The sequence below is a fragment of the Panicum virgatum genome, chromosome 4K, assembly GCF_016808335.1.
Source record: "Panicum virgatum strain AP13 chromosome 4K, P.virgatum_v5, whole genome shotgun sequence".
Classification (NCBI taxonomy): Eukaryota; Viridiplantae; Streptophyta; class Magnoliopsida; order Poales; family Poaceae; genus Panicum; species Panicum virgatum.
The window spans coordinates 37,270,533-37,340,661 of record NC_053139.1 but is presented as its reverse complement, the minus strand read 5'-3'; the positions used below and the strand labels follow the sequence as shown (position 1 = coordinate 37,340,661).

At 49.5% G+C, this 70,129-nt stretch overlaps 3 protein-coding genes and 1 pseudogene across 12 annotated transcripts; 1 reads left to right on the top strand and 3 right to left on the bottom strand.

Moving 5' to 3' along the window:
• Positions 1-27,087: 27,087 nt before the first annotated feature.
• Positions 27,088-31,994, bottom strand: LOC120703818 (palmitoyl-acyl carrier protein thioesterase, chloroplastic-like). 4 transcript variants are annotated; one of them, XM_039987998.1, is made up of 7 exons: positions 31,669-31,994; positions 30,491-31,066; positions 30,279-30,412; positions 29,764-29,877; positions 29,386-29,569; positions 29,222-29,290; positions 27,540-28,321 (listed from the first exon to the last, which is right to left on the bottom strand). In XM_039987998.1, exons 2-7 carry the CDS (start codon positions 30,992-30,994, stop codon positions 28,064-28,066), a joined length of 1,263 nt encoding a protein of 420 aa, XP_039843932.1. In that variant the 5' UTR covers positions 30,995-31,066; positions 31,669-31,994; the 3' UTR covers positions 27,540-28,063. The 4 variants fall into 4 exon arrangements, with proteins under 4 accessions (XP_039843935.1, XP_039843932.1, XP_039843933.1 ...); XM_039987999.1 differs by lacking the exon at positions 31,669-31,994 and adding an exon at positions 31,155-31,593 and having other exon boundaries at positions 27,582-28,321; XM_039988000.1 differs by lacking the exon at positions 31,669-31,994 and adding an exon at positions 31,310-31,593 and having other exon boundaries at positions 27,582-28,321.
• Positions 31,995-37,438: 5,444 nt separating this feature from the next.
• Positions 37,439-43,071, top strand: LOC120703815 (death-inducer obliterator 1-like). 5 transcript variants are annotated; one of them, XM_039987991.1, is made up of 5 exons: positions 37,439-37,596; positions 37,744-39,851; positions 40,093-40,213; positions 41,768-41,827; positions 41,933-43,071. In XM_039987991.1, exons 2-5 carry the CDS (start codon positions 37,789-37,791, stop codon positions 42,863-42,865), a joined length of 3,177 nt encoding a protein of 1,058 aa, XP_039843925.1. In that variant the 5' UTR covers positions 37,439-37,596; positions 37,744-37,788; the 3' UTR covers positions 42,866-43,071. The 5 variants fall into 5 exon arrangements, with proteins under 5 accessions (XP_039843925.1, XP_039843927.1, XP_039843926.1 ...); XM_039987993.1 differs by lacking the exon at positions 37,439-37,596 and having other exon boundaries at positions 37,613-39,851; positions 41,933-42,240; positions 42,376-43,071; XM_039987992.1 differs by lacking the exon at positions 37,439-37,596 and having other exon boundaries at positions 37,613-39,851; positions 41,933-42,595; positions 42,671-43,071.
• Positions 38,447-45,250, bottom strand: LOC120703817 (atherin-like). 3 transcript variants are annotated; one of them, XR_005687266.1, is made up of 3 exons: positions 44,577-45,250; positions 39,124-44,475; positions 38,447-39,046 (listed from the first exon to the last, which is right to left on the bottom strand). XR_005687266.1 is itself a non-coding variant. In XM_039987996.1 (2 exons), exons 1-2 carry the CDS (start codon positions 45,039-45,041, stop codon positions 44,467-44,469), a joined length of 474 nt encoding a protein of 157 aa, XP_039843930.1. In that variant the 5' UTR covers positions 45,042-45,250; the 3' UTR covers positions 44,214-44,466. The 3 variants fall into 3 exon arrangements, 2 of the variants coding, with proteins under 2 accessions (XP_039843930.1, XP_039843931.1); XM_039987996.1 differs by lacking the exon at positions 38,447-39,046 and having other exon boundaries at positions 44,214-44,475; XM_039987997.1 differs by lacking the exon at positions 38,447-39,046 and having other exon boundaries at positions 44,214-44,472.
• Positions 45,251-46,014: 764 nt separating this feature from the next.
• On the bottom strand, positions 46,015-47,735 carry LOC120703814 (annotated as a pseudogene).
• Positions 47,736-70,129: the final 22,394 nt, after the last annotated feature.

Sequence of the window (70,129 nt, the reverse complement as noted above, 5' to 3'; positions counted from 1 at the left end):
GGGGAAAGTTAATCACCAATCAATTTGTCAAGCAAGTACCCCTACAGTTGTAAGGAAAATTTTTTCCTACGGCCCTGATAATGTTACCAACCCAAAGGGTAGATATGATATTGGGCATGAACTGGATGGAGGGTCATGGTGTTAGTCTGGACACGACCTCACAATCTGTGCACATCAAATCTTCTATTCATGGGTGTATGACCTTACATTTGAGAGATCATATGTCTTTGACACCTACGGTGAATCAGATTGAGGGTAAGAAGCTAGCAGACATACCAGTGGTATGTGAGTATCCGGATGTCTTTCCGGATGATTTGCCTGGAATGCCTCCTGATCGTGATGTGGAGTTTGCCATTGAGTTGCAACCGGGAACGGCACCAATTTCCCGAAGACCCTATCGTATGCCACCCAATGAGTTAGCCGAGCTAAAGAAACAATTGCAGGAGTTGCTTGATAAGGGTTACATTCGTCCTAGCACTTCACCTTGGGGCTGTCCTGCACTCTTTGTTAAGAAGAAAGATCAAAGCCTTAGATTGTGTGTGGACTATAGACTTCTAATTGTTGTCACAATCAAGAACAAATATCCCCTTCCCAAAATTGATATTCTGTTTGATCGGTTATTCGGGGCCAAGATATTTTCAAAAATTGATCTCCGCTCTGGTTATTATCAGATAAAGATTAGAGCTGAGGATATTCCCAAGACGGCTTTTTCCATCAGATACGGGCTTTATGAATACCTGGTCATGTCTTTCGGGCTAACAAATGCCCCTGCTCATTTCATGTATCTCATGAACTCGGTGTTTATGCCTGAGCTCGATAAGTTTGTCGTGGTTTTCATCGACGACATTCTTATATTTTCTAAGAATGAAGAAGTGCATGCAGAGCATCTCCGTATTGTGCTCCAGCGCCTGCGGGAACACCAGCTGTATGCCAAATTCAGCAAATGTGATTTCTGGCTCAAGAAAGTCAAGTTCTTGGGTCACATCATCTCAAACAAGGGGATTTCCGTTGATCCTGGCAAGATCCAGGATGTCCTGAATTGGCAGGCACCCACATATGTGTCAGAGATTCGGAGTTTCCTTGGGCTAGCAGGGTATTATCGCCGGTTTGTACCAGACTTTTCAAAAATTGCTAGACCCATGACTGAATTGCTTAAGAAAGGGGTGAGATTTAATTGGGATGACAAATGTGAGCAGGCTTTTCAGACCCTGAGAAAGCTTCTGACGTCTGCCCCTGTCCTCGCTCAGCCAGATATTACCCGGCCTTTTGATGTGTATTGTGATGCATCAGGTACGGGTCTTGGCTACATTCTCATCATTGTTTGTCTTCGCCGGATATTATTCGGCCTTTAATGCTTGTTGTGATGCATCAGGTACGGGCCTAGGCTGCGTCCTTATGCTGGATCAGCGAGTGATTGCTTATGCCTCTAGAGCACTCAGGCGACACGAAGAGAACTATGCCACTCATGATTTGGAGCTGGCAGCAGTAGTGCATGCGTTGAAGATCTGGCGCCATTATCTTCTGGGCAATCCTTTTCATATATATTCGGACCATAAGAGTTTGAAGTATATTTTTACCCAAAGCGAGTTGAATTTACGCCAGAGACTGTGGTTAGAGTTGATCAACGATTATGATCTGGAGATTCACTATCACCCGGGCAAGGCTAATGTTGTAGCCGATGCATTGAGTCGTAAAGCCAGTTGCAGTTGCATCTCAGCCACAACGGTGCATGAAACTTTGTGCCAAGAAATGGAGAAGATGAACTTGGCTATGGTGTCTGAGGGTACTCTTGCTAACCTTACCCTCACTCCAACACTGCGCGATCATATTATTGCGGCTCAGAAAAATAATGTTGGCATGGGAAAGATTAGGCAAAGGATTGGAGAAAATGACCCTCGAGTGGCGTGTTTCCATCTAGATGGCGAGGGAGCCTTATGGTTTAAGAACCAACTAGTGGTACCTAAGGACTTTGAGCTTCGAAAACAAATTCTTAATGAGGCTCATCTTTCCTGATATTCCATTCACCCGGGCAGCAATAAAATGTATCAAGATCTGAAACAACATTTCTGGTGGACAAGGATGAAACGTGAAGTCGCCAAATATGTGTCTGAGTGCGATATCTGTCAAAGGGTCAAAGCAAGTCATCTCAGACCTGCTGGCATGCTGCAGCCTTTGGATATTCCTTCATGGAAATGGGAGGATATTAGTATGGACTTCATTGTTGGGTTGCCTCCCACGTCAAAGGGATATGACACTATTTGGGTTATCATTGACCGCCTCACTAAATCTGCTCATTTTCTTCCAGTAAAGACCCGTTATTCATCACACCAATATGCTGAGATATATATGTCTCGGATTGTGAGTCTTCATGGTGTACCCAAGATAATCATATCAGACAGAGGCTCACAGTTCATTGCGCATTTCTGGGAACACTTGCAGGCATCTCTGGGTACACAGCTTATTCGCAGCTCAGCCTATTACCCACAGACAGATGGTCAAACTGAGCGAATCAATCAAATTCTGGAGGATATGCTTAGAGCTTGTGTGCTCTCTTACGGCAAGAAATGGGATGAATGCCTGCCGTTAGCGGAATTTTCTTATAACAACAGTTATCAAGAAAGCATCAGAATGGCCTCTTTTGAGGCACTATATGGGCGAAGGTGTAGAACTCCAGTAAATTGGTTAGAAGCCGGGGAAAGGAATGTGTTCGGCCCTGAGATGGTCAGTGAGGCAGAAGAACAAGTCCGATTCATACAGGAGAATTTGAAAATAGCCCAATCTCGATAGAAAAGTTATGCGGACAAGAAACGTCAGTCCGTCTCATTCCAAGTGGGAGACCATGTTTACTTGCGGGTATCTCCAATGAAAGGAGTCCAACGATTCGGTGTGAAGGGAAAGCTCGCCCCTCGCTATGTCGGGCCTTTTCCTATCTTTGAGCGGTGTGGGCCAGCGGCATACCGTCTGGAACTCCCTGCCCACTTATCCGCGGTTCATAATATATTCCATGTCTCTCAGCTCAGAAAGTGCCTCCGTGTTCCCACCAAGATTGTTGATATAGAGGAGTTACAATTGGAGCCCGATCTTGTGTATCCCGAGCACCCGGAGAGAATTGTTGATTTCAAGACCCCAGTTACACGAAATCAAACTAGCAACTTCTATAAGGTGCAATGCAGTAATCACTCCGAGCAAGCTACATGGGAGACGGAGGAATTTGTTCGGACTAAATGTCTGGAATTGCTACAAGCCTATCGAGGTACACACCAATTTCTTACTTTCCATTTAGCACCTCCATTAAATCTCGGGACGAGATTTCTTTTAGGGGGAAGGGTTGTAACACCCAGGTGTTAATCAACTTTAATTAAGTTTAATCCGGGGCATTAGTTTCGAACCTAAACCCTAAACCATGAGTTAGCAAAAATTCCTGTCAGCCTGGGCCGGACCGGTCTGACCGGTCGAGACAACCGGTCTGACCGGTCGAACCTGGGTCAACCGTTTTGGGCCCACATCATTGATATCACACTCTTCTCTCTCTCCACCAGATCACTCATCCTCACCAACTCTCATGCCAGCCCGAGCTCTCTCTCGAGCTCCTCCTCTCTCCAAACCCTAAACTTTGCAATCCTCTTTTTCCACTCGATCCAAGGCCGAGGGAAGCTTCAATCCGGCGTGGTGGATCATCTCTTCCATGTGCTCCCTCCCAGAGTGAAGTGGAATCCAAGTTTTTCGTGGGGAAGAGGCTCATTCAAGGTATTTTGCTAGGGATGGTCGATCTCCTCTTCTAGATGGTTTTAGGTGATTTCCTCCGGTCAAATACGTTCCAATGTATCCCTAAACTGGTTCCTAGTAGGGTTTTAGGATTAGTGGCCGGATTTCACCACGACATGGATTTTTGCTTTTGTTCTGGGTAGGACCGGTCTGACCGGTCAGAGAGACCGGTCTGACCGGTAGGGGTCCGGACAGTCCGGCCATTGGTTCGGATACTCCGGGTTTGTGATGGTTTAGGCATTCTGGGTTAAGGTCCGGATTCTCCGGACTTGGGAGTCTGGATACTCCGAGAATACGTCCAGATACTCCGGATTTTTTGATCTCGAGTTGCACACAGGCCAGACCGGTCTGACCGGTTTGGTATACCGGTCTGACCTGTGCTAGCAGGGCTGAGAGGGTTAAATCAGGGTTGGTTAGTGAAAATAGATCGAAATTGATTTGGTTATTGGTTACTTATAATTTTTATAAATCATGCATGCATTCGCTCATGTCATATGCATATGCATACGTGTAGCAGCCGCCGCGGAGGAGGTGATATACGAGGTGGTTGCGGAGCCACAGGAGCTGCAGGGGCAAGCCCCGCAACAGGAGGATCTTGGGGAGCTGGCCCAAGGCCCAATTCACCATAGCACTGAGTAGCAGACGCAAGGCAAGCCCCGTTGCACATCCTATTATTTGAAATTATGACACCTATATATGTATTTATTACGTGTGCATTACGTTTCAGGAGTTGATTGGAACCCTAGTTGCATGATTCCTAGGTTCCCTTGAGTTATACTAGTATGTATAGGACGATAGAAGTGCTATGGTTAATGGTTCTCGGTAGAAGATGAGTGATCTCTGGTCACTCGCGAGAAATAGGATGATTAGAAGTCAAGTAATTTCCGGTTACTCGCGAGATACAAGATATATTAATATTTCAGGATATGAGTTGTTGAATTGGATATGTAAGGAATGGAGAATTGAGACCGGACGGGAATGATGAGAATATGTAGGTATGGCAGCAGGACAGTGTTTCTGGGTGTCTTAGTCCCGTCTGAGTCGGTTAAGGACCGTACCGGTGTTGGCCCTGCTGATCATGTTTGAATTTATACTAACCGCATACCGGGAGTAGGAGGTAGTCGAAACCGGTAAGCCGAGTACTGCCTTGCTTCGAAAGTACAAGAACCAGCACCCAACTCCTGGGTAGTCGAGTAGTTGCGGAGAAATGGGGATGCATTGTTTACGTTTGGTGGTCTCACGTTGAGCTCGACTGACCATATGTCGTTGGGTTGGTTCATGTAGTTCGAGGCGGGGAGGGGAATGGTTGGCATGTATAGTCCGACGGGGCAAATACGTGCCGTGTTGGTTAGGTCCACCTTGCAAGGTTAAATCGGGTCGATTCGCTGTCAGTCGCTCTCGGATATGAGCACCTTGATCACTGCGTCGCATCGTAGTATTATGATGAGATAATGAGTATATTTATATATCTATGATGATAAAAACATTGAGTTATTATTGATTGCACCACAATGTTTGATATAGTTGATCCGTGCAAATATTAGAATAGAGTAAATTTATATAGAATCTGGAGCTAAAATATGGAATTTAAGGAAGTACTTTAGTCACTGTTTTCAGCAAAATAAGTCATTAGCCAAAAGCCTTGCATGTCTAGGTAGGTGGGCTAAGTTATACCCACTGATCGGGTAAGTCTTGGTGAGTATTAGTATACTCAGGGTTTGTTGCCACAATCATTTCAGGCCATACGGATGTTGACTTCTGCCCCTGCTGTGTCAAGTTCATCCGCCGAGATGCAGAGGGGTGGGAAGTGGTGGAGCGAGACCCCTAGGCTAGGAAGTTGTCGGGTTGCAACCTTGAGGGCTGTATGTGCAACCCTTCTGTTTTGCGAGGACCGGTCTGACCGGTTAGGGTGACCGGTCTGACCAGTGGTGTGGATCAGGTAGTGGCAACCGGTCTGACCGGTTTAAGGAACCAGTCTGACCGGTTGGGTGCAGGCTGGATAGGGTGGAGTAAAGTTAGGTGTAGAAACTTTTCATTTGAATATTGGCTACCCTTGTGTTGTTTTGTAAAAGTTATTTCGTTTTTGTACCCTTTATGTATATTTGGAACTCGGCTTGTAAAATAAGTGTTTCATATTATTTTCGTTTATATATTTTTAAGTATTGTGTCGTGCTTGTACCATCTGCGTCCATCTTTGCGTGGGACTACCGGTGTTGTTTCGATCGGGCCGTGGGTTTAGAAAGGATCGCCAAATTAAACAATTAAGGTAATGCGTCCGATGTGTTCAAATGACGTCCATTATATTTAATTTAGAGTTTTAATTTTGCAATCCGTTACAGAATCGCCCCAGGAAATCAAGCCCCCATGCCCATACAATACAGGTCTAGGCCTCGCCACCATCTCTCGGCTTTGGAGCTTCTGGCGAGCCCTGACGGAGGGGCATTTCGGTCAAGGCAGGTATGTAGTGGGAACGGCAGCGAGCCCTAGGTAGTGGCCGGGCACGAGGAGATGTTCTTGCTCGTTGCTCCGCCCCCCGCGCACGAACCAACCAACCGCTCGGAACCCTAGGACAAGAAAAGGGGCAAGAGGGGTAGTAGACAATTGAGCCGGGCGATGGGGGATCGAGGGCGAGGGGTTCAGAGGATCATGCCCCGATTTGACCGCCACTAAACTAAGGGTGTGTTTAGTTCCATCCCGTAAATACAAAAAAATTGTTAACGCATTAAAGTGAAAATGAATCTTGCTAATTTGAAGTACTAAATGAAGTCTATTTATAAAATTTTTTGTATGGATGGACTGTAAATCGCGAGACGAATCTAATGAGCCTACTTAATCCATGATTTGCAACAATGATGTTACAGTAATCATCTGCTAATTATTGATTAATCATGAATTAATTAGCACCATTAGATTCGTCTCGCGATTTACAACCCATCTGTGCAAAAAATTTTGTAAATAAACTTCATTTAGTGCTTCAAATTGGGAAGATTCGAAACGCAAATTTTTTTTTTGCGTTTACACCCTACCGAACTAAACACGGCCTAAGCTAGTAAGCTAACAAAGCGCAGTGTTCTGGCCGAAAGCGTAGCTCGGCGTCGTCCTCCCTGCTCCCCTCAACGCCATTACGGAGTAGATTAAGCTTTAGCGGATACTTTGGGGATATGCCTGTCGGGTGGAACCACGGCGACGGCGTCCACGGTGAACGAAGCTCCGTCCTGCTATACCGGTTTGTGGTTTTCTCCGTTATCTTCTAGACTGCCCAATCATGTATGTGCTTTGCTGAGATGAATTTTTATAAGCTCGTAAGTTGAACTGTTGAAGAATTCAGACAGTAATAATAATTGGGCGGATCAAAGTGTTAATGGGCGAAAGTGCTAATACTTTAGCGCTAGCTTATCCAGATATACAGATATAGTGCTAACAGGATGGGCTAGCTTTTAGCTAAGAATAAAAACTTTCGCATCTGTATGAGTGCTATTATTTGCTAAAGTTTAGCATTCAACTTTAGTTCATCCAAACAAACATGTAGCTTGTTTATACTTCGCAGCGTTCGGTGTTGAGCTCTCCTACTACTCCTTAATGTGGAGCCTCATTTCTGCTGGACGTTTGATTAACTCTCTAGTGTATAATTAATCTAAATCGATGCAACCGCTCGAGCATAGATGATTGTGCAGTGTCTATCATCATATCATGGCGATCGAATCCGCGGCGCATCGTGCAAGGATTTATTTGATCAGGGCGTTCTTAATTAGCTTCTCTCAGCAACACAACCAGTCAATAAGCAAAGACGCCGCAGACTAACCGGCCGGCTGCCGTTATAACTGAATCATGCGTGCCATGCCGCTCTATCTACCATGTGAGGCCTGATGATCCATCTTGTGGCAGCCGTTCCGGCAAAGAATCATATTTCGGTTCAGCTGATGCGACGTGCACGAGTAGACTACATGCTAATTAAACGGCTTGAACCGGCAGAGAGACGAGCAAGTTGCGAGCTAACGACCTAACCAAACCAATTAGCAGAGAGATTCTCTTCTTGTTAATCAGTGTCCCATTATATTTGTTGCGACATTATATGAATGAACTGCTTCCATATTCTGAAACCTTCCATCAGGTTCTCCAGGGCAATGAAAACCCTGCTTTCTTTTCGTTATTAGTGTCGTGCTACCACAAGCTAATGAGAGAGGGAACAATTCCGTGTTCAGTCAACAACTCAGAAGCTAGAGCTTCCATCCATGTATTCATAATTTCATATCATTCAGAGTTTCCAAGAAGCGGTTGTGGGATTCTGCATCAGAATTATTCAGAGGAAATTTTGCTTCTGTTATCGACTCCGTCCTAATCATGCATCTCTTGATTCTCTTCTCCCTCATCCCTCACATGCACAAGCCACACCTGACATCGAACATGGGATCAGATTTATATTGTTACGGATCTGCCTTCTGATCTACGTATATACCATCTTTTAACTATAATACACTACTGTGCATGCAGTAGCCAATTAATATATTATTCTTCTCTACACATGCTCAGTCCAAATCTATGGAGGCCAAGATGCTGCCCGAAAACTAGGTAAGGGAGATCTAGCAAGAGGCAAACTGACTGTGTCCATAATTGTTCATCTCATCTTTCAAAAAAAAAAACTGTTCATCTCCAATGTAAAGAGTACTTGTTAGAATGAAGAAGATATTAGCAATAAAAATGTTGAACTCATGCACTGATCTCAATCTGTTTGGTAGATAATAATGTGCACAATTAATTTATGAAGTACTGTCTCTTGTATTAAAAAAATGGAACTTTATTATATGTAATATTAGTAGCCTATTGGTTGTGATGTATAAATATGATTTTTTCAAAAAAAAAAAGAGCTGTAAGGAACTACCATTCCCAAAACATTTAAAAATATAAAACTGAGCTGAATTACTAGTAATGCTTGTTGAATTCAGAAGGCAAGAACAGCTGTAGCCTGTTTATACTCCACCTGTTCCTTAATGTTGAGTTGTCGTCATTTCCTCTGAAATTTGTCAATTAATTATTAGCTCTGTCGTCTAATTTTAAGCATATATAATAACGTCGCTGCTATTGTATTATTGCAAGCGAATTTGTGAGCCCATTGTGCAAGGATTCATTCGATCTGTTGCGAGAAATAATGTGTTGAAAGTTAGCGGCCTAACCAAACAAATTAGAAGAGAGATCCACTTCTTGTTAATCTATATATATATATATATATGCCTCAGCATTATGAACTACTTTCATATCTTTAAATCTTCAATCAGTTTCTCCAGGGTAAATGATACGATACTTGTTTTTTCTTTTCTTTTGTACTACCGGTCTACCAGAAACTCATAATGAGACAAAAAAATATTCTGTTTTTCGTCAGCAACTCAGAATCTAGAGAAACTGACATCTATGTATTCGATCAGAGTTTCATATATATCGTCCAAGAAACGCCTTTGGGATTCTGCATCAGAATTTAGAGAAAAAAATGCCTCTTTTATGGACTCCTGATCATAATATCTCATAGACATCCCTCACATGCAAACCAGACATCAAACAGGGGATAAGATTTAGATAATTGCGGATGTGCCTTCTGATCTAAGTATATCATCTATAATTCGTATGCCATACTTATTTTTGTTACCTATTGTTCTAGTTTTTCTTAGAAAGAAACGTTCGACACTTATTCCAAAATTCTGGAGTTTTTTTTGTAAATGTCGAAAAACATTTTGTGCTGACTTAACATTTTTCTGGTTGTGTCAATATCCTTTCTGAATCCAAGAATTTAGACTTTTCTGAAGTTGTGCCGATTCAATATTTTCGTTACTCCCTTGTTGGGGTTTTTCCCCCGAACAGACGAGAGATGAGATAGAGTGAGGAGAGAGCAAGTCAAGTGAGCAAGTAAGCAAGAGGTCAAAAGTCCCCCACTTCCTCATGGGGGGCTATTTATAAGGAGGAGGTGGTTGTTTATACTTATTCCATTGGTGGGGTCGAATATTACAAGAATGTCATTAATATTTACAAACAGGTCCCTAGATGTTGCAAATAAGTCCCTAGAATTCATAAAATAGTCCTTAGACCCTCTAACTTAGACTCTTTTACACAAAGGGGTCCCTAGCCTTAGGTGGCAGTCTAAGGCACATCCCCAACATCCCTCATCTAATAATATGTTCTCATTGTTGCAAAAATGCTTTGCAACACACAAAATTCGAATATACTCCCTTCTCGGACATCAATATTATTGTGCTTCACTTATAACAAAACGGAGGGTGGCATATCAACCAGCCAGCTCGACTTGCCTCCTCCCTCCTTCCCCTCTCCCTTTTCCCTGACCTCACGGACCATGGTCGTGCGTCGCCGCCATCTAGCATCCCATTCGCCGGATCTAGGCTCCTTCAACCAGATTTGGTTGTAGTGGCCGGCGCTCCAACCCCTCTCTCGCGAGGGCGTCGCGGAGGCGGACACCATAAATGGCGGCGGCCATCCTGTCGGTGTCCCTGTCACCCCCTCCCCGGCAATGGGTCGGCTTTGCTACTGGCCAACCCACCACCGGAAGTGGTCGCTGCTTATTCCACCTCTTGACAGTTCTGGGGTCTGGAGCTAGTCGGGCGTGTGGTGGCGGGAGGTGTCTCCTCTAAGACGATGCTTCTTGTTGCACCTGCTTGTATCGTCATTTCTATCGCCATGCTAGCTTAGATTGTCTTTGGTTCAGGTTGTCTTGATCTTTGTTCTACAATGTTCGACTTGCTTTTTCAAGTTTGGCGGATGCTTTCCCGCGGTCTGCATTGATGGATGCTTTGCTATCAATGCCACTTTGTCTAGTGGAATAACATTTGTGCATTCCACTCAATCCCAACGATTTCAAGACTGCATGCAATGCGACCTCTCTTACTAGTACAAGGCCGAGGTCACCGTCGCATTGGGATGGCACATTCAGAGACGCCTAGGGCCGCAGTTGGCCTTGCACTCCCGTCGGTCATGTAGTACTTGTCCGTCCTGATGCAGTAGGAGCAGGCACTGGGCGGCATGCAGAAGTACGGTTGTATCACGCAGAATATCAGCGTCACCTTCACCTTGCCCTCATCGGCGGCGGCGGCGTCAGCGCTCGCGCCGGTGAGACTGTTCGGGTAGCCGCCTTCGGCGGCTAAGGACGGCTCGTCGATGCAGACAGTGGCGGAGCCTCGTGAGGACCATACGGGGCTCCGGCCCCCTTCGCCAGGACAAAAGCACTCAGCGAACATCTAAATTTGCATGCCAGCATGTCTTTTAAACATCCATCCGATTGCAGAGGCACGCTGTCGCTCGCCTAAGAGCAAGTACAACAAGCGTCTTATAGCTCTTTGTTTGCTTATGTGGCACAGAGAGAAAAGCAAAAAGTTGGAGCAGAGGATCTTGTTTAAGAGCCGCCTCTTCACACGCTCCTAGACAGCGAGAGTAAATGAAGTGGAGAGAGAAAGACAGAAAATGATCATGGACCCACGGGAAGAGACAAAGTGAAAGACAACTTATTGTATGAGTCATTTTATAGGTGTCACTTATAAATTTAAGAGACAATAACGGGCTCTATTATTGGACATGCTCTAATGCATTGATGACGACACACCTTCGTGTGCTTGCCTTGTCGTGACACTACCACCAACCAATCTACATGCTCAACTAGCCTCCATGCACCACTGTACTCGAGAGATGCTACAACTGCAAAGCCTGTGCTCACAGCTCTTGCACTCCCTGTACCGCCGCAGGTCCTTATCCGATTGTTATGTGTGATTTTTTTTTGTTTCTTCTCAAGAATTATTGATGCATTAGGCTTGCTAGATGCGGAACTTGATTGAACTAATCATGGCTTTGCCAAATGGCACCCCTTGGTTTAACGTCACGCTCCGCCACTAGATGCAGATCGCAGTAACAATCACATCCATCAGGTATCAGGGCGATCGATCTATGTCGGTGAGAGAAAGGAAGAGGTTTGGTGCTGTGCTCACATTGTGATGCGCAAAGCCAGGCATGCGAGGAGCGCAGAGACCAAGATGGCCATCGCCAGAGCGGCCCTGTTTGGTTCCCTGCACCAAGAGTACTGAGAAACTTTGACCACTAATTACGATGTCAAACAAAATCAGTTTATAAAACTAACTTCAGAATATGTCGTAGTGTGCAAACCCACAGTCAGGTGGCGGAATACACCCGCCTAAGCCCTAAGGGAGTATGAACTCGAGGGGTTAGCTAGGACTTCGATCTCGCTGGAAGAACACGATGAACACAGCAGGTTTAGAGTGGTTCGGGCCGCCGGAGCGTAATACCCTACGTCCACTATGTGTTGTATTGCTTGAGTCTGAGAGAGCTTCGGCGTGTCTAGTGCCGAGTCCAGAGTGTGTGTGTCCGTAGCGAGCGCCTCCCTTTTATATCTCAAGGGAGGCGCGTACATGGCCGTTGGGTCCCCGACAGGTGGGCCCAACCGATGTAGTATAAAATATCATACTGTTCATACATTATGGCGTTTCAGGCGAAGGAGATCTCATTCCTGGATTTCCTTGCCTGCCCGCGGGGATCTTCCGGCCGGCGTGCTTTGCCCTGTCTTGTCGAAACGGCGCCAGGCGTAGCTTGCGGCGTCGCCTGCAGCGTAGCTGAACGGCGGTGTAGCTTGCCGCGTAGGCGATATGATGGAAAAGTGTCGTGCCGTCGTATCCATTTAATGCGGCAGACAGTCTCTGCGCGAATGCGGCGCATGCGGCTGCATTGTGTACCTCGGTAATATGCGGTCTACAGTGAGGCCTGACAAAGGCTGCCCCGCGTGCCGCGGCGGTAGAGCACGCCTCAACAACCCGCATTGAATGCGGTGGGTGGGCGAGTCTTTCAGCGGAAGTACCGCGCCCGTGCCCGCGCCTGCGGGACACGTGGCGGCTCCGGACCCCCCCTCCGGCGGCATGTTGGTTCTACGCGCGTGGGAGGTCCGGACGAGCGCGAGGAGGTCCCGGACCCCTATGGGGGGGGTCCGAGTCCTCGGCTGTTGGCTCGGAGCTTCCCTTCCTCAGGGACACGTGGCGTCACCGGGCCCGTCCCAGAGCGGGGAGCGGATCCGGGGCCGTTGGCCTGGCGAGGAAAGAGCCTGACCGGTGGGGCCCGGCTGCTCCGCCCCTTATGGCGTAGTTACGGATGACTATGCGAGTCCTGCCTTGCTGCAGTAAGAATGGGTATCCCTGCTATAGGATACCGACAGTGGCCCCCGGGCCCACCTCGGGAGAGATGACGAACCCGCAGGTGGGGCCACTACTGTGATTTGGCTCTGCATAACTTGAAGCCTCTTACTGCAGGAGTCTCGTCCAGCTTTGACCATCCATCGGGTTTTTCGCTGCATCATCACATCGCAACGGCTTACTGACTCGTGGCCCCCACGCATAGTGGTACACCTAGTCACAAGAGCGACGCTCGGCATTGTTGCGGCCGGAGTAAACGGGATATTTACTATAAGTGCAGTTCCCGAAAAGCCTGGTCATGCCAGCGCTTTAAGCGCGCACATCAACTCAGCTTCCGCCTCGCTTCGCGCGCGGGCGACGGTTCAGATCCCGCCTTATCACACCTTTGTTTGTTACCCACCCTCCCTGACAGGTGGGCCTGGGCCCCCTTGTCATGGACTGGGCGGTTAACACCAGGCGTGGGCGCCGCTTGGGTTCCAGCGACGGTTCCGGGGGCGCGCTGGTTGGGTCAGGCTTCATAAAGGGACGAACCGCATATCGCGGTTACTTTTCCGCATTCGCCTTCTTCCTTCCAACCTTTGCGCCCCTTTGCCTTCGAGCCTCCTCTTCCCTTGCTCTTCTGCGTAGATTGCTCCACCCCTCCACAGCGAGATGTCATCCCTGGCTCGCCCCCGTCATTTCCGGACCGAGGAGGAGCTGAACACGGTGCGCCGCCTGCTTGGGTGGAGTCCACAGGAGACTGCCTAGGGGATTCGAGCAGGCTCGGTTCCCCTCAGCAATCTACGCGCCGGGGCATTTGTGCTGTTCATCTCGCACATTTCCACCGGCGTGGGGCTGCCGGTCTCTTCGTTCCTGCTGTTGCTGCTGGAAGACTTCGACCTCTAGCTCCAGCACCTCACGCCCCACTCCCTCCTGCTGACATCCATCTTCGTCCATCTATGCGAGATGTTCGTGGGGGTGCGGCCCTGCGTCATCCTCTTCCGCCACTTCTTCGTTTTGGTGAAGTCCGGGAAAGGGAGGATGAGGTGGGGGCGTACTACTTCCAGACGAGGAGCGACCTGCCGACGCCCTATATTCCCGGCCTCATTGGCGGGAAGTGGGAGGAGTGGCGCAAGGAATGGGTGATCGCCACCACCGAGGCCAACGAGCGCCTCGCCTTGCCGACCGAGGGACCTGCCTCCGACCGCCAGTCCTGGCGGGCAAAGCCGTCCCTGCCGCCGGCGTTCGACCCCGTGCTGAGCAAGATCAGGTCGCTGGCGGAGGGCGGCCTCACCTCGCTGCACGTGCTTGGGGATTTCTAGAAGCGCCGGATCGCCCCCCTGAAGCAGCGGCTGCGTCCTGCTTGGAGCTTCATCGGCCCAAACGAATGCAACAGGACCCACCGCGGAGAGGGGAGCGATTTGACCCAGGAAGCCCTGGAGGTCTTGGTGCGGGCGGTGATGGGGGAGATCTTCATCCCGGAGCACCTGATCCTTCCTCGGGGTGTCGTCCCCCTCTGCGAGGACTCACGCCTGAGGACCGCGGTGCTGGCCACCCTGCCGACCCTCGACGACGGTGGGTTGGCAGCGCGCCAGACCGGAGGCGACCCGGACTGTGGGATCCGGATCCCTGGTGCGTCCGGGGAGCAAGCCGTGCCTAGCGCCGCGGGGACCGGCCCCACCGCCAAGGGCAAGCAGGACATGGCTGGTAGCGCCACCACGAGCGGTCCCAGCCAGCCCCGGGGCAGCTCCGGCGCGTCGTCGGGAGAAGCAGTTCAATGCTTGTTATAGAGTGGTGGAGTGCGTAGGCTTAGGGCGCGGAACCAGGCTAAGGCGCTACATAGGGCTCCGGACCACTCCAGGAAACAAACATGACTTTACCGGACCTGGCTCCGACGTTCCAGACCCCTCCTAGCGGTGGGTGAGGTCATTCTGTCGTACTCGATACTTTGAGATATGGGGCTGGACCTGCCGTGTAGGACTTAGGAAGCCAACCCTTGAGCTAGAACGAGGTCCGGGCCCCTAATTACCCAGCTCCGGGTACTAGAGCACTCGTTACAGGGTGGTGGAGTGTGTAGGCTTTGGATACGGAACCGGCTGAGCGGCTACACAGGACTCCGGACCACCCCAGGAAACAAGCACCCCCTCTCTAGAGCAGGTCCCTAGGGGTCCGGACCCCTCTCCCAGCAACAAGAGGGTCCGGACCTGTATGGCAGTCCCGCAACTCAATACAGATCTTAGCTGTAGCGACAAGAATGGAAGTCCGCGCGGGGGGTTAGAAAGAGAAAAACTAACTCGAGAATCGAAATGCGAAATAAAATTTGACACAAAGACAGAACTGGGAGGAAATCTTTCCTTTGCAACTTGATATACATAGCTTGCGCGATGGATGTCAGAGGCCGGGTTTATGAGGGCGGACCTCTACCGCTCTGGGCCGCGCGTTAATGCTAGCCGACAGTGCGATGGATGCCAGAGGCCGGGTTTACGAGGGCGGACCTCCACCGCTCTGGTCCGCACGCTAATTCTATCTTATTACAAAGGAAAAATTCATTTCCCTGCTCTGACTAAGTGTAAAACTTACGCAGATGCTCTATATTCCATTGATTGGGCAGTGGCACTCCATCTTCTGTGGCAAGGCGAATGCATCTGGGCCGGCATACTTCTGTAACCTTGAAGGGCCCCTCCTAGCTGGGGGAGAGTTTGTGGAGCCCTGCTCGGTTCAGGTTCCGCCTCAGGACAAGGTCGCCAGCCCGGAGCTCCCTACTGTGCACGAACCATTGATGATAGCGCCTGAGCGCCTGGTTGTAACGTGAATTTCGGATTGCTGCTCGCCACCTTCGTTCGTCAACGAAGTCCACGTCGTCACGCCACAGTTGTTCCTACATGGACTCGTCAAAAGCCTGGACCCGTGGGGAGCCCAGGTGAATTTCTGAGGGAAGGCATGCTTCAGCCCCGTAGACCAGGAAGAATGGAGTCTCCCCGGTGGCTCGGCTGGGTGTGGTCCGGTTGCCCCATAGCACACACGGAAGCTCATCAATTCATTTGGCACCATGCTTCTTCAAGCTGTTGTAGGTGCGGGTCTTGAGTCCCCTGAGGATCTCTGCATTCGCTCTCTCGACCTGTCCATTGCTGCGGGGATGTGCCACGGATGCAAAGCATAACTGGATGCCGATGTCCTCGCAGTACTCTTGGAAGAGTCTGCTTTTGAATTGGGTCCCGTTGTCCGCGATGATGCGGTTTGGGACGCCAAATCTGCACACAATGGACTTGAGGAATGCGACTGCTGACTTTATGGTGATGTTCACCTCAGGGGTAACCTACGGCCATTTTGTGAACCTATCAATGGCGACATAGAGGAACCGGTACCCGCCGACGGCCCGGGGAAACGGCCCCAGGATATCCACGCCCCATACGGCGAATGGCCATGAGGGCGGGATCATTTGCAGAACTTGAGCCGGTGTGTGTATTTGCTTTGCATGGGACTGGCATGCTTTGCAGGACTTTACCAGCTCAGCCGCATCCTGGAGTGCTGTCGGCCAGTAGAAGCCATGCCGAAAGGCCTTGCCAACAAGCGTGCGAGATGAGGAATGACTTCCACACTAGCCTCCATGGATTTCCGCGAGCAACTCACGGCCCTCTCCCTGGGAAATGCACCGCATGAGGACACCATTGGCGTCACGGCAGTAGAGATCCCCTTCTACCACCGCATAACGTTTAGCCAATCGTACTATGTGCTCAGCGGATACATCGTTAACAGGAAGGATATTGTCTTTCAGGTAGTCCCGGATCTCGGAGATCCATGCATCGGGAGCTCCCTGAGAAGGTGGGAGTGGCTCTATGAGGTCTCCAGGATCCTCAACAGAGCTCACTACCCAGGGCGGGCACCACAGGTGGAATGCCGCCGGGACCGCTAGCTTCGAGGTGCTAGCTTGATCCCCTTCACCCAGTTCGGCAGGTTGGGCGGTAGGTCTCAGCAACTGTCTTTCGAAGACACCCTTGGGCACGGATGCCCAGGTAGATGCTCTCGCGGAGAGATCATCTGCTGCTGAGTTGAGTTCGCGGGGAACATGTTGTAGTTCCAGGGCGTCGAAGTCCTTCTCGAGCTTCCTCACATGGATGAGGTATGCCGCGAGCTGGGGATTGTTGCAGCTGCAATCCCCTCGGACCTGCTTGATGATTAGCTGAGAATCTCCCTTCACCAGAAGCTGCCGGACCCCCAGAGACAGGGCTTGTGTCAGGCCAAAGATCAGAGCTTCGTACTCCGCCATGTTGTTGGTGGCCTTGAACTCAAGGTGCACCATGTACTTCAGCTGATCTCCGTTTGGGTCGATGAGGACCACACCAGCTCCAGCCCACTGCTTGCGGACGGACCCGTCGAAGTAGAGTGTCCAGTGGGGCTCGGTGAAGACTGGCGTCCTGACTTCCGGCTCCGGGGGTCCAGCATTGAGGTTCGGACCCCAGAATTGCTTGGGGGAAGTAGTCCATTCTGCTATGAAATCAGCCAGGATCTGGCTTTTGACTGCATGGTGAGGCTGGAAATCCAGCTGGAACTCAGCCAACTCTGCTGCCCACTTGGCGATGTTGCCCGTGGCGTTGGAGTTGTGCAGGATCGCTCTTAGCGGGTAAGAGGTCACAACAACAACTCGATGTGCCTGAAAGTAGTGGCGCAGTTTCATGGACGCAATAAGTATGGCATACATAAGCTTATGCGTCTCAAGATACCCGGCCTTTGCCTCGTGGAGGACTTCGCTGACGTAGTAGACTGGCTTCTGGATGGTCTGGACCCTGGCGGCCGGGTCCGGTTCGCCTTTATCCACCACGTCAGGTCCTCGGGCCCCCAGTGGTTTTAGGTTCCCACTGGGACGGGGCTCCTCCGGACCCCCTTGTCTGGGGTCCGGACCTTCAGACAGAGGAGTGGCTGCCGGGCCCCGATGTCCGGGGTCCGGCCCACCATCCTTGGCCGGGGAGACCCTGGTATCCCCCTGGCGAGCTTGCTCCGTCCTCTCGGCGACCAGGACCATGCTGACCGCTTCTACAGACGCAGCAAGATACATAAACAACGTCTCACCTGGCTCTGGAGCCACCAATACTGGCAGCGAGGTGAGGTGCTGCTTCAGCTCCTGGAAGGCTTGTTCAGCCTGTTCGGTCCAAGAGAATGGACCGGACCTCTTCAATAGCTTGAAGAAGGGGAGGACCCTCTCAGCCAGCCTCGATATGAAGCGGCTAAGAGCGGCGATAGATCCAGTAGCCGGTCGACGACGAGGGACAGGTCTTCAACTAGTGTTGACCCTACCTTAGTCTTGACCACAATGTCATCAACATACACCTCAACTATATCTCTAATTAGATTACAGAAGGTTTTGTTCATAGCTCATACAAATATGGGTAAGTCATTCTGTAGGCCATATGGCATGATAATATAGCAATAAAGTCCATCCACTGTTACAAAAGCAGTATGCTTTCTATTCTCTCTAGACATCTGAATCTAGTGGAAACTAGAGTATGCATCTAGGAAAGACAAAAGGTCACACCCGGAGGTGGAGTCCACGATCTGATTGATATGTGGAAGAGGATAGGGGTCTCTAGGACAAGCCTTATTGAGGCTGGTGTAGTCGATGCACATCCGAAGCTTCCCGTTGGCCATTGGGACGACGACCGGGTTGGCCAACCACTCGGGGTGGTGGACCTCCTCGATGAAGCCAGCATGCAGTAGCTTGCGGACTTCTTCACGGATGAAGTTCTGCCGCTCCACGGACTGCTTCCGAGGCTTCTGGCGTACCAGCGTGGCGTCGGGGTAGATCCTCATATTGTGCTCGATCACTTCCCTGGGGATCCCGGGCATCTGTGATGGTTCCCAGGCGAACACGTCCACATTTGCCTGGAGGAAAGTGATGAGCGCGTCTTCCTATTTCTCCTCCAGGTTTCCCGCGATGCGGGTGGTCCTGGAGGAATCAGCTCCGATCTGCACCGTCTTCACGGGAACATCGTCCGTATCAGATGGCTGAACCTTAGGTGCCTTTGCAGGCGCCCTGGCTTGCGAGGTGGATGGGTCCTCCTCGGAACGTGTAGCCTCTGCCGCCAGAGCATGCAGTCTCTCAACTGCAGCGACGGCAGCGGTGCGGTCACCCCGCACGGTGAGGACACCGGCAGGGGAAGGCATCTTCAGGACCAAATACCCGTAATGGGCAATGGCCATGACGCGGTAGAGTGCTAGCCGGCCAATGATGGCATTGAACGGGAGGTTCACCTCCGCAACATCGAACTGGACGCTCTCTGTGCGGAAGTTCTCCTCGGTCCCGAATGTGACCGGTAGAGTGATGCTCCCCAGAGGGAACACCAGATGTGGGCCCACTCCGGAGAATGGGCGAGAGGGAGTCAGCTTGGACTCCGGGATCTGCAGCTGCTTGAATGCTACATAGCTGATGACGTTGAGGCCGGCCCCACCGTCTATCAGCACGTGATAGAGCCTGATGTTGGCTATGACGGGGGCGGTGACTAGAGGTAGTACACCAGCCCCGGCCATGTTCTCCGGGTAGTCAGATGGCCTGAAAGAGATGGTGGTGTTCATCCACCTGTGGTGCGGCGCCGCCTTCGGGACCCCCGGCTTCGCCGAAAGGACCTCTCGGCGAAGGGTCTTCACGTCCCGCCGGGAGACAAGCTCCCAGCTTCCGCTGTACATTACGTACAGCTTCTTGCGGCGCTCCTCGTTGTTGGAGTCGGAGTTGTCGTGGCAGTAAATGCCCTTTAGCTCCCGAGCGGGGGATTGGTACCCCAGCTCCTTTTCCCCGGCAGCGGCCTCGCTGTCGGAGGCTTTCTCCTTGCCAGCCCGCTGGCGAGGAGGGGGTAAGCCATCCTTGGAGGACTGCTCACGCCACCTAATGACCCGCTTCGCGAGTTTCTGGATCTCGCGGCAGTCAGCGGCGCTGTGGCGAGCGGTGGGATGCACTGGGCATGGACCTCCGCTGCCACCTTGCGGGCGCGGGCGTTTGCCATGCGCATTCTGGCCCCCAGCCGCTGCCGCAGCAGCTGGAGCCGCTGCTGCAGCGACTGGACAGCCGGGTTGCGGCTCCCCGCGACTCCGGTTCTTGTTCTTCTTTTTTTTTGCCACCGCCTTGGGTGGTAGCCCCGGAGCCACCAGCCTTGGCGTCTCCGTCTTGGGGGGCTGAGTGCCATGCGTGGCCCTCAGCGGCCCTGGCACACTTGTCTGCCAGGGAGAAAAGCGTGGTAACGCTTTCCACCTCGTGCGTCGCCAGCTTCTCGAGCATCTTCTCATCACATACCCCCTGGCGGAAAGCAGTGATAATAGATGCATCAGAGATACGAGGAATGGTATCCCGTACCTTGGTGAAGCGCGAGATGAATGTCCGGAGCGTCTCTCCGGGTTTCTGCCTCACAGCGTGGAGGTGAGCCTCCACACCATGCTGCTGGTATGCACTGGCGAAGTTCGCAGTGAACCTCATACAGAGCTCCTCCCAGAACTAAATCGTCCCAGGAGTAAGGTTCATGAGCCAAGTCCGGGCTGGCCCAGTCAAGGCTACATGAATGTAGCTCGCCATGACGGCGTCGTTACCACCAGCTACTGTGATGGCGGTTACGTACACCTGCAGGAATTCCGACGGGTTAGTGGTACCGTTGTACTTCTCCGGCAGGTGCGGGGGGAACTTGGACGGCCATGCCACCGCGCGGAGGTGATCCGCCAGCGCAGCGCAGCCCACCCCAGCCACCGGGGTGCCCGCCTATATCCAGGCGTTTACCGGAGGCTTGGGTGCTGCCACGTCCAAGTCGGCATTGAGGTTGCGGCCCTCAATGTTGAGGCGGCGCTCTCGCGCCCTCTCCACGGAGATGCGGGCGTCCTCACCCGCACGCCTGCGGTTGAGCTCCGCCCGCAGGTCTTCTGTTCGTGCTCCCCTCACCATGGGTGAGCGCATGGATGCCGACGCACCACCCTGGCGCCGGTGTTAGGGTACCACCGCATTGCCAGGCGGAGGTCGTTGCCCCGTCCTTGCAGAACTGGGGGAGGCCTGAGCCAGATGGAGGATACGGTCAACGTCGTCCCTCGACTGCCTCAGGGCGTCTGACAAGGCTGTAGCAGCCGGAGGGTTGCGAAGCAACTCCCTAGCTGCCGCCAGCGCTACGCGCGCTCGCAGCTTGTGAGGGGGCCCTTGACGGGCGCCCTGACTCTTGCCGATGTGCAGCACGCGCCGCCGCCGACGGTGGCTGCTCCACGGGCACGGTTGCCCCTGGAGCAGGAAGGCAAGAGGCGTGTGGCGCGGATGACGCCACACCCTCCGTCATCTCCACGTCATCCACCCGAACCATAGAGACGAGCAAGAGATGAACTAAAATCAGCTAAAGTTCCCCTACTTGGTGCTCCAAATGTCGTGGTGTGCAAACCCACAGCCGGGTGGCGGAATGCACCCGCCTAAGCCCTAAGACTGTTCGATCTCGCTGGAAGAACACGATGAACACAGCAGGTTTAGAGTGGTTCGGGCCGCCGGAGCGTAATACCCTATGTCCACTATGTGTTGTATTGCTTGAGTCTGAGAGAGCTTCGGCGTGTCTAGTGCCGAGTCCATAGTGTGTCTGTGTCCGTAGCGAGCGCCTCCCTTTTATATCTTAAGGGAGGCATGTACATGGCCGTTGGGTCCCCGACAGGTGGGCCCAACCGATGTAGTATAAAATATCATATTGTTCATACATTATGGCGTTGCAGGCGAAGGAGATCTCATTCTTGGATTTCCTTGCCTGCCCGCGGGGATCTTCCGACCGGCGTGCTTTGCCCTGTCTCGTCGAAACGGCGCCAGACGTAGCTTGCGGCGTCGTCTGCAGCGTAGCTGAATGGCGGTGTAGCTTGCGGCGTAGGCGATATGATGGAAAAGTGTCGTGCCGTCGTATCCATTTAATGCGGCAGACGGGCTCTGCGCGGATGCGGCGCATGCGGCGGCACTGTGTACTTCGGTAATATGCGGTCTACAGTGAGGCCTGACAAAGGCTGCCCCGCGTGCCGCGGCGTCAGAGCACGCCTCAACCACCCGCATTGAATGCGGTGGGTGGGCGAGTCTTCCAGCGGAAGTCCCGCGCCCATGCCCGCACCTGCGGGACACGTGGCGGCTCCGGACCCCCCAAGCGGCATGTTGGTTCTACGCGCGTGGGAGGTCTGGATGGGCGCGAGGAGGTCCCGGACCCCTATGAGGGGTCCGGGTCCTCGACTGTTGGCTCGGAGCTTCCCTTCCTCAGGGACACGTGGCGTCACCGGACCCGTCCCAGAGCGGGGAGCGGATCCGGGGCCGTTAGTCAGGTGAGGAAAGAGCCTGACCGGTGGGGTCCGGCTGCTCCGCCCCTTATGGCGTAGTTACGGATGACTACGCGAGTCATGCCTTGCTGCAGTAAGAGTGGGTATCCCTGCTATAGGATACTGACAGAACCCTACGCTAGGAACCCTGAAGAATCTAATGAGACCTTTTAATCGTGTGATTAGATGATAGTTACTGTAGTATTACTGTAGACAATCATCGATTAATTACCGTAATTAGATTCGCCATGAAAAATTATACCCATCTTCAAAAAAGTTTTACAAATAGACTTCATTTAACACTTCATGTATGCAAGATTTCTTTTTCGATTTGTGTGCACTAAGAACTTCTAGTGTGACCAAACAAGGCCAGCGTGGCCGCCGCCGCCGCCGCCGCTGCCTGTCATGTTGCTAGTTTTTCTTGGTTTACCTCTCGCGTGACCTGCTGGCCGCAGTGTGATGGACTTCACGAGAGTTAAATAGCAATCGCGCCCGACTTTATAGAGCAAAGTGAGATGTGTTCGAGAATTACAAGGAAATGTACGAGGTAACGAGTCCGTAGATTTGAAAGGAAACGTAATTAAGTTGTGAATGTTATGGTGTAGGAGCCTGCTTGGTGTGCTTCCAATTCTTTTGCCTGCCAATAAAATTTATATAATTAATTAGTTTATACATATATATAGAAATTGGCCAATCCAAATTTGTGACCAAAATTAAGACAAATTATGAGAAACTTTTTAAATCTTACAAGAGTAAAAGAGGTATTAGTCGCTATATGTTGACACTAAACTAAATGAGTATCTAAATTTTTTGCCCATGATTTTTAACTGGAGAAAAATTTACATCCACCCAAGCTGGCTCTAAATACATACTATAATTTAGAGATAGCATATAATAATTAGAAAAAGTCTTATTTACCCCTCTGAACTATGGGCCGAGTTTATATTTCCACCTTGAACTTGAAAACTGAATATTTTGCCACTTCTAACTCGCGATACCAGAAATATGACCTCCCTGGGTGGTTTTTCTTAGTGGTTTTCCTCACTTTTTATATATATTTATTTTGGATTAACTTTTGAAAAATCATAAAAAATCATAAAAAAATAACAAAATGAAAAATTAAATTTTGTTGGACCCTAAATTAGTAGATCTATACAGTGAACATATGATATGATATAATTTAGTAAAAATATATTTTTACTTTTAGATATATACTTTTCTGTAATTAATTCATATTTTTACTCTAAAAGTGTGATTAGAGGTGGGCGGTTCCTCTATGCCCTTTGTATGTTGATCCGAAGTTTGAACGGTTTGCACGAAGAAGTTGGTTTGCTCACAATATGTTCTCTACATTCTATACATGATCTTATTGGGCTAAAGAATAGGCCCGTGGGAGGTTGTGGCCCATGGCCATGCAGCATAGCCATCATCTCTCTCTCACACACACACATGCTGCGTAGGCATAAGAGAGATTGGGGTTGAGGAGATTTGCTTAAGCCTGCTATATTTGCGCTAGATGTTGCTAGATTTTTTTTTCTCAGCGGTTTGAAATGCCCTTATGCCATCCCCAACCCATAGTGTCCACAGGTGACGTCTAAAGAAAAAGGAGAGCAAGAAACTACATATAGACACTACCTTCCCAATGCATAGTTTCTATGGTGAATGAAGAAAATAAATCTCATCCAATCTTCTCTCTTCTCTCTCATTATCTCACCCTATCACTCTTGTCCCTTTCTTGGTTTTTGTGTAGGCATGGTGTCTTGCATGAGAAACTATATCTATCTTTTCTCTTATTAACTCTTTTGTCATGTCACCAAATTGCTTAGGCCATCTCCAACCCATAGTGTCTATAGGTGGTGTCTAAAGAAAAAAAAGAAAGTACTCCCTCCGTCCCATAAAACAAGTCATCCTAGGAATTCTAAAAAAATTAACAAAAAGGTAAAATGACCATGTTTGCCCCTATATATTATCCATATTTGGCACTAATTCATTCATGCATGCACATGCACTTTCTAAATAAAGTAGGGTGACTTGTTTTTTGAGACAAATTTTGAATCTCAGGATGACTAGTATTTTGGGACGGAGGGAGTAAAAAACTACTCATGGACACTATCTTCTCATGCATAGTTTCTATGCTAAATGAAATAAACAAATCTCTTCCAATCCACTCTCTTCTCTCTTCTTGCCTTTATCACTTTTCTCCCTTTCTTGGTTCTTGTGTAGACATGGTGTCTTGTATGAGAAACTATGTCTACTTTTTGCCTCATTAACTCTCTTGTCATGTTATCAAATTGCTTATGTGCCAACTTCATTAATACTATGGACATCATCCAACTAGGAGGGTTGGGGATGGTCTTATGTGGCAGCCTCGTTAATGCTATGGGCACCACCCTACTAGGAGGGTTGGGATGGTCTTAGAGCCTCACTAGTATCGGAGCTTATCAGTAGCTTAAACCTAGACCCTCTTTGATAAGGCTCATTAACCAGCTCTTCACTGGCCCCTCAAGGAGCCCTACCAAACAGATGCGCGACAAATGGCTCCATCCCGCAGGCCCCCAAAACGTGCTGATTGGAGACATTCAGTAGAGCTCCTCCTTGCCGTTTTCCATTCTTGTCCTCGGGACGGAGCAAGGAGGCAGAGGCACGGGGAGCAGGAGCCGGGGGTGAAGATGTAGGCCCTGCGACACGGAAGCGGCCGGTGCCGAGGTGGGTGCGGAGGCAGAGCATGGAGGTGGCGGGCATGCAGATGGGTGGCGGCGGGAGGCGGGGCAGGAAGGCGTGGGCACATGCGCAGCGAGGGGGTGAGCGTGGGGAGAAGGAAGAAAATACGAAGAAACAAGGAAAAAAAGATATCATGGTCATTTCATCTTTCTATGTATTTTTTTTGAATCGAGGCCACTCCATTTTCATTGCAAGAACGGAAATAAAATGTCAGATAAGAGAGAACAAAAGGAGAAACAGGGGGGAGGGTGATCACAGGAGGAGAAAAAGGGGGAGGTTACAGGCCTTGAGATTCAAAGCCTGTATCCCCCGAGGATCATCCCACACAGCTTCTGAGATTCCCAGAGCGAGCCTCACCGCACAACTATAACTTTTATTACAACCCGTGGAGAGTTCTAGAACGAAGTCCAAACAAAAGAACTAAACAGCAGACATGGTAGAATCAGGATCTTTCTATGTATTTCAATCAACCAGGAAAACTATTTAGCCGAACGTTTTCTAACTCGGAGAGAAAGAAAAAACTGCTGCAACAAAGAAAACAATGCTGAAATTCTTTTTAGAGGAGCTCAAGCTCTGCCAAACTAGTCCCTAGCTCTAAACATAGGTGAGGTGAAGACGCAACGAGCATTTAACCAATAGCGAAAAAAGCAAACTACATATATACACTATATTCATACCGTAATTGCGTGAAAATTAAACTAGCAGAGTTGTAACTTATTTTCAAATAATCTTTGAAAAGGTCAGGGAGTTCATGGTATTCACTATGGAAAAAAAAAGAAAAAACCAAGGGTAAAATAGTCTTTTTATATTTATCTTCTATTATTATGGAGTCTAATACCGGCATAAAGACAAGTTTGATCCCAAAATGAAAGTTGAGAGACTATATTGGCCTATCTGAAAGTTGAGGGATGAATTTGACGCTTAGAATAAAGTTGAGAGACCAAAATACTTATTTTGCCCACGCAGAATATCAATGTGACCTTGCCCTGTGGCACGCAAGCTGCGGGCCAGAAGTACGGCTGTATCACGACCCGTGGCACGAAAGGCGTGGGCAGATGCGAAGCGGGGGGTGAGCGTGGGGAGAAGGAAGAAAAAGAAACAGTAGGAATAAATAAGGAAAAAAATATCATGATCATTTCATCTTTCTATGTATTTCAATCAACCAGAAAAATTATTTAGCCGAACATTTTCTAACTCAAAGAAAAAAAACTGCTACAACAAAGAAAACACAGCTGAAATTCTTTTTAGAGGAGCTCGAGCTCTGCCAAACTAGCCCGTAGCTCTAAACATAGGTGAGGTGAAGACACAAGGAAACCAATAGTAAAAAAAAAGCGAACTACATATATATACACCATATTCATAGCATAATTGCGTGAAAATTAAACTAGCAGAGCTGTAACTTATTTTCAAATAATCTTTGAAAAGGTCAGGGAGTTCATGGTATTCACTTTGGAAAAAAGAAGGAAAAAGTCTAAATTACTCCCTACAACTATAGCCAAAGTCTGGATAACCCTCTAAACTATCGTTTCGTTCATTTTACCCCTTAAACTATGATTTTTGGTTCAAATTACTCCCTAATAAAATTTGTATTTTTCATTTCTCTATACATAGATGGTGTTTTAAGTTGAAATTTTATACAATAATAGTACACAACATAACGCATGTTAGAAAATATATCATAAATTTTTATTATTATTTTGATAGGTTAGAATAGTTAATAACAAATTAATCATTGGAGTTCAAAATTATATTAAAAATAATGAAAAAATTATACATTTTTTTCTAAATATTCATTGTGATGTCCACTACTACCTTGCAAAATTTGAAATTAAAATTCAACTTGTGTATGGAGTAACAAAAAAGAAAAATTGTATTATGGGGTAAAATGAACTAAATGACATAGTTTAAAGGGTAAATTAAACCAAGTTATAATTTAGAGGGATATCCAAACTTTGGCTATAGTTAATGGGAGTAATTTAAACTTTTTCTTAAAAAAATTTAACCTTTCCCGCAAAAAAATAGAAAAAAGAATTAACCTGTTTTATAAGGGAAAATGGACCTAATCTGGAAAAAAAAGTATTTTTGGAAGTCCAATTGAACCGCTGTTCTGCCCATGTGGCTGTTATTTCACTGACAAGCGACAACGTTGGGAAAATATAATGGTGTCATGCTTATTGCTTTGAGTAACACACCGTGATCTCCAGTGGCAAAGAAACCGCATACAAAAAGAATGGCACATCAACCGGCCAATCAAACAACGTTCCTCCCCTGTTTTACTTAGGCAACCTAACTTGAACCACCCACAAGAACCCTTCATCGAGGGATAGAGTGGATTTTTTGCATTTGACTCGATCTCTTTGAGAAGCTTCCACGGCTAGAATTCCTAAAGCCGCTCGTGACAGGTTTCAGAAGGAATTGCAATGCAAAATACAGCGTGTTCTTCTTTCTGATCAGTCAACCTCTACAGAAAACATGACGGGATGTCACACCCTCTGGCTCACGCCAAGCTGTCCGATTCTACAGTTCAAACAACGATGTGCGAGTCAAAGTGAATCTCAAGCTGGGAATTTCAATAATGGTCGGCATTGGAGCCAGATAAAAAGTTTGAACACACTTTACTAGCCAGGACAAGAAGAATAATACCAAATTAAATATTAATAAATACAATATACGAGCTTAATTCTCTGAACGAATATGGCTGGGACAAAGCTGTTTCCAAGGGGCTCATAACATATGGACACAGCCCCAGAACGGACATGTATGGGAAGCACTCGCTCCCCGTCATACAGTAACTACAAATCAATACTTACAACACCCGTTTGTGCAACCCAAGATTTCATCATAGGAAAGAAGGAATCAAAATAGAAACCACAAACCATGGCAGGAGGCCTCCTCTTCCAGATCTCTGCTTCTTGTCTTGTCTCCTCCATTGTTGACCTCCTTATATCCCCTCTATCTTCAGACACTTTATATTTAAATTAAATTAGCTTAGCTATGAGATTATTGCATAGCATCCATGTATGCCTTGTGTGCCTTTCCTTCCAATAGAGGACGATAGGAGCCACACTGATTTTACCAAATTGTTTCCTGCCAAAATCACCATTTCAAACATCTCGCACACTTCACAATGAAGAAGGAACCATTGTTTCTTGGGCCTTGGTTCCCTTCGGCCTCCACATGGTTCGGGCTTTCACCATGGTCGGACCTGATTCCAGACTCAACACATGCTCACAGTGCAAGGTTGTTTCTCCAGACTCGCTGTTGCAATCAGTGTGAACGGTGGTGTGTGACTGCAGCACACTATCCCGGCCACACTCCCTTTTGTAATCGAGCACAATGCTCGCCAATTCATGGTTCTCAAGAATAGAGATCGGTGCACTCTGAAAAAGGTGACCTAAGGTTAACAGAAGATGTAGGTGGAAATATTTGTATGCTAGGGACTGACTTATATGCTAAACTGTCTTTTTTTAATAGAATTGTCAGAAGCACTGCCAATTAATTAAGCAGGAAGGAAAACTAAATGATAACCCTTTGTCTCAAAAGTTCATGCCCACTGATAAGTGCATGACTGACCAGCCAACCATGCATTGCATATCATCAATCAAGCAATTAAGGTTTCCCTTCTCATACTTTTCTTAGTTCAGATAAATTGACTTGTACATTGGCTGCTCTTGCACGAAAGCAACACAGCCACACAGGTCAGTGACATTGGTAGGTACATAGGTGACCAACCAAATATAGTTAAATGTCTCAGGAGAAGCATTCAGGTTGTCCAACTTGTGCACTAGTTGTCCTAAACATCATGTATTTAAAAACGGAGGGAGTATTGCCCAAATAATATATATGGAGACATGGCCAATTGTATTAGCCTGATTGATGAATAGATAAGTGGGCCCTTAATCATATTCAATTACATGATTTTGGGGCCCCTCAAGCACCTAACATTCCAAAGGCCATTAACTTCTGCAAACAGTTGGCTTCTGAAGTTCTGGCAACAGATAGGACATAAGTAATTGATCTGCTTGCCAGTTGCCCAAACAAACCACGAGGTGATAACTCAACAAAAAACACTAGGCCACCTCAATAAAGTGTTCAAAGGGGGAAGATAAACCAAACGAGTATTCCCCTTAAAGTAACATACTTGAGAATAGTTCAAAAACAGAACAAGTACTAAACAAATAGGTGGTCATGAATATGCTGGGGTATCTATTTAAATCTCTAAACAAGAGACATTAAATTAAAGTTAGAATAAAGACACATATAATTGGAAAGAAAATTACCTCAAGAATCCATGCGATGTATTTAACATTATTGACATGCTGATTTATATCAAGATCAGCCCACCGAGGCTGCATAAAACAGAAAGAAATATTAAAACCAGCAAAATAAAAAAATGAATGCTATGAGTAGACTTGCAGTCTAAATATTAATTCAATTAACTTACAGTCAATCCTGTTCGGACATAATTTGCTGCAGCAGTGCTTTTATCCTCCGGTAGTTTTGGAAGTTTGCGGTTGTCTTCATCAACAATAGCAGATCGCTCAAAAAAGTAAGGCTCTATTTCAGTCCGGACTTCATCTGGAATTCTTGCAAGTTTCCTCGTAACCTTGTTCATCATCACCCATTTACTGCACATATACAGATATAAATTAGAATAATCTGCAGAATGTCGGTGTAACGGAAGTTGCACACTATTTTGAACAGAAAAAGGTATAAATGCAGTGTTTGTAGATCAAACATAACATGGCAGTTGGCAGGGGTTAGTAGTTACATAAACATGTCATTAATGGTATAAATGTATCGAAGTGTCTGAGATTTGAACCTTGTTGCCTTCAGTATCGTGTGGCCTGTTATATAATCACGTATATGCCAATCTCGACGCATTCCATTTTTACCATTAGCACTAACCCATGTATCTACTTCAACAGTATCACCCCTGCAGCAGAATGGAAGAGAAAATTCAGAATAAAAATCAGTACAACCGAAATGGGGGAGGGGCCACCTGCTCACAGAAAGCAGAACGTTTAGGTAACATAAGAAATTATATTAAGAGTTCGAATGAGGTATTAGTATCAATTACTGAAGTCTGCGAACTGCCCACAGTGACATATAACTACACTCCTCAACAAGTTATTCAAGCTGAAAACTATATTCAACTGATTACTCAATACCCAGCACCAAGGAAGCTGTAATCATTAATTATTCTGTGCCTCCACACTGTTGGCATGTCTCCAAGAACAGCCACATGATGTCAAAAGCTATGGGGGTACAGCTTATTTCAAGCTCAAATCACGCTTAGAAAAGTGAAATAAGAACATGTGATTCTGCAAACCATACCAGCAGGGATAACGCTCGACGATGGCCTGCATTTGGCTAACCACCCAGAACAAGTTTCGTTTACTCATCTCTGGTGTGGAGCCGAATCCATCACCTAGCAGTCCAGCGGTCTTGACATGATTAAGAGCAGTTTCCTACATCAAATCCAAACGGTTTCATTGTCCGATACCAATTCATAACAATCTCACGCCTGAAAATTAGCAAACTCTCACCTGCAGATGGTTCATCAGCGTCTCTATAGATGCTGTCCTATCCGCCCCGATTTCATAGGACCTAATGGAGAAGTTCTGCCTGAACATGAACCCATCATGTATAATCCGGCCAAAGCCAAACGTATCAGAAAGCATGTCAGGCCGTTTGGGCTTCCAGTCGAGCAGCGTCCACTGCTTCTCGGCGGCCAAGAAGATGGTCGTGATGGCCGCGAGGAGCATACTCCAGTCCGGGAGCTGGTTATAGAACGTCCTCGGCACCGAGGAGGGCACGGTCTCGTGCTCCCCATCCGCCACCGCCGACTTGCCCCCTCCGTTCACCTTGGGGACCGCTGCGTGGGCGCGCGTCTTGCCTGCCCTCAAGGCATTCGACGAGGACCCTGGCTTCGCGGCGACTCCGCGGACGTCCAGGCTTTCCGGGCGCTCCCCGAGGCCGTTCTTGGGCGCGGCTGACGCCGGCGCCGGCGACCCCGGGAAGAAGGCCGAGGCCGCGATGGAGGCGGCCATGGGGAAGATTGACCTAGAAACTTCCCCACCAAATCAAATCGAGCGGCGCCTGCCTGGACACGGGATCTCGACCTGAATCAGCACGATAACAGAATTAGCATCAACACAAATCACAAAATCATTAAATCATCAAACAAACAAAAAAAAACACCTCGTTTACCCAGTTTAAGTTTAAGCGATCCAAAAAAGCAAAGATTTGCTGCGCAGTAGAAATCACGGGAACAATAACAACAACAACAACAAAACAAATGCCCGGAACTCGCGAGAAGAAATTGACGGTCAAGCGGAGACGAAAGGAACAAATAAAAAACTCACCAGTACTACAAGGACGAGATAGAGAGAGAGATAGAGAGAGCAAGGCGAGCAAAAGAAGCGGCAGAAACCGAAAACTCGCGTCGAACACGAGGAGAAAAACAGGGGGCGCGAGGTCTCCTGAACTCCGAGATCCACCCGGGGCGAGGGATCCTGAACTCCCGCGATTCCCCCCAGCTGTCACGGGCGGCCCGAGCAGCGAGGCGCCCCAGAAATAGCCGCAGCTTATCCGGCGGAATCGCCACGCGCGCCCGCGCCCCGGCAATCCGACCAGGAACCCACTCGCCCCCGCACCAAACAGGACACGCGGAATGCGAGCGGGGAAGGGGAGGGAGGGTGTCAGTCGGCGCAGGGCAACGAACCTTCCGCGGGGCGGCGGCGGCGGGCGAGGGGGGAAGAGGGGGCCGCTCGCGCTCGGCTGACTCCGCTCGCTTCCTCGCTGCGCCCTCACCACGCGGCCATTGGCAACCTGGGGGAGAGGAGAGGCTTCTGGCAACCTGGCGGATGCGGGGGCGGTGGGCTTGTGGCGGCTTCGGTGGCGGTGGCCGGTCGACCTCCCTTTCTCCGCTGGCACCGGGCGCTGACCACCGCGACCTTTTAAAACCTGGCGTCCGGGGTGGGCCCGGCCGGCGGCGAATGACGCTTCTGCCCCCGCTCGCCGCCGATGAAGAAAAACGCAGAAAAAACGGACGGGTCGCTGAGTGCGTGGCACACGGGGTGTAGTGGCCGGCCAGCAGGCCAGGCCATGCATGCGATGCTTCTTCCTGCAGCTGAGCTGAGCGGATCTGCGCCAGGGAAAAAATAATGTTGCGAAATAATAATTTAATTTTGTTTTATTAAAATAAACCAAAAGGGGGCCGTTCACATGGAGCGTGAGCTATGGCATGAGCTCACGCCATGTGTGGAACAAGAAGGAAATTTTTTTTCTAATTCTTCTTCTTTTTTAAGTAATATAAAAAGGATGCGGTTAATTTACGGCCGACCGTAAATTGAACAGGTGGTACGGCCGGCTCGTCAGTAGTGTGTGCATGTACATGCGGGGCAAGAAGAAAATAAAAAACACATGTATACACATAATTTCAAAATAAAAAGACCATAGTTTCAAAACCGAGCATCGGAATCAAAATCCGATTGCACAGGTGTGTTTGTTTCAATAAAAACTCCAAAACAAGATCTCACACTACTATGTTTTAATGATATAATTTTTTCGAGAGAGAAATACTTTTTCGCGTATTCTAATTTGCTTACGACATTTGCAAAAGTTGCTTATGTGTTTACATAATGTTGCTTTTGCATGCCCGAGTTCAATTAAGTAGATATTGGTGTTCGGATTATCTTCTGTTTAGTGTTAATAGTGGATAAAGGTAAATAATTTTGTTAGGTAGGTGAATGTTGATTGCATAATCAATAATGGGCAATTTTAGTAGATCGGTTGAGCATTTTAACTAATTTATTTTGGTATTTTTTCATTGTACATAAAGCAATTTATAGATTTCGAAAAGTATTGTCGAAATATATTCAAGTGGGGTCTTGTTCTGAAAATCTCCTCAAAAGACAAACAATTGTGCAGTCGGAATTTAAATTTGATGAATCATTTAAGAACTACAACTTTTTTAGTTTCAAAATTACTTGCATATGTCACTGTACCGCGATGGTGGAGGATGAATTTAGTATGCCATATAATAACGCAAACGTGCGGCCGGTCGTAATAAAATCATTACCAAAAAATAAACAACAAAGAAAAATATTTAAAAAAGAAGGAGATTATAAACATATTTTTTTCCTTTTGTGTACATCCTAGACGCATGCCGTATCGGCTTGTTTCTCTTTTTTAGAGCATCTCCAAGAGTTTGTCATATTTTACTTGGCATATCTTGTGTTTTGCCAACTTCTAAAAAGATATGCCAAGTAAAAAAAGAGCTTAGAGCATCTCCAAGAGTTTGGCATATTTTACTTGGCATATCTTGTATTTTGCCAATTTCTAAAAAGATATGCCAAGTAAAAAAAGAGCTTATCTCCAACAGTTTGACATAATTCACTTGCCAAATCCAGATCTAACTTACATCAGGAACCCTGAGATAGAAACAAAATTATATTTATGCCCTTCCACATCTTGAAAACTTAAATCAGGAACATTTCTCTGTTATTTATTTCTTTTTTCACCCTCCCACCTGACTAGAAACCGCGATGCCAACCGCGCGCCGCGCGCGTATATTTACGCGCTGGAGGCTGGTTTTTCCCAAGTTGCCAAAAAATACCAAGTCTTTTGCCAAACTGTTGGAGGAGTATTTTTAACGTTTTTGTCAAAAATCAAAGATGGCAACTCGATTTGCCAAACTGCTGGAGATACTCTTATCTCCAACAGTTTGGCATAATTCACTTGCCAAATCCATATCTAACTTACATCAGGGACCCTGAGAGATAAACAAAATTTTATTTATGCCCTTCCACCTCTTGAAAACTTAAATCAGGAACTCTTCTCTATTATTTATTTTTTTTTTCACCCTCCCACCTGACTAGAAACCACGATGCCAGCCGCGCGCGTATATTTATACGCTGGAGGCTGGTTTTTCCCAAGTTGCCAAAAATTGCCAAGTCTTTTGCCAAATTATTGGAGGAGTATTTTTAACATTTTTGCCAAAAATCAAAGATGGCAACTCGATTTGTCAAATTGCTGGAGATGCTCTTACAAATTAGTCCTTGGCATCCAAGCGAGCGCACCATGAAGCGCCGTCCTCGTCCGCCGCTTCTCGCCGCGCATGTGCCGGCCCGGCCGTCCTTGCGCGTCCATGAAGCTCGGAGAGGCGCCTGCAGGCCAAAAAGGCAGGGCTTCAAGCCGCGCCAGTGGCCGTCCGGCCCGGTGCTCCGTCGTGCCGGTAAATGGAACCCTCGCCCGCGGGGAAGCTGGCGGACGGCGATCTGGATGGGGGGAATTGAAGCGGTTCAGTTGGACATCTCTGTCCGGATCCAGGCACGCGCTCGTCCCTCCGCGGCAGTAGGGTTCCCCGGCGGCAGAACTCTGAACTCTCTTCTCCGTCGTTTTCTGAACTGAAAAAAGAAGAAGCAACGTTTCCAGAATGCTCGAATAGTTTTACAAGGATATAAACTGGAAAAAGTTTCTCCAGCTGTGTGGCCTGCAAATCAAGTAGAGGTCTTCACACGTGCGCGGAAGTTTTCAGGTTGGGACTTGGGAGGCTAGATCTGGAACTGAAAGGCACTCCAGATTTTCCTCAGGTCCCTTGGTCAAAAGGTTTGAAGGTACTGATAGCTGGCCAGGGCCTTTGGGGATCCTTGAATATCAGTAACGCAGGTCTCTAAAAACGGTTGGATAGGAAACGATACTAGTGCTAATAATCAGTGACTCTGTAACTCAGGCCTCTAAAACAGTTCTTGTAACACTTGTGCTTATGAGCTATCTCGAGTTCTCGACTAGGCGTTGAAAGGGACCCGGATCATTCAAGTTTTTGGCATGATCTCCTCCCGGACTTTGTAACCCCGGACTTTGTAACCCGTGTTGTGGGACGTGACATCTTTTCTCAGTTAGGTGAATAAAGCAACGAGCTGCTTTGGGATTGAAAAAAAACAGCTGAATGGACAGTAAGAACCGGTGAGTGAATCTTGTGGAGTTCTTTTTCTGTCCTGCACGGGATGCTGAGCGCGAGGACGACCGGATTAAGAGCCGCAGGAACATTCAGCTCTGCACCTAGCACTGACAGTTCAAAAATTCCAGCTTACTGTACTTTTAGTAGGAGTAGTACGCAGCAGCAGTAGCAGCAGCAACCTGCAGTGTGATCGATCGAAGACGCTGATACGTCAGAATCAGCCGTGAGGCGAGCATGCAATTTGTACTGTAAACATTCTGAACGTGTTCAGGAGGCTAACAACGAGTTCACGAGAGCGTGCAATATCCTACTCGTCCAGGAGAGCATTGCTGCTCAGTTGCCAGTCGCCGGAGACTCCTGGACTCGTCAAAGTCACCAGGCTACCAGTATGTTTGGTTGGTCCGCCGCGCCGCGCGGACGTTTCGATCGCTCGGACACGCCACAGGCGGCACGGCCACTTGGACACTTGGCGGATCCGCCTCCGCGAATCGGGCTCGTCGGCGAGCGCCCGCCTGCCGCAGTCACGACACCCTGACAAGCACGGGTACCGACCGGCGGCGCAGCGCCCAGAGGGCCCGGGCCGCCCAATTATGAAGCGGCGCGACCAGCAGCCCAACCCCTTTCTTACGTTCCTGCCGGCCCCCGGCTCGCCGGCGTCGGGCGCCATCGCGTTCCTCCTCCTGATGACACGTCGTCGGGCCCCTCGGCGTGTGTCGACGTGTCGTCGTGCTCCTCCCGACCGGGATCGGACATCCACGCAGTAGGGTCACCACGCGTCCCATCGATCCATGCTGCCAATGCTCGGGACGATCGATGGCACTCGCAGCAGAACGAACGCGGAGGTGGCTGCATGCCCGTGCCGGAACATGCCGCGCACCGGGGGCCTGCGCGCGCGCTGATCGGAGCGGGAGCCGAGCGGCGACGGCGACGACGGCGCGGGGTTGGCACGCGATCTTCTCTTTCGTCCTCGGCGGTTTTGCCAAGCCCCCGTCCCCCCGGCGCGCGCGTCGTTTTCGCCCGCGGAACGGAGGAGACCGGCTCCCTCGTCGTGTTCCCCCCAATGGGGAGATGCGTGGACGGCCGGCTGGGCGCAAGCGACAGCCAGCCGGAGAACTGGGGAGACGTGAGGCACCCGCCCACGGGAACCTCCGAGATGACGACGACGACGACGACGCGCTTGCTGCTGCGCCGGGTGGCGTCACGTTCGGGCGGGGCGATCCCGGTGCGCGCTTGCCGTTTCTGCGCGCGAGCGGTTGCGGGGTGCCGTGCCGGAGGCCTCTGCAGCTGCGGGGCCGATGCTTTTTTGATCGGACACGATCCACCGGACAGTGGCAGCGGGGGCGAAAGCGAAGGGACGGGACGCACGGTTGTTCCAGCGCTGCGATCGCGAAAGAGAGCGCTGGCTGCTGGGTGCCTGGGTGTGTGCGTTGCTTGTACTGTTGTACAGTGGGTTTCCGAGATGAGCAACAGGAGCAGTAGTGTGTGGTTGCCACCCACAGGCCAGCACAGTAGCACACTGGCCGATCACGAGCCTTGGCTGCCACATGTACACGACCCGAGCCATCTGGCCTTTACCCAAGCGGCCCGTCTGAGACGCCGCGCGGGGTGTGGGCCGGGGGGCGCGCACTGTAGTCTGTAATGGCAGCAGAGGAAGTGCCAGGCCCGCGGCGGGCTCCTCTCTGCACTGTAGGAGAGCGCGCGCCCGCCACCACGAGAAGATGGGATGCGTGGCGGCACTCCCGCCACAAACGGCCGTACGCGCACGCCGAGCCCCAGATGAGGGCAGCAGGGCTGTAGTATAGGAGAGGGAGGAATCCCATCTGGTCACGTGACAATTGGAGCACGAGTTATTCTCCGACGAAAAGAAAAATCCAGGTGGCACGTTATCGCCCCCCGCCAGCGATGACCAGTGTGTCTAGCACACGCTACAAGAGCCGTTCGAGACCAGATAGGCGTGGTCGCGTGGAGGCAGACGGCTATCAGCCAACCAACCGCACCTAACCAAGTCCCTCCCGCGCGGCAGCCCTGCGCCCCTCCTGCCAACGTGCGCCGAGCCCGCACCGCACCTGTGGCCGCGCGCTGCCCCGCCACGTTCTGCGGCGCTCTCGTTCGCGGCTAGGTGAGCGGACGACCCGCGCGACGCGACGGCCGGGCGGCCGCCGGCTGGGCAAGGTTGACCGACCGGGCCGTCGAGCCAGCGACGTTCTCTGGTGGCGGCCGACGGCGGGAGTCTGGCTTCCGCCGGCACGCCACGGAACACAGAGGGAGAGCAGTGGAAAACGGCACGGCAGTAATCTCGTAGCCGGCACGGCCTGGTTTAAAGAACAAACCCAATCAGGCCCACCTCTCCAATCTTCTTCACGGGAAAACCCAAGCGCAGGCCACCCCCAAAATTATGGCGGGTCTCTCAATTATGGGCCGAGATGATGGAGGGAGCGAATTCGTAGCCCTCGAGGCCCACCCAACCGCACTCAACAACACTCGCGGCCTCGTCGTCAGCCCCCGCACTCACGCGTGCCGCGTGCCGGCCGCCGTTTTCCTCCCCTCCCTCGCTCGCTTCCGCTACCTCCCGATACAAGCGGGGGGAGGAGCCGATCGAAACCCCTAGCCCACCCCCAAACCCTACCTCCCCCCGTCCGCCGCCGTCGCAGCGTCCCCCGCCCCTCGCCGCTCCGCGATCGCCTCGAGGTGAGCCCCCGTCGGAACCCGCATTTCGCTTCGGTTGCCCCTACCCACCCTCTTCCGCGCACTAAATTGTTCGCGCGAGATGCTGATTGAAAACCCTGGCTAACGAAGCAAATCTCTCGCCGTAAACGCGGACTGGTCTCGTGTTAGCGCGCGCGTCTTTTTTTTTTCGGGGGAAGGCGTTGCTGCGGCGCGATGGAGCTCTCGAAGCAGGCGCGGACGCCGGGCGGCGGGGCGGCGTCGCGATCGCTGCCACCGGCGGCCCTCCGTTCCCCGCAGCCCCCGAGCCACGGTATGTTTGGCCCTGGCAGCTGGGGCGCCAAGGCGCCAGCCAGCTCGTACCTGATCGTGCCCATGGGCGGGCAGCCGGCGCAGTTTGGTGCGTCCAGTCCCGGCGCGCCGCACCTTCCTGGGCCGAGGCCTGTGACCGTGAGCAGGGTGTCCTTGAGGCCGCCGCAGCAGGTGCTGAGTGTCCCGCCCGGAATTCTTTCACCACAGCCACCACCACCTGCTGTGCGAAAGAAGACGGCTTTATCACCGAAGTTTCAGGTGCCGAAGCCTGTGCAGTCGCAGGCCACTGGCAAGTGTTCTGTGAAGAAGGAACCTCTGCTGAAGGCGTACCCAGATTTGTCTGAGACCGTGAGATCAAAGTTCAGGGAGACTCTAGCTGCTGCCTTGTGTGTGGATTATGGTCACCAGAGTGTGCAGGAATCTGCTTCTTCCAAGGTTTCACCTATTGGATCTTCCAGTGAGAACAAACATGCAGATGGTACACTGCCAAGACCAAATACATGCATATCTCACGCTAAAGGTGAAGCTGATACTCGTACTGACCCAAGATCTGTTGGTAGCAGAAGCAAAGAAAAGGACATCTTAAGCTGTAAAATTTTGGGATCAAACACGACCATAAAAGTGAGTAAAGATGCACAGGAACAATCAATACATGTCCGTTTGGAAAATGTTCTATTGGGTAACAGCACTGCTGTTTCAGATGAACTTTTGCAAGGTCATGGGCCCTTCAGTGCTCCTGGCATTGCTGTTGGACCTTCTGAATCCATTTCACAGCTTAATTCAAAGAGAGCCACAACTTTTGATACCGATGTTGGGGCTTCTGTATCTCTGAATGAGCCTGAGTTTAAAAGAACAAAGATTTCAGATGGGACAACAGGGAAAAGGAAGGATATGATTCAAAAGGGGCAATCTTTAGCACTTGGAATTGAAGAGCAGCTGTTCAAACTGTTTGGAGGAGTCAATAAGAAATATAAGGAGAAAGGTAGATCAATCTTGTTTAACTTGAAAGACAAAAGTAATCCTGTGCTCAGGGAACAGGTCTTATCCGGAGTGATCACACCCAAATGTCTATGTTCAATGACTACAGACGAACTCGCTTCAAAGGAGCTTTCAGCTTGGCGGCTGGCTAAAGCTGAAGAACTTGCAAAGATGGTTGTTCTTCCTAATAGAGAAGTGAATGTTAGATTGGTCAGGAAAACGCATAAAGGTGAATTTCATGTTGAAGTGGAAGATACTGACATTATTTCAGTTGGGACTGAGCTCGGAAGCGATTTGCTTTCTCATGTTCCATCAAAATCTATTGAAGATCAAACCAAATCTGACGATAGACTAAGTGTATACAGGGGCGACATTGAATCAGATAGCACCGTGCAAGATGGATCTGCTGGTATTGGCAACAGCAATCTCTTGAGTAATTCAGAATGCCTAGCAAATGAGAAGGCCGATCTTATCAAGGAAAGAGTGGTGCATGACTTGAAGTATACAGAAAATCTTCCAGATATTATGTCATGGGATGAGTTCGTCGAGGCCCCTGATTCTGATATACCTTTGGAATGCCACTCCACTGAAACTGCACAAGATGATCCTAGTATTACTGACAAAGCTTACCTTATGTCAAAGCCAGAGAAAAATCGTATAGGGGATGATAATGCTGATCCATCAGAGTTTGAATTGGCATGTGAGGCACCGTCACCAGAAGATAATTGTTGGGCCAGTACAAAGTCAACCGAAAATGGATCAATTCATGACTTGAGTCCATCTAAACAACCTAAGGGCTGCTTGTTGATCAAATCTTCCCCTGAAATGATGGATGTTCAAAAACTAGGTACTGCTAGTGCCTCAATTTCTGGATTTCCTGCACAGTTAAAGGCAATTTCTGATGCCACATTGACAAACGACACTTTATGGGAGGGAACAATCCAGTTAACTTTATCTTCACTTATAAAAGTTGTTGCTATCTTCAAAAGGTTTGTTTCACCTATGTCGCTTCTAGTTAATGCATGCAATTAACTATTGAAAACAATATCGTTGATAACTTTCATATTTTTAACCAAACAAAAGAACATTACGATCTATACAGAGGTAAACACCTCTTTTTATGTATAACCTGTATGGTGTATTCCATTTTACAGAAATGCTTGTCATAACACACATTTTAGCATTCTGATATCACACATCCTAACTACTATTTATGTTTCTATTTTCCAGTGGTGAAAAGCCATCAACAAATGAGTGGCGCCGCTTTGTTGAGATCAAGGGAAGAGTGAGGCTTACTGATTTTCAAGAATTTCTTGAACAATTGCCTAAATCCAGGAGCCGTGCTGTAATGGTAATTTGTTTCTGTGCTTTGTTTCATATATATCTAATGGATGATTCTGGTTTGTACTAAAACTAGTGCTTATCAATTGGTCCACATGCTTGTTGGTTTTGAAACATATTCTTCTTGTAGTAGTCGCCATGACACTGTTGTTCTGCCACCTCTAAATCAATGATTGTAAGATACCATTGAATGCATATTTATCTGCTTGTAATAATTTATGTTTAGGCTCAAGTTCATTTTTATTAAAATCATTGAGTTTGTTCTCAGCCTGTGAATCTAGAAACTCGACGATTGGATATTAGTACTGTACTTTATCCATGTGAAATCAACATGTGTTGCATGTGGGAGTATCTTTTCTTTTAATCTTCAGTTCTTCACACCATGTACATGTTAAAATAGGTTTTGTTTTCTGGTTACCATGCATGCTGGTTACTGTATTTGTAGCATAATTTTGCCTTTTGCTTTCTGAGAACGTGCTTAACATGTTTTCCATCAAGCTATTACTGGCCAGAGCAGCGCATATATAAGCTATTGTACATAGACTATAACCAGAAGTGGAACAACTAAATAATAAATTGGATAATCTACTGCTACCGGTGGACTCTATATTTAGTTGATAATTATGGTTGTAATCAATCCCCCATAATTTGAATATAGAAAGAAAGAAGAACCAAACAACCATGCTCCAATTGCAGATGTGCACCTGCAAATTTGCTTGTACGACTACGGAGCAACAAAAGAAAATCATAGAAAGAGTGAAAGACCAAAAGCTTCAACAGACATTCTTCCAAAAGAGTAAATATATGTCTGTTAGACCTGGTTGGTCCTAGTTAGAATTAGTTTAATACTGATCATAGTAACATTTGGTAAATATAGTGTTGAGATAGCTTAATATTGATTGTAGTAACACTTGGTGTAAATACAGTGTCATGGTAGTGTTAAGTTGTAGCACTGGCATTTCTCAAAAGTACTATTTTTTTACAAAGAAGCTGAAAATAAAGATACATACCAAACTTTGACTGTATACTTCTATTTTTCTTTTGTCACTATATTTGGTAATGTAAAACTAATCCAAAAATTAATATATGAAAAAGAAAAGAAAAGAAAAGAAAAAGGAAAAATGTTTATCTTAGTGTTGGACTGCCATGGTACTATCTGATCTCACATGTTACATCTGTCTTTACTTGAATTTGATTTTTTTTTTGTTCGTGCATGTGGATTTTCACTTTAAATGGTAACAGAAATTTCAGAATTTTTTAATGAGACTTGAACCTCCTATCTTTTATACTTCACTGTTGATTTGTGTATATTATGTTTAATGCTTAGTGCCAGTGACTACAATCAAATCTTTCAACTACATCTTGAATAGATATGTGTCATGCATTGCTGTTTATATAAAATTCTAGAGGTTATGATTCATGCATTTCTATTTATATAAATAGATATGCTGATGTGGTGACCAAAATTTTCCTGTAGCCTTTTCTTTAGTCTAGCTCCTCAAAGTATGTTTTCTTGAACATACTCAGAATATGTTCTTTCCTTTTACTGTTACTTGTTCTGCAGGTAACTGAGTTGCGTTTGAAGGAGGGTTCTCCTGAGAGTGGCTGGCAGCAATTCCTGCAGGTCCCTGCTCCCCTATTATTAGCATCTGTTACCACATTATATGGGTTTAGTTTAACACTATTAGTGAACTCCTGATTTACTAAAAAAATTCTTTTTCTCCTGCAGACAGTCGGCTCGTATGTTGCAGATGAGAGAGTAGGACTAGTAAAGCTCGCTGAAGGGGTTGAGCTCTACCTCTGCCCTTCTCAAGGGAAGGCAGCTCAGATACTCACTGAGCACCTGCCAAAGGAGCACTCGGGCAGTCAAACCATGACTGGAGTATCTGTAATTGGTGTCTTTGTGTGGAGAAGGCCCCGCATTTCTACTGAAACACCCACAAAGCATGACGGTTCTAAGAGGCAGCCTATGTCAATCTCAAGGAAGCAGCAGGCTGTGCTTGCAAGTTCAGTGCCGATGTCTTCTCTGCGTACCAGGTCTCCTGCCTCTCATTTTGGCTACTCCAACGAGCGCCCTCGCCTTAAGGATGACGCAACTGACGTCGTTCCCCCAGGCTTTGGCCACGGTGTCATCAAGGAAGATGATGACCTTCCTGAATATGATTTTGTCAGCGTCTCAGACGGATCTCCCAATGTCGCAGCGCCACAGCGCTACCAGAGGCAGCAGCATGTGCAGGCTATTTCTCCCTCAATCGACCAGGTCAGGCGACTAGTTCACAAGTATAGCAGCATGTACGCCTCACCGCATCCTTGGGGTGGTGAGGAGGACTTTCCAGAGTGGGATCCAAGACACAGTGCTCACCGGTATAGCCCGATGCAGCAGCATGTAATGGTAAGTCCGCAGCTGTCAAGCCCCGTGTCCCATGCTTATGGCCGTCTGCCTCAGCAACATGCCATGGCCGTGCAGCAGCCCTGGGATCACCACATGTTGCACCCCGCCGAAGCTCAATCTGGGTGGCCTGGCTGGCGGTCCGGCGCCCAGTGGCAGGAGGACGCCGCGTGGCATGGCAGGTTTGTTGTGGAGCCCGACGCGGTGGCGCCCCAGCTGACCTCACTGGGAGGAGCGAGGGAGCCATGGCATGGAAGCTGGAAGCGACACTAGAACTCAGCCGAGCGTCTCTGGTCCCATCCTGCTCCGATGCCTGATTGTCTGAACGGAAGGGTGTGTGTATGGCGGGTCATGTTACTAATGTCAGAAGTAGGCTGTCAGCTGTTAGTCGCAGTTTATGCTTGGGGGATAGGAATTGCGAGACGCGAATGACGCTGTAACCAAAGTATTTCAGCGGCGAAGATGTTTTTGTCGATGCAGGATCCGAGTAAGCTGTGATCTGGTTCTGATGCGGCTTGAATCTTGCATACTGTTCTAACTTGTCGCGCTGAAACGGGTTCTCTTGCGTCTCTGGAAATGATGTTTTCTATGTTTGGTCTCCACTGGAGGATGAAAACTGGTGCCTTGATACTACTCCGGTGCAGTTGTTTTGGGCAGCCGATTTAGCTTTTCTAAATAGATGTTCAACGGCCATGTTTAGTTCTAAAAACTTTTTCTACGGTACCCATCACATCGAATCTTCGAACATTTGCATGGAGCATTAAATGCAGTTAAAAAAATAACTAATTACACAGTTTAACGGTAAATGATTAGATAAATCTTTTAAGTTTAATTAATTTATAATTGGACATTAATTGTCAAATAACAACGAAAGTACTGTAATATAAAAACCTAAAAAAATTTGCGAACTGAAGAAGACCTGAGATCGGTTGCTTAAGATGAGAAAGAGCAAACCAGCTAGAAGTCCAGCGTTGTGCTGCCGTTCTCCAGAACCTCCATCCAGGTCAACCTGGGAGCAGGGTAAAAAAAACCGGTCGGAACCGGTCCGGCTACCGCGGTTACCGGTCTTACCGGCCCGGACCGGTTCCAGTTCCGGCCGGTTAGAAACCGGTCCAAAATTCAAATTTTAAATTTGAATTCCAAAAAATGGAAAAATCTCAAAAAATTCCTAAAAATACTTTAAGGTGCAACGAATCTAATGGTGTTAAATTTTCTCAAAAATTCGTTCATTTAGTATAGTTTGCGGGGAGTTGAAGTTAAATCAAAAAAATAAAAAGAAAAAATGGGCCGGCCCATTAAGGCCCACCAGGCAAACCGGTCAAACCGGCCGGTAAACCGGTAAAACCGGTCGGTAAACCGGTCAAACCGACCGGTAAACCGGTTGCACGGGAGCTTTTGAATTTGAATTTGAATTCAAACCGGTAAAACCGACCGGTAAACCGGTAAACCGGTCAAACCGGCCGGTAAACCGGTCGGAACCGATTGCACGGGAGTTTTTGAATTTATTTGAATTTGGATTTGAATTCAACCGGTTTCCACCGGTTACCGGTCCAACCGGTCCGGTAAACCGGAACCGGTGGCCGGCGGTTTGGGTTAACCGGTCGGGATAAAAAACCCTGCCTGGGAGTGGTCTGGGGAACCGGCCCAAAACCAAACCAATCCACTTTGATGATATATGTTTTACACTCCACACCACCCCAGACCACCATCTTCCAAAATTAATTTAAACTAGACTGCAATATCATTTTTGCCAAACCACTTTTCAAACCACGGTTTCACCCCACTCCCCATGCAACAGCTTCGGGCCGGCGGGTGTGCTCCTGACGACGCTGCATGTTGACTATTAGCTTCCGGCCGGCGGGTGTGCAACAGCTTCATGGCTGCTACAAGTCACAGCCTGCCACTTAGCCACGAGAAACACAGACACAGGCAGCAGAACTGCAGAAGTAATGATGACATGCACGAGATTGGAGGGGAGGTGTACCAGATGTCCAGATGCGAAGGTGGCGCCTAGAGAGGATGGATGGGACGTGGCGCCGGCGATGCGAGCGCACGAGCCTCTCGGCAGCGGGGGAGCGGCGGCACCAGCAAGATGGGGGCAATCACGAACCCCGACGGCAGCGATCTTGGCCTCTGCGGGGCGCGGCGGCGGGTACACGTCCGGGGCGCCGACGACGCCGAGGCGAAATAGGCCCCACGCAGCGGGGGGCGGCGCGGACCCGGTGCTGCGGCGCGGCCGCGGCCGCGCCGAGCGCAGCTGCGGCGTCAGGCTTGGATGCGCGTAGAACACGCTGCTCGACAGCGAACGCCGCGGCGGCGGGGTGGAGGCCCTAGCAGCGGCTGGCGGGGGCGCCGGCAAGATGGGGCCAAGCATGAGCCACGACCGCAGTGACGGGGCGGCGGCCCTAGCAGCGGCCGGCGAGAGCGCCGGTAAGATGGGGGCAAGCATGAGCCCTCCAGCGGCGGCGCACTGGGAGTTCGGCGATTAGGGGATTGGTTTGTTTGGGTTGGACCGAAACGCACCGAATCAAATTACTAAAAAAGAAAAACCAAACCAAACCAGCCCACTAGGCATGTAGGTCCACTAGACACCGAACCAATTGAGCCCAAATAACAAAACCAGCCCACTAAAACCGGACTCAGCCCAGACCATTTCCAGGTTGACATCCAGGTCGTCGTTCCAGCGCCACTTCCAGATGTCCCAATCAGTCCGGTCCGGCAGGCGAATTGAGATTTGAGTAGCGTCGTCCCCCGGCCCCGGCCCCGGCCCGGGATCGCGACGTGACGCGTGTCCCCCCGGCTGATCGCTCACTTCAGTCTGCCACCGCGCTCCGCCGACGGCCGGAGGCAGGGCGCCCCCAGACTCATGCCCCCCGTTGTCCGGGGCACGGGAGGACACGGCGCCCGACAGGCTGAAACCTCGCTCGGCCTCGCTCGCCAGTTGCCATTGCCACCCCGCAATCAATGAACTACGAGACTGTTTCGAGACGTGTCTGAGGTTTTCTTTTGGTCGGGATGGGTCGGCAGCTAGCTAGCCTGACAGCAGGCACACGCACTGATGACTGGCCCCCCAATGCGGGAATGCCAAGCGAAGCAAGCAACGATCCGGCTCACCAACCTTTCCACCTTCTCGACCCGTGCGTGGCCCGTCACCCTTTGCGGACACGCTTTCCAGGCCAACGGAGCCGAGATCGCGACGCCTGGACAGGAACGTCGCACCGCCTATTTGCCTAACATCCCTGGTTCGACGGAGGCATCACTTGGACTCTTCCCGGTAGACGCGCAGCTTCTTTTGCTTAAGCTAGAGGGGACAGCAGACAGTGGCTCCCCACCTACTGTTTGTGGTAGAGTTTCCATCCATCTGTAGAAAGAAGGAAGAATAAACAACGCTTCCTTCGTGTTTACAGGCACACACGCCCGAATATAGCAAAATCCACTGGCGGTGCTCCATCTTTTCTTTAAAAAAAATCTTTTTGTACATACAATAAATAGTTCGCACTCGTCAACAAGACAACTACCCATACCCAGTCATGGGGTACGGCAACTAACGAACGAACGAACTGAATTTACGCAGCTGGGGATTAAATTACTAATAGCAGGTCGCAGGGGGAGGGAGCATCAGCATCATCGCATCGAGCAAGCACTGATCAGTCGTCGAGGCGCATCATGCCCTTGTGGAAGTCGTCGACGGCGCCGGCGGCGACGCACTGCGTGATGAGCCGCGCGCCGGGCTTGCGCGCCGGCGGCCGCACCAGGATGCACGTCGCGATGTAGTCGAGGTTGGTGAGCGGGACCACGTGCGCGGGGCGGCCCCACCCGTAGTCCACCTCCGCGAACCCCAGCCGCGACCAGTCCGACACCAGCAGCGTCCGGTAGTCCGACGTGATCCGGTACGGGTCCCCCCCCTTCCCCCTCCCCGCCGCCGGCGACCCACCGCGCCAGCTCGCCCGGCAGCCGCCGCTTGCCCTCGCGGACCAGCCGCACCACGTCGTGCGCCGCCGCGCCGGCCACGGCCCCGGCGTCCGCCGTCACGCGCATGATGTAGTAGCAGTTGCCGTAGAATCCCTCGGGGAGCGCACGCCCGCGGAGCGCCGCCACCGCCGGCCGCGCGTTCATGGCGAAGCAGACGTGCACGGGGGTCCCCGGCGCGAACCCGGCCGCGCGGGTGCGGGACTGCCACGCCTTGGCGATGACCACCTCGAAGGCGCTGCACCGGTGGCCCGTCCGCTCCAGGAACCGGGCCTTGAGGCGCTCGATGTACTCCGCCGAGATGTCCATGGCCAGGTACTGGAGCCGGAGCTCCGTCGGGGCCGGGAGCGGGCCCACCGCCGCGCCGGCGGGGGGGCTCGGGATCGCCTCGCGGGCCCACGCCGGGGCCACCAGCGGCGCCGCGTGCCCGCGCGCGACGTCGCCCACGGCCGCCATGAACTGCGCCGCGCCGGGCCCGTCGGCGACGGCGTGGCTGAACCGGAACCCCACCACGAAGCCACCGCACGCGAACTGCGTCACCTGCATTGCGGGTTTGATTTGTGGAACCGAATCAGCAGACGCCATTGCCGAGCCGTTGACCTCCTCAATCGATTTCAATCTTTGTTCACCTGGACAAGGAGGATGAGCGAGTCCTCGGGGAGGGGATCGGAGGCCGGGTAGGTGGGGTGCGGCAGGAGCTCGTCCTTGGGCACCATGAGCGGGTACTCGAGGTAGTCCACGTCCTCAAGGGTGCAGCTCGCCGTGGCCTCGACGAACCAGACGCCCTCGCCCGTGCAGTCCACCACCAGGTCCCCCTCGCCCGAGACCGCGAGCCGGCCGGCGATGGGGTAGTAGCTCACGAGCGCGGTGGCCAGCGCGGGCTCGATGGCCCTGGCGGGCGCCTCGGCGTCGGCGTCGCCGCCGGTGCCGGCGCGGCCCTTGAAGACGTGGAGGGACTCGATGAGCGCGCGCTGCGTCGGGTAGCGGTCGAGCCACGAGAGAGGCAGCTCGCCGCGGGGCGTGGGCGCCGACGGGGCCACCACCCGCTGCGCCACGCGCGTCACCGTGGCCGCAGCCGCCGCGCTCCGCATGGTGGCCGCCGCCGGTGGGGGATCTGGGGGGCGCGCGCACCGGCTAGCTGTGGCTCACCTGGGAAGCAAGGTACGACCGGTCCGGGGTTTTATAAGGCCTTTGGTTTTGGTAAAAACCGTGGTGTGGCCGCTACGACTAGTTTTTTGTGCGTCGGCCATGAGTGGATTTGAAAAGGATCGCCCACATCACGATGCAAAGCAGCAGCAGAGGTGGAGCAACAGCCAACAGCACCTAGATTCAGTCATCGAGGACCATCACGATATCCATAGTGAGACATGCTTATACATGTCCGGCTTGCAACAGTAGTTGGTAGGATTTTCACTCGAGGAAATGGTTCGAGTTCTGAGTTAGTGACAGTAGATAATATAACATTGAAATTTAAAGTACGTGTGATGTTTATACTCTGGTCATATGCTTTTTTTTTTTAAAATCTTTGCTATCGGTGATTACTTTAAGACTGCTAATTGGGAGCTTGATTTAATAAATTGCTCCGAATATGAAAATTTTGACACACATCAATGGTTTACTTTTAGAGCATGGAATTAAAAGAGAGACTATAAAGTCTTTCACTCTTTTATGGTTGGAGTGAAAATCATCCCTTCCATTGGTGAAAACTTTTCCGAACAATTTATTTCTCTACATGGAACAAGTTATTTTTATGTCGGGTCATTTATTTCTCGGACTGGAACATTGCAAAACCGGCATGTGTCTTTACCAGGAATTTGTTGCCTTTCATTCTTCTTGAAACACATTATTTCTATACACCTATTACCTATAACATCCTACTATACTTCACTACTACACCAATTATTTTTTTTCCCGACCAAAACATTGAAACTCTCACAAAAAAAAAACGTTGAAAGATAAATAGCAGCATTTACTATTATTAGCTAGTAGTGCTTGTCTCGTTACTGATGGTACGGTTGCTATAGTTAGAACAGCTCCGGTCCAAGCATCTGCTCCTCCGCTCCAATACGCCCTAAGCGCGTGCACTGATTTTCCTTTTTTCATACGTTTGAACCGGTATAACCGTGTGACACTGTCACTGGTTAGACACGTTGTTTACGCCGCGGCGCGCCCGTAGCGTTTTGTCAATGCCCCCTGCTGCGTGGCTGCGTGTGTTCTGGAAGCAAAAGCTGGCGCCGGACGGCCACCGCATCCGTCGTCTGACCTGCTCCTGGTGAAGGAGTGGACCGCGCGCATGCATCAAATGGGCTCCGGAGTGAGGGCCAGAGCTCGATGGACTAGACGACGACGACAGGGCTAGGAAATTTTGGTGCTTTTGCTCCCGTTTTTCCGATGTCTTCTCGGCTAAGCACCTCGTTTTCCTTTCCTTCTCGTGAGCTGAACAAGGCGGGCAGCGCCCATGGCGTCATGGTAGTTTTGGTTGGAGACTTGGAGGAAACCGGCCGGGCACCGCACCTCACCTTCTCTCGAACCTCACCATGGAAATCTGGAGAGACGCTGACGTGAGGAGATTTTTAGTTTTTCTTCAACGTGGATCGATCGCAGAGGCAGTCCAAGGAGACGCACACGCACAGGCACAGCCCTCCTGACAGCAGGTTGCACGAGGAGGTGCTACTGCTACCAAATAAAGACGCCAGTGTAATGAAGTATGGGGGCCTTGGGCCATGAACTCGAGCAGTTTCCCGTTGTTGGTATATGATCAGTGTTCTCTCTTGGCTGAGAGTCTGAATCGTTAGTTCTGTTTTTTTTTAATGTTCAGGTCACACAGTTGGCTCGTAGCTGGGCACGTAGGCCAGCTGACGCCTGACGGCGATTGGAGGCGTCTCTGGATAAATTTGCCAGAAAGGTAATCTGTCCATTCCTTCTCATCTCCTATAAATTTGCCGTGTCATCGCTTTTTATACTTATGACATCTTATTTAATAGGATTAAACCCTTATGAAAGCTCATATCAAGAAAAACAATTAATGTTACAAAAGAACAACTTGACACAAAACAATATAAAGAAATAAAATTGCATCGAAGAGTTCTTTTGTCGTCTTCTTCAAACAATTATTCACCATCCACCTAAGCTTGAATAATACACTGGAAAAGTAGCAAGGGAAAGAAACACCTGCAAACGCCATCACCACACGAGATTTTGAAAACTGTAAAAATTACTCGTTGCTTGCAACGAGATCTAGCAACCGCTGAAAAAATGTCGGCTAAGGGAACACTCCAAGCAAAACATGCAATCCTTCACCACCAAAAGGACAATGATCTTAATTATACTAGCCCGGGAGATGGTTTGATAGAGCCCCTACATTATCTTTTACGTCATTTAATTATTAGTTCAAGTTGGGCTACGGACTGCGGTGCCCGGACCCGATTCCAAGCCCAGAAAGAATCGCATTCTGCAGCCTATCCCAACCAATCACCGTAACAAACACCTCTGTTTGGATCTTGGTGTTTGTTGTGCTAATGTTAGGAGTCCTATACGTGACTGGTAGTTAAATCATCACACAAAATTCAAAAATTATTTTTGCTATCGGAAATTTTTTTGTTGCTCAAACATAATAATTGTTCGAGCAACAAAAAAATATTCCGGCAACAAAAAAGTTTTAGCAACAAAATAGGAGTGGACCGATTTGTTTGGCCAATTTTAGATTTAAAATACGGAATTCTGAAGAGATGAGTTGCTTGCGACAGCAGGTTCACTCGGGGGCACGCGCATGATCCCGAGCAGTCGCAACCAATGCAGGCTACATCAGTGGCGGATACAGAAATGGTTGAGGGGGGGGGGGAGCTGATTTCTTCTTCCTCTCTCTCCCTTTCTTCTTCCTCTCCTTCTTCCTCATCTTTTCTTCTCAAAAATTTAGGGGGGGGGGGGGTTCAAGGGGGTCTCCATGGTTTTTTGGGGTGTAGGGGGGCTGCAGTGCTGCCTCCGCCCCTGGGCTACATGACTGATTTCTTAAAAGGCAAGGAAGGATATAACATATATTAACATAAAAAACTTATTTTGTTGAATCTATTCCAAACAACTTGGTGGATCAAATGGATTAAAGAGCAATTCTAATCTATAGTATATATGGGTAGTGTATATATTGTCATATCATCAAGACACAATCTTTAGAAACTATACAACCCATACTATCTTGGTACGGATTCCTATTAAACTCACTCTCTTTTCTCCACCTATCATATTTATTTTCCATTTATTATGAGGACATCATCATACTCCCAATGCAATTTGTAGTGTCTAGCGTACTGCAGCCTGTTCGGTTTGGATAGAAGCCAGTGCTGGTTGGGCTGATTACCACTATAACTACAGTGTTCCACGCTGACAACGGTCACCAGCCATCAGCCCCAACGGTCACCAGCCCAGCTCCAGCCCAGCCGGAAATGGGCATCCGAACAGGGCGCTGGTTTATGTGTTGACAACTTGTAGTCTAGCGTATTGGTTTATGTGTTGACATCTTGCAGTGTCTAGTGTATTGGTTTATGTGTTGACACTGGATCTTCCTCTCTTCACTCTCTCTCATTTATTATGGTGCCACATAATTTAAAAGTTTTATATGACAATGTAATTAATGACATGGACACTATCCCACGTGGAGGGTTGGGAATGCCCTAAAAATGAACTGATTTTGAGAGAGAAGTGTATTCCAAACATAATTGCCATTGTTTCAGAGCTGTGGTTCGTTCGAATCAGCCTGGGTCAAGTTGAGAAACTAGGCCCGGTTATTAACTGGGCCACCAGTCCAAGGGCAAATCAGGCCTGTTAGGTGTTGTGGTGGTAGAGAGAGGGGTGGACTGTTGCAATCTGCAAGCATGGCCCAGCCAGCGCTGGGCTCCAAAACCTGCAAGGCCCAATCGGGCATGAGCCTGGCTGGAGCGCAGACAGCCTTTGCCCATGTCACCACCATTCTTCTCGCCGGCAGGACTTCCCGGTGGGTGCTCTGTTCTGGTATATATCAGAGTTGCTGGCAGGATTAAGGAGCGCATCAGATGGTCACCTGCCCAACGAAAGCGAACCAGCAACCAACGAATCAGATCCTCATTTCTCACTTTGCATCATTGAATGACATGGTAGTAGTTTTTAACTGGCTTCTTGACATGTAGTATGCAGCTTGCCAGCTTCTGCTTGGCAGGTGGCAAATATATATATGATACTACTAAACTAGGTAGCTTGTACACTTGATCTTCAGCTCAGCTTCTGCTTCCGCATGGAACTGCTGGACGGGTCACAAGTCCCCTGCTGTCGGAGCGGCAGGACGCGCGCACCGTACACCGTACCACAGAGACCAACCCACCCCCCATGCATGTCATCTCCTTGATTAAAAACGGAAAAGAAAATAAAAAACTAAGAGCAAATATTATAGTAGCCTACAAACAGGTTGAATTGCTGAGGCATGAGGTAGAGAAGATAGGAGGGAAAGAGAGGAGCATGCTGCAAGTTTACAGCTGATTTCGACAAGAACCAAAAACTATATAAGAGAGATTAGAGATCATGTATTAATGGTGAAGAACTAACTACTAGTTCAGTCTCAATAGAAGTGTCATGAGCATTAAATTTGCTGATATGGCAGAGTGTCGTGGCGCGGGAAGGAGGCCACAGCCGGGTGGCGTAGTGCACCCGCCTAATCCCAGAGGGTGGTTACTCGGGGAGTGCAAGCTATCCCTCAAATCTATTCATGAAGCAAGAACACTCGAGGATTTAGAGTGGTTCGGGCCGCCGGAGCGTAATACCCTACGTCCACTGGGAGTAGTATTGCTCTTGAGTCTGTAGATGAATCTATCCTCTGCTTCTCAGCCCCTTTTTCGGCCTGAGTCCTTCTCTAGCGGGCGTCTCTCTTTTATAGTGCAAGGGATGCGCGTACACGGGTGTTGGGCCCCGACAGGTGGGCCCAACAAGGATGTATAGAATACTATGAGGAAAGAAATTAATAGTGCTTGTGAATCTTTCGCCGGATGCGCTTCATCGCCTTGTAGACTCTCTATCCGAGGGGGGTCCTCACCTATCCCATTGTTTAGGCGCCCGTTGAGGCAGTGTAGGTTGCGGCGTAGACTGCTGAGTCTACCGTGCAGGCGTTATGATACTCCGTCGCCGGGCTGTCGTGTCTAACTGGCGTAGCAGACTGACGTGCGTGGGCGGCACCAACAGCTACACTGTGCGCCTTGGTAACACGCGATTAACAGTACAGCTTGGCTAAAGTCACCTCGGGCTCTGGTGAGGCAGAGCACACTTTAACGTTTCTAGCATTGAACACGGTAGGTGGGCGAGTCCTCCCAAGGAAGCATCGCGGCTGTGCGCGTGCCTGCGTCTGCGGACACATGGCGGCTCCGGACCCCCTCAGGCGGGGTGTCTGTTTCCCTCTCCGCTGAGGGGTCCGGTCAGTGCATGGGGGTCCGGGACCCCGGCTGTTTGGCTGAGCGCTCCCTTCTCCGGGACACGTGGTGACACCGGACCCACCCCAAGCGGGAAGCGGGTCCGAGACTGCTGGTCCGGTGAGATGGAGCCGGACCCCTGGGGTCCGGCTGCTCAGCTTTTTAGGGCGTAGTTACGGATAACTACGCGAGTCTTGACATAGCAAGAGGTGGTACCCCAGTCCAGAGGTACCGACAGTGGCCCCCGCCCACCTCGGGGGAGGCACGAACCCGCGGGTGGGGCCATTATCCTGACGCAAACCTGGTTGCGCCGGTGTGCTCATGTCGAGAGCGGGTGCTCCGGACCACCAAAGGCCATAGCACTTGTTGCCAGGTTCAGGTACTAGGTTGCTCTCCGCAGGGCGGCGAAGGTGCAGGCTTAGGGTACGGAACCAAGCTAAGCGGCTGCACGGACCTTGATTCGCCCAGGGAGCGAGCACCACTTACCCGGACCCGGCTCCAGGCGACTGTGGCGAGCGGTCTCCACCTGAGCGGGCCACCGGAGTGGACTTGGAGCGACCGTGGCGAGCGGTCTCCGCCGGAGCGGGCCACCAGAGTGGACTTGGAGCGACCGTGGCGAGCGGTCTCCGCCGGAGCAGGCCACCGGAGTGGACTTGGAGCGACCGTGGCAAGCGGTCTCCGCCGGAGCGGGCCACCGGAGTGGACTTGTAGTTGTTGCCATTGACCCAATCGAGATTCGTCACCAGATCTTGTGGTTGGGCATAGGAAACCTTGCCTTATACTAGAATGGAGCCCGGACCTCTTAGGGGCAGCAGCTTCGGATATTAGGGGACTCGTAACAGGGCAGTGAAGTGCGCAGGCTTAGGGTACGTTACCAAGCCAAGCGGCTACGCAGAGCATCTCCACCCCAGGATACAAGCACCACTTTCCTGGAGCAGGTTCCTAGGAGTTCGGGCCGCCTTCCAGCTAGAAGGGGTGTCCCAACCTGACCACAAGCCAGCAACTTAATTTGGATTGTTAGCGACAAAAGAACCCCGCACAGAAGAAGGAAACATGCAATCAGAACGGACAAGTGCCATCAAGCTAATGTAAAGATAAGACTGAGGAAGCAAATCTCCTTCATTACTTGATTTGTGGTGTACATCAGAGGTCGGGATTACGAGGGCGGAACTCTACCGCTCTGGACCACTTGCTGGTGTCGCCTGTTTGTGCGATGAAGCCAGAGGTCGGGTTTACAAGGGCGGACCTTTACCGCTCTGGACCACACGTAGGCACCACATCATTACAAAGGAGGAACATACTCAATCCTATCTAGTGGTAACCTTCAGCCGTCGCCCGTAGGGCTTGCACGTTCCTGGCTGGAGTGGTCCTGCCATCTTGGAGGTTCTTCTCAGTTGTTGGAGGCGAAGGCACCCTGGACGTGCTTATACAGCATCATCCAGCATCACCTCAGGAGCTTGCAGGGCCCTCCCTTGCACAAGAACTATTTCATGCTTAGATTGCATAAGAACAAATTCTTTGGCTTTGAATGGGAGTGGTCCTGCCGTTGCCTGCTGCCGTCGGGAGCCAGCCTGATGGCTGTTCACAGTGAGCTGAAGCCAGCCTGACTCCCTGGCACAGCGGAAGGACGGGTGCTCGTTTGGATGAGCACGGAGCACGGAGAAGGGCGATCGTTCGCCGTCTCCATCTTGGTGCTGGCACAGGGCCCCCGCGCCTTGCGGTGGAGGCTGACGCCTGTCTGCAGCAGCTCCAAGTGGGGCTTGAGCCAGGCGAGGGAGAAGGCAACATACATCCTTCCTGCTCCAGGCTTCATCTTGAGAGGAAATCTCGAGCCGACGCCGTGCCGTCGCAGGGGACCCCGTGTGGTTGCTTGAGAGAAAACCTTGAGCCGACGCTAAGGTATCGCAGGGTGACGCGCCGCAGGCGGCGCCCCCGCGCGCCACCGCGCCGGCTCTGAGGTGTCGTAGTGGCGACGCACAGCAGGCGCCGCTGCCGTACGCCACCGTACCGAGGACACTGATGCCTCGGTGTCAGGGCACGCAGCGTAGGTGACGCCGTGCCCCTCTTCATCTTCTCGTCGTCGTTGCAGAGGATGAGCTCAACCTCAAAACTAGGAGGTGAGCGAAGATCTGGCCGACGCTTGCGCGCTCCCCACGGACGGCGCCAGATGTCATGGCACGGGAAGGAGGCCACAGCCGGGTGGCGTAGTGCACCCACCTAATCCCAGAGGGTAGTTACTCGGGGAGTGCAAGCTATCCCTCAAATCTATTCATGAAGCAAGAACACAAGAACACTCGAGGATTTAGAGTGGTTCGGGCCGCTGGAGCGTAATACCCTACGTCCACTGGGAGTAGTATTGCTCTTGAGTCTGTAGATGAATCTATCCTCTGCTTCTCAGCCCCTTTTTCGGCCTGAGTCCTTCTCTAGCGGGCGTCTCCCTTTTATAGTGCAAGGGATGCGCGTACACGGGTGTTGGGCCCCGACAGGTGGGCCCAACAATGATGTATAGAATACTATGAGGAAAGACATTAACAGTGCTCGTGAATCTTTCGCCGGATGCGCTTCATCGCCTTGTAGACTGTCTATCCGAGGGGGGTCCTCACCTGTCCCATCGGCTAGGCGCCCGTTGAGGCAGTGTAGGTTGCGGCGTAGACTGCTGAGTCTATCGTGCAGGCATTATGATACTCCGTCGCCGGGCTGTCGTGTCTAACTGGCGTAGCAGACTGACGTGCGTGGGCGGCACCAACAGCTACACTGTGCGCCTTGGTAACGCGCGATCAACAGTACAGCTTGGCTAAAGTCACCTCGGGCTCTGGTGAGGCAGAGCACACTTTAACGTTTCTAGCATTGAACACGGTAGGTGGGCGAGTCCTCCCAAGGAAGTTTCGCGGCTGTGCGCGTGCCTGCGTCTGTGGACACGTGGCGGCTCCGGACCCCCTCAGGCGGGGTGTCTGTTTCCCTCTCCGCTGAGGGGTCCGGTCAGTGCATGGGGGTCCGGAATCCCGGCTGTTTGGCTGAGCGCTCCCTTCTCCGGGACACGTGGTGACACCGGACCCGCCCCGAGCGGGAAGCGGGTCCGAGATTGCTGGTCCGGTGAGATGGAGCCGGACCCCTGGGGTCCGGCTGCTCAGCTTCTTAGGGCGTAGTTACGGATAACTACACAAGTCTTGATATAGCAAGATGTGGTACCCCAGTCCAGAGGTACCGACACAGAGTTATTATGAAGAGAGAGTATAGAAAATGTCATGGAATGTGAAAGGAGCGTTACCATCATGACACTCTTTCGGCTCGATTACCTAATTCATGATCTTGGTAACTATGCCAATAACACTTCTACTGAGACTAACCTTATACAAGTAGGCTAAAAGGTAGACTACAAATATTCTTTACGTACTGCAACTGGCAGTATTCCTAACCACGTTCATGTCTCCCTCCCATGTCGTCGTTGAGGCTAGCTCTAACTATCTGGAGGGGTATCGTGACTAGTCCTGTGCACTCCTGCTCCTGCTCGACCGAGTCCCTACTGTCACGGCCCACGGGCCGACTGTAGCGCCATGGCTCAGCTCCTTAGTCCCAAACTAGAAGCAGAGAGGGAGCCGAACCAGCTTAAATAGCCGGTCTCTGGGAAGTTAGTAACTCCAATTCGAACCTTTTGCACGAAGCGAGGACGAAAGCGCAAGAGAGTTATTTAGCAGGTGTGTTTTACTCAATGTGCAGAGTAGATCTTAGCTGTTATCCCAGGCCGGGTTGTTACAGGGGTATCAGAGCCATACTCTCGCGGTTTCACGCCACGTACGGGCAGAAGTGCGCGTACATGAGCACATTGTGCGCGTGGGGACACAGATGCCACCGGCATGTGGACGGACACACATGGGCTGCTTGCAGTAAACCCATGGACGTGGAAGATCTTGCTCCTTTGTCCCGTATGGGTAAGCTGGTTCGACGGGGACGTTGAATCCTAACGGGGGGAGATTGTCACGGCCGACTGGGCCGCGCGGGTTACTGTAGCTCCACGGCTCAGCTCCTTAGTCCCAAACTGGAAGTAGAGAGGGAGCCGAACCAGCTTAAATAGCCGGTCTCTGGGAAGCAAGTAACTCCGGTTCGAACCTTTTGCGCGAAGCGAGAACGAAATCGCAAAAGAGTTATTTAGCAGGTGTGTTTTACTCAATGTGTAGAGTAGATCTTAGCCGTTATCCCGGGCCGGGTCGTTACACCTACCGCACGCCGTAATGAATTAAGTAGCTAGCTAAGTTGGTTGGTTGATCAGTTTCAAGTCGTTTGTCCGATTGAAAGTGCAGATGATCGATGCTACTATCTTTGTTACCGAACCAGTTGGTTCCTGCTGCTCGGCTTTTCTTCACAACTAGCTAGAATCATGATAGGAGATAGGTATAACAAGAGCGCGAAATTTATTCCAGACCCAAAAATAATTGCAATAAAAAACAATCATTATAGGTACAATAAGAAATTGGGAATCATGAGTCCAAAGGTGCGGAATCAATCTTTATCTTTTGTTGTACCCATTATAAATATATTTTATTGCAATCAGTTTCCAGTCCAGAATAAATCCTAATTTCTTTTATTGTCTGTATCTTTTCTGGCATGGAATAAATCCATGCGTACAAGGTCTAACCTGGCCGCCATGAGCGTCGCTGACTCGCTGTCATCTACCTGTGCTCCTTGGACACTACTCAACAGCTACCGGCCGGACCGTCACGATCAGTACCTCCGATCCGGAAGCACGGCGGCCGTCCAGCCGGTGCGCTACTGACCTCGCGCGCTCGCCGGAGCGCAACGCAACGGAGCCGGCCACTTCCTCTCCTGTCGGGCTCATACTTTTTTCGCGACTGTGCCTAAGCACGTTTTTATTAAGAGGAAAGAAAGTTCAGTTACAACGGAGTTGGTTTCCGAGAAAAAACCAACTCAAGAGCCGAGAAAAAAAACACTATTATACAACTATTGTTCGCGACCTGTAGACCCACAAAAAACAACTACCGCTGGACGTAAGCTATTGAAACCAGCCTCGAACCAAGCTAGAAGCTTGTCACCCATCCAAGTGACGGTGTCTTCCACCGTACGAACTCGCCGATCAAAAGTTCTATCGTTCCTCTCCTTCCAGAGCAGCTAGCAGATTAAGACCACAATAGAATCGAAGCACTGTCTATTATTCTTTGAGATCTTTTTCCTTGAATCACTCCACCAGGCGACAACCGAGTTTGTTGAGGGTCCGATAGTATAGCTTCCCAACCAAGCTTTCGCAAAACTCCGAACCAGACTTGCTTGGAGAAGGGGCAACATAATAGCAAATGATCAATTGTCTTTGGCAGCTGAGCACATAGTGCACAGGAGTCGTCCTCCTGCAGCCCATGTTTCTTTCTGCGATCGGCAGTCCAGCATCTGTCGGGCTCATGCTATGCGAAAGTGATCGGAGGGCAGGGTGCTCGATCTCTAGCTAGCTCCCGGGCGTGGTCCTGCGATGAGCTGCTGGCTGCAGTTAAGCCGGGCACGGTGCTCTGATTCGCTCGCCGCGTCGAAACTGGAGGTCGCTTCGCGCGAGCGGCGATCAGAGCTAATAAGTCAGCGGCAGCTTTTTAAAAGTAGGAAATTGCCCGCGCAACAGCTAGCCGTCGTCGTCCTCGTGTGATCGTATCACTGTAACGTACCCTGGGGTGCGAGATTATTGCGACGTGAACGTTCGACTTGCTGGATGGTGAAGTTACGGAGTACGGAATAGTTAATCAATTGCGCCCAGAGATGTCAAACGACCGACCAGGACCAAACACAGGCGGCGCAGATTCTGCTAAGATTTACCCAGCTCCAGGTTACTGTTGTTGGGTTGGCCATCATCCTCTTTTGATTTAAGAAGGGTGCGTATCCTTATTAGAATCTAAACTTATATGGCACGATGTAGTTGCAAGGCTTTCTTCCATGAGCCTGCATTGCAATGTTTATTTGCTTCTTCTTTGGCTCTATAATACGGAGTATGTCCTGGATGTCCACCAATTCTCTGATCGATTCAAACCAAACACTTGAAGGAGGCTTCCCCTTAAAATAAGCGTGAGAATATATATGCTGACGTAAATCTTAGAACTTGAACGAAGTTCCATCCATTGGAGTTTCTTGTCAGGAAATAAATGTCCGCCAAAAGGCGCATTATTGTTGTCTTCATCCGAGTAATTGTCCTGAAAGGCTAATTATAGGTATTTTGCTCCATCCAAATAATAGTGCTGGTACGCTTATTACAAATTTGTTGAAGAGATGCTCTATATTTTTATCAGAGGCTGAAATCGGTCGGTCGTCAGAACATGACATAGACTAAAAATTAGGGGGGGGGGGGGGGAGGAGGGGGGGGGGGTCTTGAAATTTCCATGGAAGAGAAACACCTGGAACCCTTTACACAAAGATTCTCATATAATTATATTAATTGATATTTGTATCATCAATTTGGAAATGCAGGAAAACGATTGTTTTTGAAGAAGCTCTCATAGAAATATTAAACCTCACTAAAGAAAAATGTTTTGAGTAAACCATTCTTCATTTTAGAATGAGAAAAGTCAAACCTCTTCAAAATCTAGCAACATTGAGGTAGTGAGGTGCAATTCATCAAGTTCTGTGGCAGCACTATGTTGGAATATAAGTGAATTGTCCACCTCTCCCGCATCAGCCTAAACTTTTGGGTTGAACTGATCGGTGCATGCAACTCAATATGGTATCAAAGACAGAGGTCTCGAGTTTGAATCCTGATTAGCGCAATTAAATAAAATAATTGTTGCTCTCTCCTATTCCACTTCTGAGGCCTGAGGGAGCCTCCACGTAAGGGAGAGTGTTGCATATAAGTGAATTGACCACCTCTCCCCATTACCTTAAAGTTTTGGATTGGATTGGTTGGTGTATACAACTCAACATGGTATCAAAGCCAGAGGTCTCGAGTTCAAATCCTGGAGGGCACGATTAAATAAAATAATTGCAGCCGACTCCTAATTTTCACGTTTGAAGCCTGGTCAGGGGCGAACCTACATAGAGATTAGTGGGTGCTAATGCACCCCCCTAAAAGTAAAAAAAATAGTGATTGTGTCTAAATTTTTACCATATTAACACCCCCTAACAGAACTCTATACACCCACGAGACAAGTACACCCTCCACCAATTTGCTCTAGCTTCGCCACTGAGCCTGGGGGAGCCTCCACATGAGGGGAAGTGTTGGAATATAAGTGAATTGTTCATCTTTTCCCATCAGCTTAAGCTTTTGGGTTGAGCTGGTCGGTGCATGCAACTCAATACACTGAAGTCTGAAGAGTGATTCTCATTACTTTGAGACAATTATTGGCACGTTGATCCAACAGACACATCGTCTGAAGAATTTGAAGTACAATGTACATCAAATTTGGTGGTAAGATGATTATACATATTGAAACATAGTATTGTGGATGGAATTGTACCATACCTTGCAATTCCTACCTTCCCAAACTTGCTAATATAATAACGAAGTTTCTTCAGGAAAAATCCCTATGCAACTACTTCAAGTATACACAAAAAAAAATCGAAGGCACTTTTAGTCAGCAGGGTACAAATCGACGACCTAACCTAACCAGAACAGAAAGGTTCTCTTACAAAAGGAAATCACTTTGTGATGATGTGGACAGGCTAACCAACGAGTGCAGTCTCGCCGTATCGGCATGCAGTTCCGTACGGTCCTGTTGAGCCGGTAGCTAGCTTTATTGTCAACTGTTCAGCTTTCTTGTCAAGTCAACTGTTCAGCTTGATCTGAATTGCCGCTGGATTATATTGCTTTCTTGTCAAAGTCGCTGTGAGGTTGTTACGGGCATTACATGGATATGCCCGATAGCTCATTGGGTCACCATGTCAACGACAGAGTACATAACATCATGTGTGGTTGTTTGCATCCATGCTATTCTTCTGTACCTTTGTTCATTTTGCTAGCACCGCGCGTCAAACCAATTTACATTATAAGTCGTGATCTGAGGCTGAGCATCGTCGTAGCTGAACAGGAAGCTAGCGGGGTTGTTGGGATAATAAAGAGACGGCCAGTTTTTTTTTCTGTGCAGAACCTACTGTTTGATTTGGCTGTAGCATGAGTTAGAGACCTAGTCTATGGTTTAGTGGAGATGAATGTAATGCATTAGTTAGCTTCTGTGCACACTGAATGGTTCGCGCATGGTATGGCAGCATACACTACTGCACAAAGTCCAATTTGTCCTGGTTGCCAACCCCCTTTAGTCCCGACTTTGTAGTCCTGGTTGCTACAACCGGGACCAAAGGGTCCGTGACGTCAAAAAATTATTTTGCGCCAAATTGAACCCAAGACATCTTACCTCATGCATAGTTTCCCTACTATCCTACCTACACAGCACATGCGACTCTACATGAGATGTCTTTCTTTTGTACTAACCCGTAGTGAGCTCTTTGATCCGGATCGTTGGTACCACCAATCGGGACTAAAGTGATATCCTTTAATTCGGATTGGTACCACCCGGGACGGAGGAGTTGGGTCTTTAGTCTGGGTTGGTGGTTTCACCGAGTCTAAAGACCCCTTTCGTCCTCTAGCCATTGGAACCGGGACTAATGACTATATTAGTCCTTGGTCCAATACTAGCCGGGACAAATGTAAATGACCAAAGATCATTTCTGTAGTAGTGATATATAATAGTGTAAATTATCACGCGTAAGCGATACATGTAAAACACAAAGTCCAATTTGTCCCTGTTGCCAACCTGTTTTAGTTCCAGCTTCGTAGTCCCAGTTGCTACAACCGGGACCAAAGGGTCCGTGACGTCAAAAAAAATTATTTTGCGCCGAATTGAACCCAAGATCTCTTACCTCATGCATAGTTTCCCTATACCATCCTACTTACGCAGCACATGCTGTGACTCTATATGAGATGTCTTTCTTTTGTACTAACCCGTAGAGAGCTCTTTGATCCAGATTGGTACCAGTACCACCAATCGGGACTAAAGTGATACCCTTTAATCCGAGTTGGTGGTATCACCCAGGACTAAAGAGTTGGGTCTTTAGTCCGGGTTGGTGGTTCCACCGGGACTAATGACCCATTTCGTTCTCTAGCCATTGGAATCGGGACTAATGTCCATATTAGTTGTAGCAGCACCGTCCAAATTAAACCGGCTTAAATGCACTAACCATCATCTTAATACTTAATCCAGTTACTGTGCACTTAAAACGGTGTAACCTGACAGGCTGTCGGGTAAAATCCCGATTAAACTACTGTACTCCAGGATCACAATTGCACTTAGACCCGTACGAAGACGAGCACAGGTGTTACCAGCATACAGAAATCTTCAAAATAATTTACAACACCAGTTTTACATAAAAGTCTTAAATACAAACAACAGAGTTCAAACGCACATCGGAAGTTTAAAACTGAGTCAAAATACAATACGATAGCTACGACGACGATAAAAGGTGAGCTCCACATCCTGCCCACCGATGTGACGCCAACCTGCCCAATCTTCACGGGGAAGACGGGGCCCACTCGACGGTCCAACCTGGAGGAAGCGGCTGTCCAATCCAGGACGCACAGATCTCCTCGAAGTCCGCCGGGACACAACCTGCTCAGAGGGGTTACAACAACAACCCTGAGTATACTAATACTCAGCAAGACTTACCCGACTCTGGGTATACTTAGCCCATTACCTAGACATGCAAAGCTTTTTGGCTCTGGAGTTCTTTTGCTGAAAAGCTGCTAGAGGTGAATCCTTACTTTCAATATTTTAGCTCCATTTAGTATACCAAGTATTACTAAGTTCGCCTATTCATCTAAAACACACATGGTGGAACAGATTATCTTTTAGTAACTTCCAAACCAGCCTTTTTCATTTCGTTTTCAATTCAACTTCTTACTACGATGTGACAAAGAGATCAAGGCTCTCATAACCGCGAGTCACGGCGAATCGATCCGATTTAACCTTGCAAGGTGGACCTAACTCACACGACACATGCAAGCCCCGTCGGGCCACTCGCGTCAACTGTTTCCACATTACCACGGCATCTGAACTACGCCTGCTAAAACCCAGGTGATGGGCCCCTCGCAGTGAACTCCCGGAGAACCCGGAGGCGGCATCCTATCCAACACCCGCCAACTCCCACGCCCAGCGTAGCATGGCGGAATTCAAATCACCGCTGTAAGGTGGTACACAGCTTACCGGTTTCGACTACCTCCTACTCCCGGTATGTGGTTAGTACTGTTCAATCCTCGATCAGCACTGCCAACAACAGAACGGTCCTCAATCGACACAGGCGGAGCTAACTTTCCATCCATTCCATACCAAAACCAACTCATTTCCGCCCGGTCTCCATTTCTCTTTACTCCACAATTCATTTCAAGCCAAAGCTAAGGGATCAAGATCCTAAACTCGCGAGTGACAGCAATCACTCGACTTCTACCGAAATCCTATTTAGCAAAGCATTTCTATCGACACCTGCATACTAGTATAGGCCCACGGTACCTAGGGCACATGCATACTATGGTTCCATTCAACTCCTAGAACATAAATGCACAATACTTAAATAAACGATGAATACTTTAAATTATGGTTATGCTCCGGGGCTTGCCTTGCAGGTCAGCGGGGTTAACTAGGTCTCCGGGGGCGTGCTCAACGGCGTCCTCCTGCTGTGCTCCTGCTCGTGGCTCCTGGACCGGCTCAGCAACTAGCTCGTGGACAGCGTCGGTCGTGGCGTCTACACGAATAAAATATGTCATGCAACAGATAGGACACAGAGCAATGCATGAGCACATAATGCAATGAAATGATTAACTCAAATTAGCCTGAAGTGTTTCCTTTTAAAAACAACTACTGACTTTGCTTAGAGCAGCAAGGATTAAAACCGGAGTTTGCTTTGCTGAGGTACACATACATGAAAATAACAACTAACAACACTTATATAAAGAAAAGAGTAAGGCTAGGGCACAATCTAAGCAAAACCCTCAATTGCGCATAAGCTCTAGTAACAAAAATTTGCGAGCTTAACTTGAAAGCAGGAAGCATGCCACCCAAATTTTTCTAACATTTATTGATATAGAAACACATTTCTTTTAGCCCTAGAAAAGGAAAACAAACACTAACAGATGCACAACCAAGCACATAGGCTAAGCATCTGCAACTTTTACAGTGGACTGCACATGCAAGAACTAAGCCACTGCAAAATTTTCATAATTTTTTGAGTCATAGAACAAGTGGTACAAAATAAATTAGGTTAAACACAAATTGAATTTTTCATCAGAGCAAAAGTGACAATTGCTCTGCACAGCTATTTTTCTTCTAAACATCCCAGCTTTAGAAATCTAACAAAATTTACTTTGCATTTTTAGGAATTTTCTACGAATTTCTATGCAATTAAGAACACTTCAGCTGAAAATAGAAATGGAAAACATGAAAAGGGGGGGGGGGGGCTGACAGCCGGGCCCCACTTGCCAGGGAGCCCAGCCCGCCCCCTCCATCTCCTCTGTTTCGCCCGTGCCCCAGCCGTGGCCGGCGAGGCGGCCTGGCACCGCGGCGGCGGCGGCGTGCTCGCCGGGCGCGGCTTGCCGGCGGCGCGGCGCGACCCGCCCGCGGCCCAAGCGGCCAGGCGAGGCCAGAGCCCGCGGCGGCGCGCTAGGGCACGCGCGCAGCGTGGCTCGCGGCGGCGCAGGGGCTGGGCGGCGGCGGTGCGCGGCCGTTCCGGCGGCGGCGGCTTGCGGCGGCCGCGGGGTGGGGCGGCGTGAGCCTCAGGGGGGCTAGGCGGCCCTAGGGCGCGCGGCAGCGGCGAAGGGCAGCGCCCAGGAAGAGCCGGCGGCGTGCGCGGGCAACGGCGGCGCGTTCCGCGGTGGCGTGGCTCCGATTCAACGCCGGCGGCGCCGATTCGGGTGGGGAATAGGTCGGGGAGTAGGAGGAGGCCGCGATTGAGCTCACCGTGAGTCGATTTGGGGCGGAGGATGGCCGGAAGGTGGTCGTCGACGAGAGGGGCGAAGCTCGGGGCGGAGCTTCAATGGTGATGGTGGTCTGGTGCGCGATTTCGGCCATGTAGGGGCTCGGCCGCGCTCGTGGGTGGTCGGGGTGGGTGGACGGCGAGGCTGTGCAGCTCGGGGTGCGACGAATCGAGGCGGGGCGGCGAGCCGTGGCCGACGCGACGAACGGCGGCGACTCTGCTCGACTCGGGTCGCACGAGCTTGAGGATGAGGATGGAAGGGGAGGACGGGATGGGGCAGGAAGGTTCGAGGTCATCCGCGAGGTGAAGAGCGGCGCACAGACGCGATGGCCGACGCGTGGAAGCTCGCCGCCGGCCACAGTCGCCGGTATGGCGTCGGGGCGTCACAGTGGAGAGCACAGTGGAGTTACTGTTTCTTCGCTTAAATGATTTTGCCCGAGTTTGACCAGTTGAAACTCAAATTTTCATATGGGAACATGAAATTTGGCCAAAACAAAAGTTGCGATACATGGAAGATGTTATGAACTGCAGAAAGATTCGCTGGAAGATTCAACCGATAAGCCACAGGACCGCATCGTTCCACAATTGAATATGGACCGATGTAGCGGGGAGCTAGCTTTCCCTTTATTCCAAACCTTTGCACGCCTTTCCAAGGTGATACTTTGAGATAGACGTGGTCACCGACCTTAAAGACGAGTGGATCTCTTCTTTTATCTGCATAGCTCTTCTGTCGAGATTGCGCAATCTTTAAGTTGGCTTGGATAAGGCGAACTTGTTCTTCAGCCTCTTGAACCATGTCGGGCCCAAAGATTGTTCTTTCCCCAGTTTCAGACCAATTGAGAGGTGTACGGCATCGACGACCATACAACGCTTCAAATGGTGCCATTTTGATGCTCTCTTGATAACTATTGTTATAAGAGAATTCAGCTAACGGCAAGCATTGATCCCATTTCTGTGGATAGGTCAAGACGCAAGCACGGAGCATATCTTCCAAAATTTGATTTATCCTCTCGGTTTGGCCGTCAGTTTGAGGGTGATATGCAGAGCTGCGAATAAGATGCGTTCCCAAGCAAGCATGTAATTGCTCCCAAAAACGAGCAACGAACTGAGTTCCTCGATCGGAAATGATAGTCTTTGGCACACCATGTAAACATAGTATACGATCCATGTACAATTCCGCATATTGCTTGGTCAAGTACGTCGTCTTAACTGGGAGGAAATGTGCCGATTTAGTTAGCCTGTCGACCACAACCCAAATAGAGTCATAACCCTTTTGAGTTCGAGGTAAGCCGACGATGAAATCCATACTTATATCTTCCCATTTCCATTCTGGAATATTCAAGGGCTGGAGAGTTCCAGCTGGTCTGAGATGACTAGCCTTAACTCTTCTACAGATATCACACTCGGACACATACTTGGCAATTTCCCTTTTCATCCGAGTCCACCAAAATCGTTGCTTCAGGTCTTGGTACATCTTGTTGCTACCCGGATGAATTGATAGTCGTGAAGTATGGGCTTCATTAAGGATCTGTTTTCTAAGCTCAAAATTCTTAGGCACCACTAGTCGGTGCTTGAACCATAACACATTCTCAGCATCCTGGTGGAAGCAATTCACTTTAGGGTCTCCTTCTAGTAGTCTTCTCTGAATTTCCTTCACCCCCTTATCTTGCTTTTGTGCCGCTATGATGAGATCACGAAGAGTAGGAGTAAGCTCTAAATGAGCCAATGTGCCATGTGGTACAATACTTAAATTCAGCTTTTCCATTTCAAAGCAAAGAGATTCGATTAATGGTATAGCTGAGATGCAATGACAGTGAGCTTTGCGACTTAGCGCATCGGCAACTACATTCGCCTTGCCAGGATGATAATGCACTTCGAGTTCATAATCTTTAATCAACTCAAGCCATCTTCTTTGACGCATGTTCAAATCAGCTTGAGTGAAAAGATATTTGAGACTCTTGTGATCGGTATAGATGTTGCACAATGAACCTAAGAGATAGTGTCGCCAGATCTTCAGTGAATGGACCACAGCTGCTAATTCAAGATCATGTGTGGGATAATTTTCTTCATGCCTCTTGAGTGATCGAGAAGCATAAGCAATCACTCTGTTTTCTTGCATCAGGACACAGCCGAGTCCTGTGCCTGAGGCATCACAGTACACATCAAATGGTTTTGTAGTGTCTGGTTGGGCCAAGATTGGAGCAGAAGTGAGAAGTGTTTTCAATTTCTGGAAAGCTTCCTCACATTGATTACTCCAATAGAACTTGACACCCTTTTTCAGAAGTTCAGTCATCGGCTTCGCAATTCTGGAGAATTCTGGGATAAACCGTCGATAATACCCAGCTAAACCCAAGAAACTGCGGAGTTCAGGAACTGAAGTGGGAGCTTCCCAATCGAGTACATCCTGTACTTTACTGGGATCCACAGAGATGCCCTCCGCAGATATGACATGACCGAGGAATGGCACTTCCTTCAGCCAGAAGTCACACTTACTGAATTTGGCATAAAGCTGGTGCTCTCTCAGACGCTGAAGTACTATGTGAAGATGATGAGCATGTTCTTCCTCATTCTTGGAGTAGATCAAGATATCATCAATGAAGACCACGACGAACTTGTCTAACTCCGGCATGAATACCGAATTCATGAGGTACATGAAATAAGCGGGAGCATTGGTTAATCCGAAAGACATCACCAAATACTCATATAAACCATAACGAGTAGAGAAAGCTGTTTTTGGTATATCCACCGGTCTGATTTTGATTTGATGATAACCAGATCGTAGATCTATTTTTGAGAATACCTTAGCTCCAGCTAATTGATCAAAAAGAATATCAATACGAGGAAGTGGATATTTGTTTTTGATGGTGACTGCATTCAGCGGTCGATAATCCACACATAGCCTCAGTCCGTGATCTTTCTTCTTTACGAACAGAGCCGGACAACCCCAAGGTGAGGTGCTCGGTCGGATATAGCCTTTATCCAGCAACTCTTGTAACTGGATTTTTAATTCAGCTAACTCACTGGGAGTCATTCTATATGGCCTTCGAGATATGGGGGCTGTGCCAGGCTGTAACTCAATGACAAACTCAATATCCCGATCGGGAGGCATGCCTGGCAAGTCCTCAGGAAACACATCGGGGTATTCACAAACCACCGAAATTACTTCTAGAATTTTTCCCTCCAGATGGTATATGATAGTGGCTGGAATTGCATGCTGGGAAAGATGAATGTCCATAGAACCATACATGGAAGAGTTGAACTGAAGAATACGAGAAGAGGTATTGATGATAACGCCATGCTTCTTCATCCAATTCATTCCAAGTATGATATCTATCCCTTGACTTGGAAGAACAATGGGAGTGAGTGGAAAATTTTTCCCACCCAAGGTAAGGGAAACATTTCGAACTACTTGGCCAGCATTTAACCGGGTGCCAGGTGTCTGAATAATGTAGGGTCTCTCTAGGCATGTTACTTGTAAGTGAAGTCGTGCCACACATGCTTCACTGATAAAATTATGAGATGCTCCAGAATCAAATAGCACAGTAACAGGGCAGTGATTAATGGAGAACGTACCCGCCATCACTTGGGTGCCCTCCGGGACTTCCTCCAGAGTGGTTTAGTTCACACGACCAGTCTTGGCAGGTACAACCTTCTTTTTCTGATCTTTCTGGCTGGAACCTTGACTCAGTGCTGGAGTCTTGTAGATGTTCTGCCGAGGTGGCAGACGGCAGTCTCGTGCAAAGTGCCCCAGGTTACCACAATTGTAACAAGGGTAGTTGTTGGGGCGTGGAGCTTGTAGCATTAGCGGCCTCTGCTGCTGTGTCGGGAAACGAGGTACCCACAGTTGCTGTTGCTGGGGTGGCCTAGCGACCCAACGGCCCTGCTGTGGAGGACGGTTTGAAGCCTGCTGATTCCCTGTCTGAACCAGCTTGTACCTCTGGGGTGCATTGCTGGAGGATCCAGCAGGTGCTTTTCTCTTCTTATCAGCTTTGTGTGCCAGTGTGGCATCTTCCTGCGTGATGGCCTTATTAACCAGATCAGTAAAGTTGTTGCAAGTAGTGAGAGCCAGTTTGTCCTGGAGCTTTGTACTAAGTCCCCTTCTGAAGCAATCTTGTTTCTTCTCATCAGTATCCACATGAAAACCACCATACTGGGATAGCTGGTTAAAGGTCTGAGCATATTGGAGTACGGTGTTGTTCCCTTGCTTCAGGGCTAGGAACTCTGCCATCTTTCTCCTCATCAAGCTTGTAGGGATGTGGTGGGCTTTAAAAGCTGCCACAAACTCATCCCAGGTGAGACGTGTACCAGCGGGAAGTAGAGCCTTGTGATTGACCCACCATATTTTCGCAGGTCCTCGCAGCTGTTGCGCTGCAAAGGCGGCTTTGTCCATCTCTGTGCAATTGAGGATGCTGAACTTATCCTCAATGGTGCGAATCCAGGCATCAGCCTCAAGGGGATCATCGGCCTTATGGAACAGAGGTGGCTGGGTGGCCAGAAATCCGACATAGTCAGTTTCTGCTGGTGCTAGCGGTGGAGCATGTCGACCTCTGCCGGCATTGACCTGGGCTTGCACCAGTTGCCTTATCAACTCCGTCTGCTCGTTGCGGTCGGCGATAAGAGCTGCAACAGCTTGAGCCAAAGAGGGAGGTTGCTGGGGCAGTGCCTCGTGATTGTCATTGTCATGATTATCACCCATCTGCAAAATAATCATTCCCCTGGTTAGCCATTTCGCTATCAGGACTAATTCATGCAATATAAAGAATGTGCATATATACTATGAACACACAGCATGAATCCTTCCCCTCACGATATGGTTCACCGAGGGAAGATAAACTAGCTTGCTTTGGTTGAAAATGTATCAATACAACAAGTTTTCGTCCAGAGTAGCTCTAACGTATGCAAAACTGAACCTCGCTCAACAATGTTTCAGATTCGAAGACGATCAAAACACAACTCAAATCTGAAAATTCACACACTGACAGAAAAGATCATTACGGAAGTAAAATTTACAATAAGCAGCCACGCTGCTTCAGCTGGAACAAGGTTCAGTACAACCCAAGCCGTGCTACGGCAACAAACTAACATGGGAGAAGGGTTCACAAATGACCCTACAACACACCACTACGGGGTCTTACACGACCCGGCTACACACCACACTAGGAGGGTTATCCTACATGACTCGAACTACTGAGCCACAAAAGAA

What these genes read in the sequence shown, in the direction of transcription:
- LOC120703817 (XM_039987996.1), bottom strand. Translation starts at nt 45,041, where the DNA reads ATGCTTGCCCCCATCTTACCGGCGCTCTCGCCGGCCGCTGCTAGGGCC.
- LOC120703815 (XM_039987991.1), top strand. Translation starts at nt 37,789, where the DNA reads ATGGAGCTCTCGAAGCAGGCGCGGACGCCGGGCGGCGGGGCGGCGTCG. An exon ending in CCAGGAGCCGTGCTGTAATG is followed by an intron (nt 40,214 to 41,767) that starts GTAATTTGTTTC and finishes CTTGTTCTGCAG; the next exon opens with GTAACTGAGTTGCGTTTGAA. An exon ending in GCTGGCAGCAATTCCTGCAG is followed by an intron (nt 41,828 to 41,932) that starts GTCCCTGCTCCC and finishes TTTCTCCTGCAG; the next exon opens with ACAGTCGGCTCGTATGTTGC.
- LOC120703818 (XM_039987998.1), bottom strand. Translation starts at nt 30,994, where the DNA reads ATGGCCGCCTCCATCGCGGCCTCGGCCTTCTTCCCGGGGTCGCCGGCG. An exon ending in GTCGAGCGTTATCCCTGCTG is followed by an intron (nt 29,878 to 30,278) that starts GTATGGTTTGCA and finishes ATTCTGCTGCAG; the next exon opens with GGGTGATACTGTTGAAGTAG. An exon ending in ACATCGCATGGATTCTTGAG is followed by an intron (nt 28,322 to 29,221) that starts GTAATTTTCTTT and finishes CACCTTTTTCAG; the next exon opens with AGTGCACCGATCTCTATTCT.